Genomic DNA, 69,991 nt, shown 5'->3' on the forward strand with positions numbered 1-69,991 from the left:
TAATAAGAGCAGTTGTTACTGGGAAGTGCCATCACAACCAGCCAGGCAAAGCAGCATTCAACACTGCAACAGGCAGAATAAATTTTTAGTATCAAGTATACCCAGTTCATCTGTAATGAGGAGCTTCCCCTGCACAGAATTTCTGCACTGGTTACTCAGCTGACTGCTGTTGCCCACACTGAACTTCACCTTCCACAGGATCGGCTGCTCGTGCTCTTGCACTTGGAGGAGATTCCGATCTCTCACTGTCCTCTCTTCCTGCAAGGGAAATCAGCAATGAAACCACAGGTACCAGTTCCTTCTGCCTTTCTACTCCACGTGCTTCTGCCGCAATTAGAAACATGTCGCAAACTCGACAGCACAGGAAACTCAAGTGCCCATGGCACCAGCAACATGCACCTTGCAGTAACTTTTTGCTATGCATAGCATGAAAAGAGCACAGCCCCATAAAACAGGGGTACATAAATTCAACAAAGAATCAGCAACATGGCTGCACTTGGCTACTAAAAGCAGCATATTTTACATTAAACAACCACAGGTACACAATTTCTCTTTGCTAGTGGAATTAAAGTCCACAAGGGCTAAGATAGCAAAATAACCAAGGCCATTTGAGATTCCCTTCGAGATATTTTTCCGCAGTTGTTGGTTCAGAACACTATTGCTGTAAAACACAGTATTAGATATAACTCTTCTATTTAACAAACTAACGTAATAAAATAATTATTACGGCAACATATGCCAGGAGTTCAGCCACAGCACTCGAAGAACAGTTACCCCGGGAGAAAGGATGTTTCAGTCCACCCCCGGTGCTCCTCCCGCCAGCGAGCACTGACCTGTTTGAAGGTGCTGGTGAGGAAGTAGACGAGGGAGAGCCCGAAGACGACGCCAAGGACCCAGCGCTTCCTCAGCAGCCGCCGCCACAGCACCGCTCCACAGGGCACCATGACGGCGCGGCGGGCGGCTCGGCCCTCAGCCTCCCGCCGCCGTCGCACTCGCCCGAAGCACGGAAGAAGAGGAACGGCAGGGACAGGGCTGATCCGGGACCGGCATCACCGGCTCCGGCGAAGGGAGAAAGGGGCGGAAAGAGAGGTCGCGGGCTGCGCCCGGCGGAGAGCCCCAAGCGCTGCCGCCGGGCCCGGCCTCCCTCCCTCGCTCCCGCCCGCCCAGGCAGCACGGCCCAGCCGCTTCCGCCGGCTGCGGGCGGAAGAGGCGGAAGCGGCGGCTGTGCGTGAGCGGGAGGGGTGAGGCCACGCCGGGCGAGGGCGGGGTTGGCACCGCGACCGGCACGGGTAGGTACCAGGGCGCGCGAGTGTTGGGCTGAGCCTGGCTTGCTCCTCCCGAGCCCCGGGCCGTCCTCGTCCCGCTCTTGCTCCTCCCGAGCCCCGGGCCGTCCTCGTCCCGCTCTTGCTCCTCCCGAGCCCCGGGCCGTCCTCGTCCCGCTCTTGCTCCTCCCGAGCCCCGGCCTGTTCTCGTCCCGCTCTTGCTCCTCCCGAGCCCCGACCTGTTCTCGCCCCGCTCTTGCTCCTCCCGAGATCCGGCCTGTTCTCGCCCCGCTCTTGCTCCTCCCGAGCCCCGACCTGTTCTCGCCCCGCTCTTGCTCCTCCCGAGCCCCGGCCTGTTCTCGCCCCGCTCTTGCTCCTCCCGAGATCCGGCCTGTTCTCGCCCCGCTCTTGCTCCTCCCGAGCCCCGGCCTGTTCTCGCCCCGCTCTTGCTCCTCCCGAGATCCGGCCTGTTCTCGCCCCGCTCTTGCTCCTCCCGAGCCCCGGCCTGTTCTCGCCCCGCTCTTGCTCCTCCCGAGACCGGGCCTGCTCTCATCCCGCTGCGGCATTTGGCTACTAACTGGCACCGGGAATCTCCTTCCCCGATCTGACTGGAATAAAAAGGCCTCGCCCGTGTCTCTCTGTGTGTATAGATATATGTGTGTGTACGTACATAAGGGTATTTATAGATGTGTTTATCGTGTATATACGGTTACTTTTATGTATATATTCGTACACACGTGTATACACAACGAAGGCAGAGCACAGCCTGGCAGAGACCCGGGGAATCCTTGTGCAGTAAGCAGGGCTGCAGGTGCTAATCCCAGAGGAAAACGGCCTTGTTGGATCATACACACATGAAAGGTTCCTGCACCTCTCTGTCCTTCCCAAGAAGGTGGAGGAGTAAAAATTGCTGTGCTGTAGCGAATATAACTCTATGCTTGTTCTTACAGATATTTGTGTTTGGTGCTGTGATCCAGGTGCTTTACAGCCATCCAGCTTGAAGGACCTATGGTGAGGTTGAGATTTAGATCATCTTGATGTATGAGATGTCTGCACCTTTTTGAGCTTCTTTCTCTCCCACCACGGCACCTCGCACCTCTGGTTAAACCTGTTGTTCAGGTACTGTTCAAAAATGTCCAAGTGTTGCAAGATGAGAACCTTTAACCCAGCAAAGGCAGGGCCAATCAGTACTGAGGCCAAGCACCCTTTGGAACAGTCCATTTAAATTCTACCTCATCTTACAGCTGCAGGTCCCTGGACAGAACAGATGATTAAATCTTGTGAAGTACCCCCTCTTCAGTACTTAACATTCGTGCCATTATCCTCTTCATGGCTGTTTCTGAAAGAAAAAAGTGTCTCCCTGTAGAACTGCATGTCATCTGGAACATTATTTCACCCCACATTACAATCTAATGGATTTCTAAGGGTCTAGAAGAGAGTGAAGGATTTTCCTAGTTTTAGATTTATCTCAATACTGACTCTAGCTCTCAGCTTGTAGCATGAGGAGATGGACAAATTTCTTTATGAGCAGTGACCCAAAAGCTCATGATGGTAGGACAGTTCTGCCTTCATGAGTCAGCTTGTCTTGGCTTTTTCATCATGATTACTGTTTTGGTTCAAAAACAGAGAGAAAGTCAGGTTAGGATTTAATAACATTTACTGCTGGGAAAGCATAAAAGATTTCTGAAGTATTATGTGTTGTTAAAAGAAATGCAGCTTTAAAAAAACTAGGAAAAACCCAACACTTCTACTATCTATTTTTTATGGTATAAAACTTGCAAAAACTCTTATAAAATGAGTTTTGGCCCTGACAACACAACACAAACCAAAACTTGTAGCTAGAGATAAAAAGAGACCAAAACTTGTAGTTAAGAGTGTGTTGGTAACTTAAGAGTATCAGAAGTTAGAAATAGGTTTGTAGTACTCCTGATGGCTTACTGCATCTTCTCCATGTATTAAAAGCTGTGTTTTCCCTGACCTATATGATTATGCCAAATTTTATTTACACAGTTACATGTGTGTTTATATTAACTGTCAAGGGGCTGTCCAAAGTTGATATCTCACAATAAAACCTCCATGTGCTCTGACAGGGATGCTTCAAATCCACTGTTGTTTCAGTTCAGCCTACTTGGGTTCTTCAAGATTGAATGTTACAAACCAACAGTCTATTTTGTCAATGTTAGCATTTTCTTTCTCATCTTGTTACAATTTCAGTACAGTTACCTGTGTGATTTAATTGAAATACTGTTTTTTTCTTTCACTGTTTTGGAACTTAATGGCAAACTAATTGTACTTTTGCTGCAAGTGTATGTGGTAAACACAGCTGCCTGGTTTTACACTGTGAACTGCATGATTTGGGCTCTATTAAGGGATACCATCTGAATTTAATGCGATTTTGCATGGGCTAGTAGGTCAGTGGCAGTAAAGAATATGAATGAAAAGATTAAAGTTGTGGTGGGGGAATAAATATTCTATATTTTCTACTTCTCAGCTATTTTCTACTTCCATAGCTCTGCTTACAGACAGCTGGAAAATGTTCTCAGAGCCTTTATAGAATACAGAGATAGGGTTGTACATTTATTTACATGTATTCACACAGCATGGAGTCATAGAATGCTAGGTTGGAAGGGACCTCAGGGATCATCTGGTCCAACCTTTCTAGGTAATAGTAGAGTTTAAATGAGATGGCTCAGCACCCTTCAGCTTTGCCTGAAGCAAAGATGTGAAAAGGTCCTCCGCCAATACAAAACAGCTCAAGTATGGAAAAAGTCTATTTCTTAGTAACAATATTTGCATAAACAGAATGTTACAAATAATGTTCTAACTTGTGATATTCAGAACTATTTAGAGCCTTTTATGTTTTGTTCAGTTTATAGAATCATGAAATGATTTGGATTGGAAGGGACCTTAAATATCATCTAGTTCTGAACCCCTGCCATAGGCAGGGTCACCTCCCACTAGACCAGGTTGCTCAAGGCCTTACCCAACCTGACCTTCAATGTCTATAATAGTCAGGGCTGAGTAGGATCAGAGTGCAGTATTTAGAGGATGTGTGCCTGAATCTCTTAAATGCTTGTGGGAACCTGGAGAAATCATGGAGAAACAGCCCATTCCTCAGGTTTTATGTAACTAAGAGAACATGATGCAGCATAAGACTATTTCCAAGATACTGTGTTCTGTGCCCTGATGATGGGTCTGTGTTCTTCTTTGCTTTTGAGTTTACTTTATTTTAAAAAGCCTGTGCTGTGAGGATATTTCCTTAAAACTAGACACTTGAAAGCAGACATTTAAATAACTAAATAAACACCTTCTCTCCCTGTTCTAAAAATAGTTTCTGAAGTTAACACCATTTCAGTGCCTTTCCATTTCCCACTCCAGACCTTACTTTGTTGATGATCACAGTTCCAGAATGAGTGGGGCAGAATGTGTGATCCTTTGCATATATGCAGATTATTGGTGACCTCTGTGCAGGGTTTGCTAATGGCATTTCTCTGGTTTCAAGGGAATTAGTTGCTTATTAAAAAAGAATATTGTCACAGTCCGAGTGTATTTTCTCATTCAAAGTGTTTATACATTTTCTCTTTCTCCTCCCTCTCAGTTTTGCTTTACAAAGCAAGTTTCTTCAGAGGAGGAAGAAGGGATTTCATTTCCAGAGAGCGTATGTGGATTCACATGTCACATGGAGAGCTGCTCTGTTACTAGTCCTCCAGTCCTTCCTCAGAACATGTCATCAGAGAGCTGCACACCCTTTGTGACTCCTGCATGCTGCTGAAGGAGATCTGACTGGTTCCTGCCCTGCTTGGAGACCTGTGGTTGTGTACTTCCATTTGCCAACTGGAAGCAGTTTCCTCAAAACTCTACTAAGAAACAACTGCAAGCTGGAGGTGCTCTGTCAGAGCAGCAGATGATTTGTGCCAGCCATGTCCCCAGCCAAGTGGGTTCCACAACCCTCTAACTGCCTGGGCCTTTGTTAGTCACACTGGGATTTGCTGACCTGCAACGTTGATGTTGAGCGTGTTGTGCTTTAGGGTTTTGAGGAAAATGCAGAGACGGCACAGCAGCAACACTGACAACCTTCCTCCTGAAAGGTACATCTCCTGCCTTCTTTTTCCCTCCCTTTTTGTCTCCAGAGGGGACTGTTCAGATTTCAGTGTGTGGTGTGTTTCAGAAGATGAAACGTCAAAACTGAGAAAGGCATGTACTGCATGGAATCACAGAATGGGTTGGAAGGGACCTTTAAAGGCCACCCAGTCCAACCCCCCAGCAGTCAGCAGGGACATCTGCAGCTAGGGCAGGTTGCTCAGAGCCCCAGACAGCCTACCTGGAATGGTTCATCTCCTGGCATGGGGCATCTCCCAGCTCTCTGGGAAACCTGGGCCAGATTCTCACCACCCTCGGTGTCAAATATTTCTCCCTTCTCTCCAGTCTGAATTTCCTTCTTTTAGTTCCAAACCATCACCCCTTGTCCTGTCACAACAGGCCCTGCTGAAAACTCTGTCCCTAGCTTTCTGATCGGCCCCTTTAAGGTATGGAAAGGCCACTGGAAGGTCTCCCTGGAACCTTCTCCAGGCTGAACAACCCCAACTCTCTCAGCCTGTCTTCATAGGAGAGGTGTCACCATGCATGTAGTCAGCAAAGCTTTTTGCTCACGTTAAGAGCAGATTTACTTTCCTCCTTGATGTCAGTTATCAGCTGCTACCAACTGATCCAATTTCCTGATCCAGTATGGGACATGTGGGAAGAGTTGTCTTAGCATGAGCAGAATGTTTCAGGGCTCTTGGAGTGAGATTTATGGCACAGTGCTGTGGGGATCACAGGCTGTTTACATTATTTTTCATTAAGGTGTGCTAAAAGTCTGCTGGGCTCAAGCTCACAACTAATATGACTTAGTGTATGATAAAGGTTTTGAGTGATCCTTTACATCATCTAGCTTTGTATATATGAATATTTAGGAGCAGAATTCCTCTAATTCACTTCTGTAATTATAGTATCAGCAAGGGAGCCTGGCCACTGTTGTTGTTCTGGTACTAAATATTCTCCTGTGCTTTCCCAGGGTTAGAGCTTAACTTCTCTCTTTTTTTTTTTTTTTTTAAACTCCAAAGAAGAAACTAATCTAATTAATGCAAAGATGGAACTAACAAATTTCATTGCTCTGCCTGAGCTGAGATTATAAGTGAAAGACCATTACTAAATATTTCTTAGTGGATTTGCAAATAGAGGTGAAGCATGATGTCATGACCACTCCTGGCATGGTGCCATTCTCAGTTTCCAAGGCAAAGTATAGTAACTTCCAACTTTTTCTGCGTGATGCTGCCCAAGCCTCTGTGTGCTCTGTGGGGTTGATATCAGCAGGCAAGGCTGGGGCTTGAGACACATAGAACGCTGTGTGGGCCCTCTCATCAGCAATGTAGAGCTCTCTTGAGTCTGTACAGACTTATTAGGCACTTCAGGTTGTGTTTAATAGGAGAGGTGTCTGTTATAAAGTGCAAAAGCAGAGTAATGCATTTGCTTTGAAGTAACTGACTTCAGAGTCATGTCAGTAAATGCTTCTGTTTTTTATGAGGGTAAATACATATTGTCAGTAACAGGCTGAAGGTTTTCTGACTGTGGAGTGACATGCTGTTGCCACTGGTCTTCACTTCTCTTGCCTTCAGCAGACTCAACAGTTTCATCCTTGTTTATTTGTGTTTGAATGTGTCCCTGATTAATTTCTTCCTGCTGAAAGCATAGTCGGGTATCCTGGTTGTATTGTTCCAAACAATATTTGTGTCTTTATCTGTACTGGGATACACCCAATTTGTGTTTTATGTTCCCAGACATAAATACTATCAATTTATGTCCCTGTCTCGTGTATACATCCCTCAATTGTAATGCTAGGTGTAAAATATAAGATCTGGTTGATGAATATTTTGAACCAGAAAGAGGTGTGCAATGTCTTGTTGACTTGATTCCATGCTGGAGCCTGGGAAGAGACATTGGGAATGGGGTGTGCCTATACAAAGCCTTATTTGGAGTTTACTTAGGGGAAGATATTTCCAGAGAGGTTGGAAGCTGTCTCCAGGGTGAGATGAAAAGCAGTGCTCTGTGCCCTGTAAGGTGCTTGGGGAGGCTTTTTAACCCAAGAGAGAGAAGGGGTAAAGGGTCCCCTCTGTATATGCCTGCCTGTGCTGTCTCAGCTTGTGACCACTGTTTCTAAAGTTAGAGATCTCCAAGGATTAAAATCAAGAGAGACCAAAGCTCTGCAACACACATTATTTGTCGGGTTTTACTCTTGTGAGCTTTACTTACTCTTTACTCTCCTTTTGCAAGTTAGAGAGAGATTTGCTGCCTGCCAGATGTTAAATTTGGTGTCAGATGCATTATTTCTATGGTTCCTCCAAAAGTAAAAGGGGTGTTTGGGAAGTCTGTTCCTTAGAGGAAGGGTCAGTTCTTTAGAATTACTCTTAATTCCTATTTTAGGAGTCTGGTTTCTAGCCTCTAGTTCTGCAACTCTGACTTTCCAACAGCAGAGGAAAAAGCATCCATCACTTGGAGACCTACATCCTCTGATAGTGTGTGAGGAGCTGACTGTAGTCAGAATTGGGCTTAAAGACTGACAAATTCTGTGGCACTTGTTTTTGTTTAATCCCTTTTCTCTAATCTCCATCCACTGCAGGAACCGGAGTCAAACAGTCAGTTCTGAAACCAGCGTGGATGAGAGTGGAGTTTTTGAAAGTCTGAAGGCTGAAGCTTCCTCTCCACAGCAGCTGTTCTCAGGCCTGGCAGGTATCCCATCGGGCACCATCACAGCCACACCATTCCAGTCAGGTTTGGTGCTGGGCTCTTCAGCAGGAGGTGGGGAAGTGTTCATTCAGATGCCAACCCCAAGGGAGGAAGGGACCAGCCGTGCAGAAGGAGCTCCGTTTCACCACCGGCAGTCGTCCCATCACTTCCACCATGGCCATCACCGGGGTTCCTCCCTGCTGCACATGGCAGGAGGGGACCGCCACGGGCACGCTGAGGAAGGCAGTGATGAACAAGCTGGAACTCCAGCCCCAGCTCTTTCAGAGTTAAAAGCTGTGATTGGTTGGCTGCAGAAGGGACTCCCCTTCATTCTAATCCTGCTGGCTAAAGTTTGTTTCCAACATAAGCTTGGTAAGAATCTCCACTTTTTGAATTCTAAGTGTATCAGAGAGTGGTTTAGGAAGCTTTGTCATGCTGTGATGTCTGATACGTTTATCTGCATGATGGTGTCTAGAGGTAGTCTAGCATGAAGGGGACGTGTTCAAATGCATGAGATAATGCAGTTGATAAATTCACCCTACTTTCAGTCCAAGCTGTTTTCAACTGTGTTAATCCCATCTGTTTCCTGTCCTGACCTGTGGGAGACCAATTCTGTTCCTTTCCCTAATCTCTCCTTGGCATTCCTGTAGGGGCTGAGGGAAGTTATCAGGGGTTCTCCATCAGACCTCTCTCACATTAGTGATTAGCAAAGGCTCCTGTGTAGCACAGAAAGGTTCAGAGGGGTGAGACTCTTGTGTAGCTGGAAGGGTGGTAGCTGTGAAATCAAACAGCATCAGAAGTATGTCTTAGAGTCAAGGTGTTCAGAGCTCCCTGAAGAATCCAGGTTTCTTTAATGGTACCAGCGTCTTTTGTCCCCTCAGTGGGTATGTAAAATCTCTTGATCTAACCTTCCTCTTGCTACAAAATTGCATGTGTGGCTTCTCTGAAGGATCCTTACTCATTCTGGGAGTAGTGTACTGAGATTATCACATCACATGGAAGCCAATAATCCTTGAGCATAGTCCATCAACAGCTCTGCCAGGATTCCCAAAACCAGGTACTGATTTGTGTCTGCAACAGCTCACTCTTTGGACCTGGTATGAGAAATAGTTTTGATGGTGTGCTCAACAAGAGCTGCTAAGCTGCTGTTCCAATGCAGTCATTTGGATGAGTTCTGTTTGCAGAGTGCAGCCACCACTTCTATTCTCCTTCAGCCCAGAACCAGAGCAGAGTGTCTGTACTGGGCTGGCAAATGATTAATTTCCGTTGACCTTGAATTTGAACTTTATATCGTGTGTCCAGACTGCCCTATTTCAATTGCCTATCTATTTTAATTCCCAGTGCATTCAGAACAGCATGCAGTAATTTTTTTTCTAAGCTTGAGATGCTGAAATCAAGTGGCTTAGGCCTGAGGCTGCTGCTGCTCTGACAGTGCCTTTCCCTGCAGGCATTGCCATGTGCATCGGCATGGCCAGCACCTTCGCCTACGCCAACTCCACGCTCCGAGAGCAGGTTGCTCTGAAGGTGAGTCTAGCATCTCACTCTCTTACTCTCCCAGGAAACATCACTCCTTGTATGCAAAACAATCTTTGTTGACTTTTCTTTTGCTGTGTAAGGCTGAATGCCATGATATGGCTACGGACTGGTCAGAATAAGAATACAGAGGTGTAATCCTCACTTCCTTCTCCTATTTCTCCCCATTGGTGCTCTCCTAGTTTGCATTTTCGTCTTTTGTGACAGTATGGCATAACAAAACAGAGGAAGGATCAAGGATATTGTCATCTGCTTCTGGCTCTGCCACTGACTGACAGTGCATCAGAATCATAGAACTGTTTTGATTGGAAAAGACCTCTAAGATCATTGACTCCAGTCACTGACCTAACACCACCATTGGCATTAAACCATGTTCCAAAGTGGCATGGCCACATGTTTCATGAACACCTCCAGGGATGGGGACTCCACCACCTCTCTAGGCAGCCTGTTCCAATTCCTGACCACTCTTTCGGTACAGAAATTTGTCCTCATTTCCAACCTAACCCTCCCCTGGCACGATTTCAGGCCACTTCCTCTCATTCCATTTCCTGATACTAGAGAGAAGAGACCACAAGCAACTTCTCTGCACCTTAGTTTCCTAATATGTATAGCAGAGATGCTGGACCCTATTTCACTAGGTAGTGATGAGATTAAGTTTATTAGCATTTAGATCATGTCTTGAGATGTTCAGCTGAAGGATTTTCCAGATGTACATAATGCTCTGTTGATAATGTGTTTAGAATATAAAGAACCCAGAATATGATCTTCAGTGTCAGGAGAATACTTCAACAGCACTAAAAGCACAAGGCTAGAATTGCTGTTTGGAAAAAATTCCATGGGTGACACAAGTCAGCAATGGAATAAATGGGGCAGGATGCTGAATGAACAGATAAATCGTACAATCATGCAATAGATTGCTGTTGCCTTGCACTTTACCCCTCTGTCTTTCCAGCAGTGTGCCCCTTAATCTGCCTGCTTTAAATCTCAACCTCACATCCCTGGCTGTTGAATAAAGAGCTGGTGTCTTAATAAATCAGCTCACAAGAAAAATGCTAGGGGTTTTCCTCCCAGGGGGAAAATTTGCTTTCCAAAGTTACACTGGGCCAAGACCGAGGAAAGCTCTTCTGTCATCCAGCTTCCCTCTATGTGTCTTTTGAAATGCAAAATTTGCACTTCTTATGAGCTTTAATTATTTCTGCACTTAAAAATGCATGTTCTAGAGCCTCCATGCTTTCAGGTAACATTCATATGTGCTACATGTACTGGTGGGTTATGGAATCATAGAACAGTGTTGGGCTGGAAGGGAGCTTCAAGGTCATCCAGTTCCAACCCCCACCCCATGGTCAGGGACACCTTCCACTAGCCCAGGTTGCTCAGGGCCTCATCTAAACTGGCCTGGAACACCTCCAGGGAGGGAGCATTCAAAACCTCCCTGGGTAACTTCTTCCAGTGTCTCACCACCCTCACTGGAAAGAATTTCTTCCTAATCTCCAGTCTAGATCTCCCCTCCTCAAGCTTCTATCCATTTCTCTTTGTCCTGTCACTACAAGCTCTTGTGAAAAGTCCCTTATTTTATACTGGTCACCTATTCTAAGTGACTTTGGATCTGTTTATAAAACACTCCTTTTACTGAAGTGCCATTCTCAACAGGTGAGAGCTCAGAATTACAGGACAATATATGGGACTATTCCTCTGCTTGTTGAACTGCATTTTTAATATCAGGATAGTTTAGAAAGCCCAAGAAAGATCCTAACTTGGAAAAATACATTTTGCAAGTGAGGCTGCCATTTTCACCACTGTGTTTGAATTAATTTCTCTGAAGTTACTTCATTTGGAAAGGTTACATTTCTGCTTGTGTTTCATAGAGTCGTAGAGTTGTTTGGGTTGGAAAAGCTCTCTGAGATCATCAAGTCCAGCCATCAACCCAACACCACCATGGCCATTAAACCATGTCCCAGAGTGCCATATCCACATGTTTCTTGAACAGCTTCAGGGATGGTGACTCCACCACCTCCCTGGGCAGCCTGTTCCAATGCCTGATCAGGAATGAAATTTTTCCTAATTTCCAACCTAAACCTCCCCTGTATACCTCTACCTAGCAGCCTATTTCTGATTCTTAGTCCTATGTAAAAAAAGGAATTTACTGGACACTTAGCTGCATGTTTGTGTTCTCTGGATTGGTCTTGCTTTTTTCATTAACTGAAGGCTCAGCATAACCCTTGAGACTTGGAATTTATCTTGTCTGCTTCTTTTTCCTGCTCAGGAGAAGAGATCAGTGTTGGTTGTCTTCTGGATCCTGGCTTTTCTCACTGGAAACACCTTGTACTTGCTTTACACGTTCAGCTCTCAGCAGCTGTACAACAGGTGGGCAAAATTTACAATGTAGGTGATGGAAATAGAAGGTAATTGCCAGGGAGGAGCAGAGGGAAGGCCACTTTTCCCCACACTTTAGGAATAAGTGTGCACACTCAAGAGTTGTACTGCCCTTGCTAGATGTTTGAGGTACTTGCAAGGGAGGAAAAGCATTTGTGCATTGCTTCCACCTATTGGTAGGCCTGTGCTCCTGGCAATAAATCATAGAATCACAGAATGGTAGGGGTTGGACCAACCCCTCTGCCAGAGCAGGATTACCTAAGGCAGGTCACACAGGAACACATCCAGATAGGTCTTGAAAGTCTCCAGAGAAGGAGACTTCACAACCTCTCTGGGCATCTTCTCCAGGGCTCCAGCACCCTCACACCAAAGCAGTTTCTCCTCATGTTGAGGTGGAACTTTCTGGGTTCCAGCTTATCCCTGTTGTTCCTTGTCCTGTCACTGGGCACCTCCAAGAAGAGCCTGGCACCTTCATCTTGACACCTACCCCTCAGAGATTTATAGACATCGATAAGGTTCCCCCTCAGCCTTCTCTCTAGACTAAACAGCCCCAGGTCTCTCAGTCTTTCTTCATGGCAGAGATGTTCAATTCCGTTCATCATCCTCTGAGCCTCTGTTGGACTCTGCAGTAGATCCCTGTCTCTCTTGAACTGGAGAGGACAAACTGGATACAGGACTCCGGGTAGTGACATAAGCTGGGTCTAAATGGGCTAAGGTGTGATGATACACCACAGTGCTAGTGCTTGAAACGTGCACACCTGCCATTTTCTTACATACTGAAGCAAGGTGGAGACTTTTTTATAGTGGGACTTCTGCATTTCCATTTTGGCCACTGTGACTGAACATAAAGAGCAGGTGTTGGAAGCAGATAAGAAACTGACCCACTGGTTTTCCTCTTCCTATAATGTTTTCTCTTCAGTCTATCAAGCTTTGAGTATATTACTGGAGATTAAGTAGTGGAGTTTAACTTCAGTGTTCTCAGGCTTGGAGGCATTTGGATCTGATTAAGATAGCCTCCAGTTTCAGAGCAGTCCTCAAATGCAGAAAAGTTGGTACCCACGGATTTGGCTCAGTACTATCCCTCCTTATTACAAAACAGGGATTAAGTGACAGACAGGAAGCAAAGATACAGAACTTAAGTAGAATAAATTGGAAGAACTGGAGCAATATCAAACCTTGAGAAAGTAGCTGTGATATTATTATCTAAACCCCTATGAATTATCTTCCCAATGAAAAATGCTATTTGTCTCACTGAAGGGGATTTAGAACTTCAGACTGAAAATAAACTGTGTGCAACATGCATCATTTTATGGCTAGATGGCTCTCGGGTATGTTTTTTGTGTCACTTTTTTATTGCCTTCCCTGCTTCTTCCAACCAATAATGTCTATGCAGTGAAAGAATCAAGGGCTGCCCAGTGTATTTGGGTTTGATCATTGGGAAGCTGTGTGTGTAAATGCTCCTAGAAAGGGGGAGAGAAGGCTTCCTGTGATAGGATGGGAATGGATTGAAGCTTGAGGAGGGCAGATCTAGGCTGGAGATTAGGAAGAAATTCTTTCCAGTGAGGGTGGTGAGACACTGGAACAGATTGCCCAGGGAGGCTGTGGATGCCTCCTCCCTGGAGGTGTTCAAGGCTGTAGAATCATAGAATGGCTTAGGTTGGAAGGGACATTGAAGATCATCTACTCCAACCTCCCTGCCATGGGTGGGGATGCCTCTCAGCAGGGCTTGGGTGCTCAAGGCTTCGTCCAAGCCAGTGGAGGGACACAAAGATGATCCAAGGGCTGGAACACCTCTTCTATGAGGATAAGCTGAGTGAGCTGGGGTGCTTCAGCCTAGAGAAAACTCCAATGGGACCTCAGAGCTGCCTTACAACACCTGAAGGGAACCTGCAGGAAGGCTAGAGAGGAGCTTTTCCTACGGGTGTCCTGAGACATGACATGGGGGAATGGTTTGAAGCTAAGGGAAAGTAGGTTGAGACTGGAGCTTAGGAAGAAGTTCTCCAGTATGAGGATGGTGAGACTCTGGAGTAGGTTGCCCAGAGTGGTTGTGGATGCCCCCTCCCTTGATTTGTTCAAGAGCTTCAGCAAATTGAGGCCATCTTAGACATTTTTTACAGCAGTGAGCAGCCTGGGCAACAGCTTCACTGAGGGTCCTGTTCTTGCAGGTGTTGTGCTGCTGTGTCACACTTGAGCTACTGTATCTGCTGCTTGCTGTGTGGGGACCTGGGACTATTCACAAGGCAGGCCTGGGAGCTTAGAAATAGTTGCTTTGATTTAATTTCTTTCTGGCTTATTTTTCATTTCCTGAATTACTTAGTTTTTTGTTTGTTTCTAGTGCATGAACAGTAGTAAAGTCTCTGATTCTGTTTCTGTTTTTAGGGTGTAATTTTTACCTGTTGTGCTGTGCCAGTGTTGTGAGTATTTTAAATTCATGTTCAGGCTTTTCATTTTGGGTTGGTTATTTTATTTTTACCTTTTTTCTTTGGTTGGTTGTTTTTTGGGTTTGTTTGTTTTTTTGTTAAGTTTTTGCTTTCTACAATGAGACCTTAGGAGGTAAATATCCTGAAGAGAAATCCTGGTTGTTCAGTCTGATTAGGGTTCCTTATTGCTGCTCAGATCAGTAGCTGCTTCCATTGCTCTATGAAGCTCTGCTGTCCTGGACTCCCCTTCTTTAAAGGGCAAATGTTCAGGCCAGTCAATAGCATGGTGTAAGGGGCACACCATTTGGGATCTTTGGCTCAGGTAAGAGTTGCTAATTAAGAGAGCCCAGCTCTTGTTCTGCTTCAGACAAGGGCAGGTAGTATCAGAACATGACACAGTTGAAGTTCTGACTTTACTGCCACATCCAGTACTGTGCTTCCTTTGTCACCAGTTTGTTTCATACACCCAAGTAGCTTTGGAAACTGCTGCCTCTGCAGTAGTTCTGCCTGTGGCAAGCCAGACTCAGAGGTCAGAGTGGTCTTGACTTGGCCATGACTTTTCCATGGAATCATTACTGCTGCTGGCCCGGGCTTCAAAGGAGAAGCTTTTACACTCGGAGATGCTAGAGCAAGCCTGCAAGCTAGAGACACTGTCATTAGACCAAAAGATCTGGTGCAGGGTGGTTTGCAGGTTATGGAGGTTGCAGCCTTCCTTGTTTGAGTCCTTGTTTGGGCAAGAACAGACAAAGTGAAGATGCCCAGAGCAACCACAGGAACGATTTGCATATCTTAACCCTATCGCCCTGGAGAGCTTCACTGAAGGTCAGTGGAGTTTCTAGGCTTTCTGTAGCCAGCAGTGGATACAGCTGCTATCAAGAAGCTTGAGTGAGGTTCTCCTCACTGGTATTTGAGCCTTGGTGTCATGCCTTTCAGCCTTATATTCCTGAAGCCCAACCTTGAAAGCCTGGACTTCTTTGACTTGATGTGGATTGTGGGGATCGCAGACTTCGTGCTGAAGTACCTCACCATCGCGCTCAAGTGCCTCGTCGTAGCCCTGCCCAAGGTCATCCTAGCTGTCAAGTCAAAGGTAAGAGTCCCTTTTCTTTGTGATATGTGGATGTTTGTCTTTGATAATCTGATACCTATAGAGCATGTTTGCAGCATAACATATGTGTGGAAGAGTGAAAATAATAAAATCTTTGGCAGAAAGTAACTCAAGTACCAAGTTTCAGGTTTTAAGCCATCACAGATCTGGGCAAGGGCTTGGTAATACCAGCAAGTAATTCAAGTCCAGAGGGGAAGAGGGAAGCATTGCTTAAGAAGGAATAGCTACTAGCAGTGAGATGACTGTTTTGCTGGTTGACCTTGTTCTAAGCCTTGTTTTCTGAGTATTCTCTGTAAAGAGGCATTTCTGAAGCACAGATCCCTTCATTTCATGGAAAGAAATTGCAAGTACTTATCTCTTTGGCTTTCCAGTTGGGACAAAGAAGTAACAACATGAAACTGAAGCTGCTAATGCCACAAATGAGCAGTTCTAACCATGAGTGAAGAAAGATTTTAACTCAATTGCTAAGATACTTCCATGTTTCTAAAATCATGTAGACTAGACCTAACTTCTGAAACCATTTCACTACATTCTCTCCTGAAATCCCTTTTCTTGTTTTTTACCCTCTCACATCTGTCATGCTTGCCTCTGAGTGTCTACATTTTAGTAGTAAATGTAGCAATCTGTATTATTTGCATTCAGTAAAGAAACTTTCTGGCAGCTGTTGGGGTGAAAGGCACTAGATAGATGCAAGATATTATCATTAATAGCTGGAAGTCTCAGGCAGGGCACTTAAGGGGATATCTAAACTGGGAATAGTTTTGCTTACAAATGACATGGGTGGCAGGGGAGTTGAACAGTTTGTCCCTGCACAGCAGGGCTATTTGAGATGGTTATTAATTTATTTCTGGCATATGTCCAGCTCTTCCCCCCCCCCCCCCTTCCTTCTTCTTCTATTATTATTATTATTTTATTTTGGGAGATTAATGTGCTAGGTCAGAGCATAATCCAGCCTGGGGAGGGAGGGAAAAGTGATGTGAATAGTCTTCCCAAGATAAATTGCAATGTTGGAAAAGGTTCACAGCCTTTGCTTGCTTGTCTGAGAGCTATCCCAAGTACTCATTAATCCTTGTCTGGAGAGAAGAAAGAGAAGGGGTCTTTATTTGCAGCTACAGTGGGAGGCTGGTAAGATCACATCTGTCAAGGGCCTGTAATGACTCAGAGCACAGATGCTTCATTTTTAATACCTTTTTCTGGATAGCAATATTTCTCACTTTTTTTAAGTCCCTTTTTGTCTTAGGATGTTGTTGATGGTCTCACTGTCCCTGGACATCTGAGACTGCTGTTACCTACCACTATGGATCTGGATTTATCTTCATCCCCTCTCTACTCTGCATGCATTAAGGGATGAGATCTGGTGTAACAAATTAAACAAGATCAAACCAGGATGGGAGAGCTCCAAGAGAACCCCAGGATGCCATGAAAATTGTAATTGGTAAGCACATAGCTGAGCTCTTTCCCTGAGCCTGGTGACCACCTTACTTCTAGAGCCCAGCACAATGCCACCCATCTTATTTTTCAGATCAGTTTTTAAAATGTGATTTTTTTTTTTTCTGAGATAGAGCAGATCTATTGCACCTTAGGCACATTAACTTGGACCAAATTCTAATCAACTTACTTGCTATCTGCCATCTTACCACTTGCCAGATGCAAAGTTGTTCTCTTCCTCCCCATCTGCTTGTAGTAGTGTTTCTGCTTTGAGCCCAGCTTGTAGTGTATGAACTTTTGGATGGCTGTCACTCAGTGGTAGCAGGTAGCAAGCTGCTGGAGAAGTGAAACACACTCCCAGAGTAGAGCTAAAGGCTTCTTTCAAGATACACAGGGAATTTTTCTGCTTATAACTAGGCAGAGCAGCAGCCTCTGGCTCCCTGTAGTGCAGGGCCTGAAGTGGAGTGTGCTACACTGGCAGGGATATAGCTCAGCACAGCTGTGAATGGGGTGAGTTTTTAATCTTCAACTTCCTTGCAGCACCTTCTTGCTGGCAAGTCAGTAATAGATGATAAAACTTGCCCATTGATGGGAAATCAGGAACTTTGATCAGTTTGCATTCAACCTCTGAGCATGCTCTTGAGCTCTTCCTTTCTCAGGAAGTTCAAAGGCACCTCCAAAGCTAGCCTGGCTTTTCATGCTGCTCCTTGAGATTGTAGTCTCCTCTGAGTACTCCGTGGTTGTCACTGATACCTGTATAGATTGTCTAGTTCAGGTATCTCCTCTGAATGTCTTTCTTTTAAGTCTCTTACCTCTCCATACCCATTGTGACAGGAGCCAGATGAGATTATTCTCCCTTATGCATCAAAATCTTCATACCTGTGGCTGAAGATGTCCCTCCCTCCCCAGGGGCTGTGATGGGCATATCAAGCTCAGGACAAGTTTTCATAGCAGCTGTGCTCATCATTTCTTTGGGAGGGGGGCTTGGCTCCCACCCTGCATGCTGAAGGCTCTCCATTAAAAAAGGCAAATAAGATCATTTGGTTCAATATAAAATGAATTAAAGTAAATTAAACTGCAGGAGCCATGTGGCCTGCAGAGGCCTCCATTGTTGTACACACATCAATGGCAGCTTTTCATTTTCACTGCTACGGAATGACAGCTTGAGGGGGGTGGAATTCAAAATAAGGAAATAAATAATAAAAAGACACAGTTGCCAAAGATTTCCTTTAGGAAATCCCAGGTGCCTACAAGTCTCCCATCCCCTCCTCATGCTGTTATCAGCAATCTAAGCTGGTATCCTAGATAACGGAGTGAAGCATGAAGGGGAAAGGGAGAAAGAAAACAAAACCCAAAGAACTAAATTGGTATGCCAGGTTTCTTTAGACATATCTCCATCTCTGTAGGGGAGAAGGATACCAAGGACACACTTTTTTCCCCAATGCTCTGGTACGTAAGAGAGGCCCCAAGTATTTTCTTTGCATGCTCAGTACAGATGTGCAACCAAGGTACAAGGGACTGCAGTGCCAGAAGATTGACAATTCAGAAGAAAACCAGAAATACCTGCTTGTGGAAAACACAGCATGGAATTACCATTGAAGAAATACTTGTCAATTTTGTTTGAAAGCCAGCTCTGGACATTGCCAATGAGGTTTTTGGTGGCAAGACTGGTATGAGTCCTGTGAAAAACCCATGTAAAGCTTTTTCTTCATACTGTTTAAATGGTTTGACAAACACTAATCCACACTGGCACTCTGGACTCCTCACTGCACTTTTGAGAATATTTACATGGTGGAGTTTTTGATTTAAAAAAAAATAAAAGCACCAAAAACCCAATAAAAAGTCCCATCTCATCAAATCTGCTTGGAGAAAACTTAACCTGTATGTGGTAGCCCTTCTTTACATAGTTTTGCACTTGGGCTTTGATCTTTTTCAGGTGCATATCTTGTTTCCTAGCATAGGTGGCTACAGCTCTGCCATGTAAACTGGGACATGAAACTCTGATAAACTCTTCTTGATGATCTTGGATGCTCTTTGGGTGAACTCATTCAGAAACAGGGTCACTCTTCTTGACACACAAAACCACAGGAACTATGTCATGGTTCTGCAAAGACTTTTTCCTGCTGCAGGCTGGGAGAGATGTGGTGTCCCTGAGTCAGAAGTGGGGGATTTGTTATCCATGAAAGAGGAGGACTAAAGACTAGGTACTGAGAGACTCTTTCCTGTCCCACTCCCTTGGAAAGTCACCACAACTAAACTTTTGAAGGTCATGAATGTTCTTAGGTGCCTTCCAGGTTTAACTGTCCAGTTTAAGACAGTCAAGATGTGACTTTCAGAAGTGCTGTGCACCAACTCGTTTTCCCCTCTAGTCCCACCTCAGAATTACTCATTAGCCTTGCATGGATTTTCACCAGCATCCTCTGTGCCTCAATCCTGTTTACTGCTCCAACCCAACACTTTCTTATCTTGGCAATATGACCTGAAATCTCAGCAGAGTCTGCTCTCCTCTGATCCAAATTGCCAGCAGGTCTCCTAAGTTGTTTTTTTCTAGCATCTTCCTGTTTCAGAATATGTCCTAATGCTGCTGGCAGCAGAACAAGTGAGACTTGGAACTTCCCTTGAGTGCTAATCACAACTTACAGTTGCCTCATTGCAACTTCTCTCACTTCTCTTCCATCCTATTTTAATTCCACTGTGTAAAGCCTTTGCATGCCTTTCTGTTTCCTTCCGTGGAGGCACACATGAACACTTAAACCAAGCCTTATGTCAAAAGAAACTAGAGTCAGTGCTCAGTTAGGTTATGAGGGAGTTCACATTGCTTCTGCAGCTGTAATTTGCCCTCTTTTGTGTGTATAGGTTGTGATTCCATCTTTAATTATGGAATTCCATGCTATTTGTCTCTTAAGACCTCTTCTATCCATCAGCAGTGTATGCTGTGCCCCATAGGGGAAGCAAGGTGAGGTATTGAGAGAAGCTGTTGTAGAAACTGGAAAGAACAAAGAGACTGTTGGAAGAAGAAGAATGCTCTGCAAGGTCAAGTTGAATGCTATGCTGGAGAATTAAACTTCATCCTTTACTTTGCCAAATAATTCCTATGTGATCCTACAAAAGTCATGTGCAGCTGCAAACTGAAGTCAGTGGTTTAGCTCTTAATGTGAGCTGTAAAGTTAAGTGCTTTAGAAAAAGTCTGACTCCTGACATCTCAACTTGGACACCAAAACAACCTTAGTCTTTCTGTGCCCCAAGTTTTAATTTAGAAGATGCAGAGAATAGGTGTACTTGGATGTCAGCCAGCAATATGGGGGAAAATGTGGGGGTTGAAGTCTTTTACTGTAGTGATGTCAAAGAGACTGAGGAAATCTTAGTCATTTGCTACTCTGAACAGAACTCAAATAGCATGGAGGGGATTGGGGGTACTCTCAGCAAGTTCACTGATGTTGCAAAACTGGGGTGGCTGGCTGACAGCCTGTCAGGTTGTGCTGCCACCCAACAAGGTCTGGACAGGCTGGAGAGGTGGGTGAAGGAGAACCTCGTGAGGTTCAATAAGGACAAGTGCAGAGCCTGGGGAGGAATAACCTCAGGCACCAGTACAGGCCAAGGGTCATCCTGCTGGAAAGCAGCTCCATGGAGAAAGACCTTGGAGTCCTAGTGGGTCAGCAATGTGTCCTTGTGGCCAAGAAGGACAAATGCATCCTAGGGTGCATCAAGAAAAACATGGCCAGCAGGTCTAGGGAGATTCTCCTCCCCCTCTACTCTGCCTTGGGGAGACTACACCTGGAATACTGTGTCCGGTTTTGGGCTCCCCAGTTCAAGGGAGACAGGGAACTGCTGGATGGAATCCAAGACAGAGCTACAAGGAGGAAGGAACTTGAGTATCTCTTCTATGAAGGAAGACTGAGAGCCCTGGGGCTGGTTAGTCTGGAGAGGAGAAGGCTGAGAGGGGATCTGATCAATGTCTATAAATATCTGAGGGGTGGGTGTCAGGATGAAGGTGCCAGGCTCTTCTTGGTGGTGCCCAGTGATGGGATAAGGAACAATGTGGATAAGCTGGAACCCAGGAAGTTTCACCTCAACATGAGGAGACACTGCTGTGAAGGTGCTGAAGCAGACTGCCCAAAGAAGCTGTGGAGTCTCCTTCTGTGGAGACTTTCCAAACCCACCTGGATGTGTTCCTGTGTGACCTGCCCTAGGTGATCCTGCTTTGGCAGGGTGGTTGGACTTGGTCTCTGGAGGTCCCTTCCAATCCCTAATGTTCTGTGATTCTGTGACAGGATGCACACCTGCCACCAAATAATGAGGATTTAAGAAAATACTGATAAGTGATATGCATAATGAGTACCACTCACCCTTTGTGAATTAGAAAATAGTCTGTGCTCACATCTTGTGACTGTAACACTGCACAGCCACAGAGAAAATTGCAACTGGCTGAAAATTCTCAGTTCTGCTCTGTCAAAATAAGTGCTTGATTTAAAGTATAAAAATAGCCTGTGTGGTGAAAGAGGCAGAGGCAAACAGAGGCTTACACATGAGTCAGTGACTTAGTTTTAACAAAGCTTTCTGGGAAAAAAAAAAACAAACCCAAAAACAACAAAAAGGATTCAGAATGTCACCATGTGGTGTGAGAAGGCTCATGAGCAGAGTTGCTATAATTAAATCCAGTGTGCTAATGAAGTGTTTAATAACAGCAGAGGCAGCCTGTCAGCGTCTGCAGTAACTGACCCCCCAGAGGAAGCAGGGGAAGCAGTGTTGTGCTTACTTTTTAGTCAGGCTTAACTCCAACCTGTTGCAAGGCCTTGATGAGAGCAGAGCCTCTGCAGAGCCTCTGCAGTCCTGCAAGGTAGAGACACTAGCTCTACACAGTCCAGTCATGTTTTGGGGCTGGCTCACAGGCTCACCAAAGCCAGCTTTTGCTGATCTTAGAGGGTTGTTCAGTCTCTGCAGAGTGCATTCAAGAGGAGATTCCCAGATTTACATGGATTTTTATGAAGTAGAAGTCACCTGAGAGAGGCAGGCCTTGCCTAATTTCCAGCTGCTCCAAGTCCAATGCACAAGAGAAATGACTGGGTTTGCACTTAAGATAACATACAGTGCTTCCTAATCTTGATGAGTATCACTGAAATGCTTCAGCTGAAGTTTTCAGACAAAGTACAGCTTGAGACAAAGATTTGGCTTTGACAATTTTGACCTAAATAGCCAAGATACAAAGCCATAAAGCAGAAGACAGAGCTTACAGTACTTAAAGTGCTGGGTGCCACTCAGTGACTATCAGAAGGGTAAACTTTGCTGCCTAGATTACAGGGAACAAGCTTTGTTTTCCCAGCTTCTGGCTCAGAAGGAAGATCCTCCACTGCTCCTGTAGCCCTTTGTAGAATTACTGCTGATTTTCTGGGTGCTTCTCCTCGTTTAAAAGAGGGCTGGTGGGCTGCACTGAAGACTCAGATTGCCTGGCAAGAATTCCATTTCTGTGAGCATTCACTGCAGCACCAGTTCTCTTCGAAGTGCTGCTCAGCTGTCACTTGTCTTGCTCCTCCTAGCTGTAGTCACTAAGCTTAGCAACAAGCCTCTTGGTGGCGGAATGGGTGGTGTCAGTGGGCTGGATGGAGAGATGCAGCCATTGAAAACTAGCCTTACTTCTGTGAGGGTGTTAACAAGCATCTGTCTGCTAAGATCCCCCAATACCCTGCAGTTACCACTGAAAACTGGAGATCTGCATAAGGAGTTACAAAAGCTTTGTAAAGCATGGAGGGTTTGTGCTTAGAAAAATGAAACTTGTGGCTTGCTGCACATTCATTTTAGAGCCACACTCTGCCACTTCCTATCCCACAGCCTGTCTGGATTGCTTGTGACCCATCTTTTCCTTACAGCTGGCTGTGGGCTCCAGTGTCTGAGTGCATTAAAGGAGCTGGGAAGGGACTTTTCACAAGGGCTTGCAGTGATAGGACAAGAGGGAATGGATTGAAGTTGGAGGAAGGCAGATTTAAACTGGAGCTTAGAAAGAAATTCTTTCCAGTGAGGGTGGGGAGACACCGGAACAGGTTGCATTGAAGGTATTCAAGGCCAGGTTGGATGAAGTCTTGAGCAACCTGGCCTGGTGGAAGGCATCCCTGCCCATGGCAGGGAGTTGGAACTAGATCCCTTTAAGTTCCCTTCCAACCCAAACCATTCTATGAGTCTCAGCTTTGATGCCCCAAATGCTGGATCCAGAAGTTCCATCTGATGCAATGAGCAAGTAAGCAGTGACCTTTCCCAGCCCAGCCTGTGAGGGAAGCAGGGCAAAAAAGGAAAAAGATGAGAATTAGCCTGGTGGGAGGAACAAGTCGGAGAAAGCAAACAGTTTACTGCCTTTAGCTTGCTGGTAGCTTTCATCAGAGCTGGCTGAGGAGGGGAGGCAGCTGCTTGTGCAGGGGAGGAAGTGACAGCACAGTCATTAGCAGCCTGCGACCCTCTGTCACAGGGGCTCCTGAAATAAACGATGATGATATTGAAGCATGAGGCTGGATAGAGACCTCTGTGCTAATTTAATAAATTGCTTGCATTTAGGAGCCCAGATTGTCCCTGTTATATTTTTGCTATGTGATGCCACCTGGGATTAGCAAGGAGGAGGGGATAAGCGGGGGGAGGAAGCAAGCAGCAGCCCAGGTCCGTTAGCAACCGCTGGTGTGACCTCACTCGTGTCCCAGGGGGGAAATGAGATCATGAGAATGCCAGAGCTCTCTGAAGGATTCGATTTGCTGGGTACAGCAGGATGGCCTGCCAGTGATCTCATCCCTGGGACCCAAGGGAAGGGCGAGAGCTGCTGCTGGCCTCCTGGGCTGCAGGGGACTTAATCCTCACTCCAGCTCTCACCAATTAGCAATTGACCTGCGCTGACATCACCGATGACAAAGCTAACTGGGACAACACAGCAAAATTCCAGGGGAATTTCCCCTTCTCCCTGATCTTATCAAAGAAAAGAATTTTGACAGGTCAAAGGCAAATCTTTCAGTCCAGATAATGTCATAGCAGATGAAGCTCACAGCTTGCCTGACCTAGTGCCTTGTCCCTAGTTCTGCCTTTTAAGCAGCGTGGGACAGAACATAAACATATCCTCATTAAGACCAGAGGGTTCTGAATTAGATGCCTTTTTTAGCCAGCTGCCCTGGTCTTAGGTGCTTTAAAATAGAAATGATGTGGAAGAAAAGTCCATTTCAGCTGTTGTACCTCGTGGTTGTAGTAAGGCAGGGGGGAGTTGGTTACCTTGCAAGTGTCTTTTGAGGAAGGAAAGCTTTCTAGTGGGAGTAAACACCTGAATGACAGGGACAGCTTTGGTGAAGGTTCAGATGATGTTGCTCGTTTTTTGAGTCTCTTGAGAGAGAAGTGTTTCAGCCAGGATGCTCACCTCTAACTCTGCTGTTTTTTTCCTGAAGTTCCTCAGGAAGGTTTGGAATCTTCGAGTTCCAAATTCCTTGAGGGGTCTCTTTTCAGCCCCAGTCTTTTCGTCTGTGTAGTGTTCATGAGCCAACACATACCCAAGTGGGAGGGGAAGGATAATGGCAGACAGATAATATGATTCTTTGGAATGATCCAGAAAGTCATCAGGAAGATTGATCATAGAACAGTTTGGGTGGAGTAATGGTTAAGGGATCTTCAAGATCATCCAGTTCCAACCCCCTACCATGGGCAGGGACACCTCCCACTAGCCCAGGTTGCTCAAGGCCTCGTTCAGCCTGGCCTTAAACATCTCCAGGGAAGGGAGGTCCCCTTACTCTTAATCCCTGTACATTCAGGTGCATAAGACCAAAGAGACCTACCCTGCATTCCTTCTCATTGTGAATAGGATCTACAGTTTACATCCTGTTAGCCTGTGCTGCCTGCCTTCTGTAACACTGCCCAGTTACTGCTCTCTTCAGTGGTGGCAGTGGGTACAAAGTAGCACACAGCAGGTTTCCACTGAACTTAAGGAGAAACATCTTTACTTTGAGGGTGCTGGAGCCCTGGAGCAGGCTGCCCTGGAGAGTTTGTGGAGTCTCCTTCTCTGGAGAGATTCCAAACCTACGTGGCCAGTGTGATCCTGGGCAAGCTGCTGTAGGTGTGCCTGCTTTAGCAACGGGTGGGACTGGATGATCCCCAGAGGTCTCTTCTAACCCCCAACATTCTCTGACACTACAATTCTATGAATAAGGTGCATATCCATAACCTGCTTCAGAGGTTCAGGACTCAAAGGTGTAGACTCTGTGGGTCAGTGACAGAGCAAGAGGAACGCCATGAGACAATGGAGTGATCGTTGTCCTTCCTAGGCACAGAGTGAAGTAGCTGCAGATGAAGCTGCACCTGAATCCTGGTCTTTACACTGTTTAGCAGAGTGCATAGGTGGACAGTGGACACAAGCCTTATAACCTTCAAGCCCTGCACCTGCTAAGTGCCCCTCTTTTACTTCCTGGCAGTAATCATGTCTCACTTGTTTGGTTGTTTTACAGGGAAAGTTTTACCTGGTTATTGAGGAGCTGAGCCAGCTGTTCCGCTCCCTTGTCCCCATCCAGCTGTGGTATAAATACATCATGGGAGATGATCCATCCAGCAGTTACTTCCTAGGTGGGATCCTGATCATCCTGTATAGCCTCTGCAAGGCAAGTACCACCTTGTGAATAACCTCCATGGGAGCTGCACCAAGAGCAGAGAAAGCAGCAGAGCTGAAGGGAACAAGTACCCCTTTTAATTGTGGCTCTGGCTGCCTAGGAAAGGAAGCTGCTGCAGCAGCTGGGGACACCATGTGCTTGAGTTGCTAGAAGCGTTTTGCTTCACCAGCATGTGGGCATTGATAAGCTAGAGGAAGATCTGTGACTGCTCATGGAGTGTTGCATCAGGCTATGAAGTCATCTCTGCTTTCTAATACCTTTCTATAAAGGCTAGAGGAGAATGGGAGTCTGGGGGACCAATACTGGAAGAGCTGTTAGCTGTCTGCAGACTGCTGGATGCACACTGAAAGGAAGGTCACAGGCAATTAGATGTTTCTCTTTAAGCCTCTCTCTGTCTTCCAAGGCAGGATAGGTTACTCTGTCACTCCCTGCATGCAGCAGGGAGGGAGAGGGTCATCCAAGTCCTGCTTCCATAACACTGCCCAACACTGGTTGGGCTGTTACACAGCACATCAGTGACGGACAAGAGTCATTCATGTTTGCTCAGAAGTGAGAACGTTAAGAGCACAAAGCCTGCCTGTACAACTGTAAATGAGTAGGTGTGGCTTAGAAACATAAAATCATTTTGGTTGGAGGCAGCCAGGGTCAGGCACAGTCCAGCAATTGCAGGGTGCAGCCATAGTGATGAGACAAGCTCAAGCTGAGGGTGGAAACTCACTTCATGTGCTGGAATGTCCATATCAGGGGAATCTGGAGCTAGGCACAGATGTGGCTATACTGGAAGCCACCAGTTACATAGCACAGCTCAGACATCAACTGAGGCCTCCAGGGCTGAGCTTAAACAGAGTTCCTGTACCCATGGCCAGAGCTTGTGGGTGAGACCCCAGGTGAGGATCCTCAGGGCCATGAAGGCCTATTAATGCACTTGGGGTCCTGACATGTAGCTCTAAGCAGCTTTTCAGAGGTTAACTTGATGTCTGTGTGCTTTGAAGTCTTTAAAAGCACTGTTGTGATGATCTAGGTTGAAAAGGCAGCTTCATTTTGTAAAGTTCTGCTGATCTATCATTTAGAAGCTCCCTGAGGAGAGGACAGGTGTTTACTGGTCTTGACTAGAACTTCAGGACCAGGAAGTGGGGTACACTTTGTGACAGTGCCTTGGCTACAGCCTGTGCCTTTAATGTGAAGTTTCTTCCTTTAGTTCTAGTTCATCAGGAGGGTAAATGGAGGGATAGGCCAGCCAAAAGGTGATAGATCCAGGAACATGCCCCGGGTCATTGTGTGGCAAATATTTAGTATCAGGTTAGGATCAGACCTCTGCGTGCTGGAGACTTTGCTTGGAAGTGGAAGAACAGTGGGAGCACACTTGTGCCATGCAGGTCATGAAACCCTAGGTGTGTGCATCCCATTTACAATCACAAGAGTTGCAGTTCCTTGCCTGAGACATTGAAAATATACCCAAAGGAGTCCACATTAGCAAAGCCACAAACCACATTAGAAAAACCACAGAAGCCAATTTGGCACTCAGACCTTCTGTGCTCCTGGCAGAAATCCAGGGCTCAGGGAGGGCTGCAGCCCCTTTCCCCACACAAAGGGCAGGCTTGACTTGAAGAAGGTTGCAGTTATAAATAGTGCAGCTGATGGGAGCAGTCATCATGTCTCTGGCTGGACTCTTAAGCATGAACCTCTGATTTTGGTGAAGAAGTCCCAGATGTTCATCACCAAGGGCATCCAGGTGTTGTTTTTTTTTCCTCTCCTGAACAGAAACACTCACTGTCTACCAACACAGTTTGTGGCAATCATATTGCTAGAAAGGTGACTGATGTAACATAGACTTCAGTGCATGGGGTGATAACTGGATGTTAGACTCCACTTTTTAGGGTACAGAAACTCCAGAGGAAAAGAAATGGAGGGGGCAAAGGGGCTGGAAGAAGAGGAGCCATCAGAGTCAAAGCAAAGGCATTAGCAGTCTGCTATAAGCAGAGCAACCATAAAAAGCTGCAAACTGGACTGTGGAAAAGAGCTGATCCCAGTCCTTGTTAGAAGAGAAAAAGTCTGTAGTGGTGGGCAGCTCAAGTGCTAGCTGCTGACTGGAAGCATTACTGGAAGGACCCTGGGAGCCTCTTTGCTGCTGACTGGAAGCATTACTGGGGCCTTCATTTGATTCCACATCCATCGCACGATGATCTCATTGGCATTCCCTGCAGTGAGCCCACTTAATCATGCTAACCAAAACAAACAGAGAAAGCCAGCTCCAGGCATTCTGGTGCCTTTGCACACTCCACATCACCTCTTCCTCTGCCCTCCAGCTGCTTCTCACTCAGGTTAGAGATGTGAAGCTCCTGTTGTGTCATCTAGCCCTTCTCGCAGTGACTGCAGGTCTGCTCTTTGCACAATCCTTTCTTCATAGCTTGTCCTGGTCAGTGGCTTTTTCCCTGTGGGCTGCCAGCAGATAGAGAAGCTGAACCACAGAAACATTTGGTCAAAAGAGACCTCTAAGACCATCAAGTCCAACCATTAATCCAGCACTGCCAGGTCACCACCAAACCATGTCCCTAAGCACCACACCTACACAGCTTTGAAACCCCTGTGGGGATGGGGACTCCACTACTGCCCTGGGCAGCCTGGGCCAGACTTTGACAGCCCTCCAGAGGAAGAAATTGTTCCTCATGCCCAACCTAACCCTTTCCTGGGACAACTTGAGGTTGTTTCTTCTTGTTCTGTCACTTGGCCCTTGGGAGAAGAGACTAACTCCCATCTGGCTCCAGCCTCCTTTCAGGGAGTTGTAGAGAGCCAGAAGGTCTCCCCTCAGCCTCCTCCTCTCCAGGCTCAACAACCCCGGGTTCCTCAGCTGCTCCTCACAAGACCTGTGCTCTAGACCTCTCACTAGCTCTTCTCTGGACACATTGTCCTTTTCTGGGTCATCTGGGTCCATCTCCTGTCACCACCCACAGTCCTGCTTTGCAGAACCTTTGTTTAACTGCTGGAGCTGGCATGTTGGATGAGGTTTGTCCTTTCATTAGAAGCAGCATGTCTTTAAGATGCTGAGTGTCTCTGCTCTTGCTCAGCCCCTTGATATTTGTAGGCAGTTTATCATCTTTTCCCCCTGCTTTTGTAGTGCTCAGCCAAGCTGTAAATATTTATGTCTTTTAATCTCTTTTCAGAAATCATTTTCTGCAGGCTCATTTTCTGCCCTTCTCTGAGCTGCTTTTAGTCTTTAATGAGGAGCCCAGAATGAGAGCTGCTCTCCAGATGCAGTTACATCATGTTTGCTGGGCAATAGAGGGAGGGGGGAAGGAAGTGCCCTGGGTTTGCCCCTGCTGTTGGCCATCCCTGGGCCTCTGCAAATTACCAAGGTGCTGGAAACTCACTCTCCTCTGGCATTTGAACCTTGTCACTCTTTAGGTGGATGGGAGCAACTCAGCCTTAGTCCTGCTCTTTATTCCTGAGGCTGTTCTTCTCTTGGCACCATTTAATCTCCAGAGACACCACCAGCCTCTGGAGCAGGACAGGCAATTTCCACTCCTTCTATCACAGTATAACCTGGGCCCTGGAGTGTCAGCTTGTGCAACAGAGCCACCCAGCCCTCGAAGTCCCCCTGTTCCCCAGAGGCTATGGAAAGCTGTATCCTATCTCTTCCTGGTGAAAGAAACTGTCCTTCCTCCCCTCTCCTTCAGGCTAACCACAGTGTTTTCTAACCTTACTTCTAGGCTTCTCAGGTGCTCTCTTCTTTGGGGGCAGGAATGGATCCAGTTGAGCCCTTTCCTGCTTCATGGGGCTGGGCAACTGACCCTACCACAACCTCCTGAGATCTGCTCCTTTTTCTGTCCTGTGGAGTCCCCAGTTGACAGTCCATTGTCACCAGAGCTTTTCTGGCTACCTTTCTGCACTGCATTACAGATCTCATGGTCACCATGAGATCTTTCCTGGCACCATTGCTACTTAAGCAATCTGTGTTGCCTCTGAGTATCTATTTGGAGATACCTTTCCCTGAGTTTCTGGGCTAGACACACAAAGCATTGTGAAAAGTCTCTAAACCAGCATGTCTTTATTGCAGTCTTTTGACATCTGTGGTCGTTTGGGAAGTGTCCGGAAGGCACTGAAGGTCCTTTGCACCCCACAGGTAAGCAGCCACACCTATGGGAGCAGCTTCATAGGTACCACCTTCTTACTGCTGAATGGTGGAGCTGAAAATTGCTCAGTGCATGAGGATCATAAAGTAATTTGTTGTCCTGTGGATGGATAAACTGGTCGGGGATCAGAGAATCATAGAACTGTTTGAGTTGGAAAAGGCCTCTAAGATCATGAAGTTCAGCTTTCAACCCACCACCACCATGGCCATTAAACCACGTCCCAGAGTTTCATGGCCACACATTTCTTGAACACCTCCAGGGATGGTGGCTCTGCCACCTCCCTGGGCAGCCTGTGCCAATCCCTGATCATTCTTGCAGGAAAAGTTTTTCCTAATCTCCAACCTAACCCTCCCCTGGCACAATTTCAGGCCATTTCCTCACCTGATCCTAGGGAGAAGAGACAAGCCCCACCTCACTCCAACCTCCTTTTGGGGAGCTGTAGAGAGCAATGAGCTCTCCCCTCAGCCTCCTCCAGACTAAACAACCCCATTTCCCTCAGCTGCTCCTCACCAGCCCTGTTCCCCAGACCCTTCCCCAGCTCTGTTGCCCTTCTCTGGACATGCTCTACCACCTCAATGTCCTTCCTCTAGTGAGGGGCTTAAAACTGACCCCCGTATTTGAGGTGTGGCCTCACCAGTGCCCAGCACAGGGGGACAGTCACGTCCTGTCAGGAACCTTTTCTGATGTTTGCCCTGTCCCAGCTGTGGTAAGAGGTTGTTGCAGCTCTGGCCTGGTTTGCCCAATTGGAAGCCCTGTGTAATGAGGCCCAAACTGCAAGAAGGTGCTAAAAACTTTGTAGTGCAGAGTGTGAGAAGGACTTGAAGTAGAGAAATGCAGTGTCTGATGTGCAGTGATAGTGAAAGACATCCTAGAGTGCTCAGAAATGATCCCAGGCATCACATTCTGCAGCACTGATAGCAGCTCTGTTGCAGTGAAATACTGTGACTGAGAGTTTGAAATGATAAAATCAAAGACTAAAGATGAAGAGGAAAAGAACAGAACATCCTAGAAGTTTGTCAGAGCTTGCCTTGTTTGTTCTGGAGGCTTGGGCTGGTCATTTTCCCTGAGCAGGTTTGTGTTTCCCCTCTGTTACAAGAGCAGAAGGAACATTTGCTTTCTGCATATTTAAAAAGAGAAGTGGGAAGGCTGTGGGTGCTGCTGCTGTTATTCTTTCTTCTGTTGTCTAACTTCTAGCAATAGTCCCTCCCACTATCTAAACACCTCTGCAAATGATGCTGAATTAATCCTTTCAGCTCCCTGTTGAGCTCATTAAATTTCATTATCACTGCTCCACAAGTGCAGGCACTGCAAGCTGGAGTCAGCTCGAGGGGAAAACAAACCAGAGTGCACAGAGCTCCAGACTCCTCTCTTCCATCTGCTGGTGCCCAAATCTCCCTTCCCCATACACGGTGACATAACACTGGTGTCCTTCCCAGGACATGCAGGGAATCTGGGGGCCAAATCAGTGTCTATCCCTGTGCCATGTACCTCCAAACCCTTTGACACCAGGAACCTTTTTCCACCTCTCCCTGACAGACCTACGGCGTCCGTGCTACCAGCCAGCAGTGCAGTGAGGCAGGTGACATCTGTGCCATTTGTCAAGCAGAATTCAGGGAACCTTTGATCCTCATGTGCCAGGTAAGACTGCAAGCTTCCCACATCCTGCTCCCCCACTGGCATTTGTTTGGTTAACTTCTGCAGCTGGGAAGAGGCAGAGCCAGCTGAGGTGCTGGTCATGCTCTAGGTCCTAATGGATATTCCTTGCCCTCCTCTGGATAGTCAGCGATCCGTGATAGATGACCTACTCCTGAGGGGCTGATCAGAGCTGCTGAGATGGAAAAGACCAGCCTTGTAGTCCAAGGATTGCCAGTTGGCAAGCCAGGTCTTGGATCTGGAATGCAAAATGCTTTATCTGACCCGTGGGGAGGCTGGCTGGTCAACAGGCCAGCTGAACAAAGAGCAAGTGCTGTGAGAGGGGCAGAGATCCAGAATGAGCCTGCTAGGGAGTATGGAGCCTGGAGCAGCACTATGTAACATAGTCTGGCCTCTGAACACCCAGCCTGGAGGAAAAGGAGTTCTGCATGTCTAACCACTGCCAGTAACTGGGAATTGTCCTGTTTCTGACTGGGTAAACACTGGTAAAATGTAGGTCATAGAATTATAGAATGATAGAGTGGCTTAGGTTGGAAGGGACCTCAGAGATCATCTACTCCAACCTCCCTGCCATGGGCACTGACACCTCTCAACTAGACTTGAGTGCTCAAGCCCTCATCCAGCCTGGCCTTGAACACTTCCACAACCTCTCTGGGCAACCCATTCCAGAGTCTCTCCACCTTTGTACTGAAGAACCTCTTCCTAAGATCCAGTCTAAACCTACTCTCTCTCAGCTTCAAACCATTCAAACCATTCTCGCTTGTCCTAGATCTTAGTCTGGTGTGCTCAGAGTGCTGCAGCAGTCCTTGTGTGGTGTGGATGAACCCCTCTGAACACACCCCACTGCCATGGGTTCTGCTGATGTATCAGAGGCCAGCTGAAGGCAGTGCCTTTGTAGCAAGGCTGGTGGTGCTTCCCCAGGATTTCCTCTTCAGTTGCTTGTAACGTGGTCAAGCTTTGTGTTTGGGGCTGAAATGCTCCCTCCTGCAGGCTGTGTGGCTGACATGTGAGTGCATGCAGGGAAACCTTGGGCAGAAGGATTTAGCCATTTCTGGAACTGCTGGATATTTGCTTTCTTGTGAGACCAAAATAAAGATCTTTTTCCAAAGAGCTTAGCATTCCCGTGCTGTGTAGCAGGGTTATATGCATCCAGGGTGCCTCCTACTATTCCTGGGAATGTCTGTGCAGATGTTACCAATCTGTGAGCCCCAGGGAAGTTTATCAGAGTCAAGATTTTGATGAGTAACATCTCTGCTGATTCCACATGTGCTGGGGAGGTCTCAAATTATTACAGCTCCTATTCATGCCCTTCCAGTCTGGCTTAGAGGGGCTATGTCCTGGACAGCCATCCCTCCTGAGCTCTGTTTGTCCAGGATGGAGGGAGAACCCTGCTGTGGCTTGGTGTGGAAATGAGAAGAGGAGATAAGGGGTGAAACCTGACATTGATAAGGAAGGGGAGATGGGGGCTGTGAAGCTGCTGACTGCACTGGGTGGGATGAGCAGAAGAAAGCAAATGCAGTAAGGAGTAGGGGGAAGAGAGGAGATTGTCTGAGCTGAGTGAAGACTTGTAAAGGAACACAGGGAACTGAGGATGGAAACAGGGTAGTGAAAACAAGAGGAGAAGCTTGTTTGCTGTGAGCCCTAGAGCAGGCTGCCCAGAGAGGTTGTGGAGTCTCCTTCTCTGGAGAGATTGCAAAGCCACCTGGCCATTGTGATGCTGGGCAAGCTGCTGTGAGTGTCCCTGCTTTAGCAGAGGGGTTGGACTGGATGATCTCCAGAGGTCCCTTCCACCCTCACCACGCTGGGGTTCTGTGAAACCACAACTTCATGTAGATGGACAATCTTAGGAAGGTGCTTCTTGGTTTTGTGTGAAATCAATTTCAGTTTGGTGGGGATGCTGTGACTATTGTGTTGGTCCCTGCTGTACAAAAGAAAAAAAAATGTGGACAGGCTGGAAAGTGTCCAGAATGAGCAGAGGACTGCCAGCCCTGCCATGTGAGGAGAGGCTGAGACAGCTGGGTTTGTTCAGCCTGGAGAAGGCTTAGGGGAGACCAGTCCATAAAGGGTAGCTATTAGGAGGGTAGAGACTCCCATTTTCCAAGGACTCCCATGAAAAAGACAGGGGGTGATGGGGACAAGTTACTGCTGGGGACATTCCCATTGGAATCCAGAAGAAAATTTATCACCATGGGAACAATTGGACATTGGGATCATCTCCCAGGGGAAGCAGTGGAGTCCCTACATTGGGTAGTTCTAAGAGTCAGGTTGAGAGGGTGCTGGGCCAGCTCCTGCCACCTCAGTGCTGATGCCCCCTTGTCCCCACAGCACGTGTTCTGTGAGGAGTGCCTGTGCCTGTGGTTCGACAGGGAGAGGACCTGTCCCCTCTGTCGCTCCCTCTCCGTGGAAACCCTGCGCTGCTGGAAGGATGGCACCACCTCTGCTCACTTCCAGGTCTACTGAGTCAAACACAAACCAACAAGGGGAGTGACGTGTGTGGAGACAGGACAAAGCTGGAAGATCTGGTTGATCCCGTGCCCCTATTTAGCTGCCTGTGGATTTGTTGTCTTAGTGCTTCTTCCAGCTCTGTTGCTGCAGGAGCCAAAAGAACAACAGCTGTTCCTAACCAGAAACTTTATCCTCAAAGGTGAGGAGAATGGTCTTTAATACAGCAAACTCCATGGCTAAGCTACAGCCAAGGGTTTCCTTGAACTGACATGGTGACAAGCTGCTTGGGATGCTTCCTTTTGTGCTGGCCTTTTAGTCTAGACAATTCCTGTAAGGCAAACCTACTGGGAACTGCATGTGGATAACTGGTGTACAGGGGAAATCTGTCCTGCTCTGGCTGCCTCACATTAAATGGCTCTGCCTTCCCTCAGTCTGTAACTCCTTACAGCCACACTGCCTTGGAGAACTCCTCCAAAGCTTCACACACCTTCTGCCCCAAGTTTCTCTGGGGCTGGAGAAATGTTGTTTCCCAGCAAGCCCTGTTTTTGCAGTTGATTCCCTAAATTGTACCTGTTGCCATCTTAATGGAGTCTGAAAGAACTTGGGAAGCTGGAATGATACTTGCTTTTCTTGGGAATGGTTTTTCATGATCAGACTTTCTGATGTCCTGGCATATGAGTAGCACAGCAGGAGGCAGGGAGGGATTAAAGTTGGGTTTGCTTTGTCTAGGGGAGAAGTTAAGTTCCTAACCATAACCAGGAATAGTCAGCATGGATTTACCAAGGGGAAATCATGCTTGACTAATATGATAGCATTCCATGATGCCATAACTGAATGGGTAGATTCAGGGAGAGCAGTGGATGTAGTCTACCTTGACCTCAGCAAGGCCTTTGACACTGTCTCCCATGACATCCTAGTGAGCAAGCTCAGGAAGTGTAGGATGGAAGAGCAGACAGTGAGGTGGATTAGGAACTGGTTACAAGATAGAGTTCAAAGAATGGTGATCAGTGGTGCCAGGTCCAGCTGGAGAGCTGTAACTAGTGGAGTTCCCCAGGGATCAGTGCTGGGCCTGGTGCTGTTCAACATCTTCATCAATGACATTGATGAGGGGACAGAGTGTGCTCAGCAAGTTTGCTGATGACACCAGACTGGGAGGCTTGGCTGTGCAGCCATCCAGCAAGACTTGGACAGGCTGAGAGCTGGGCAGAGAGGAACCAAATGAGGTTCAACAAGGATGAGTGCAGAGTCCTGCACCTGGGAAGGAATAATAAACTGCACCAGTACAGGTTGGGAGGGGATCTGCTGGAGAGCAGCCCTGTGGGGAGGGACCTGGGAGTGTTGGTGGATAACAAGTTATCCATGGGACAGCAATGTGCCCTGGTGGCCAGGAAAGCCAATGGGATCCTGGGCTGTATTAAGAAGAGTGTGACCAGCAGATCCAGGGAGGTTCTCCTCCCCCTCTACTCTGCCCTGCTGAGACCTCATCTCAAGTACTGTGTTCAGTTTTGGGCTCCCCAGTTTAGGAGGGACAGGGATCTGCTGGAGAAGGTCCAGCAGAGGGCTATGAGGATGATTAGGGGACTGCAGCACTGCCCTGTGAGGAGAGGCTGAGGGACCTGGGGCTGTTTAGCCTGGAAAAGAGAAGACTGAGAGGGGATTTAATAAATGTTTATAAATATCTGAGGGGTCAGGAGGGAGGGGCCAGGCTCTGCTCACTTGCACTCTGGGATAGGACAAGGAGCAATGGATGTAAGCTGCAGCACAGGAGGTTCCACCTCAACACAAGGGGGAACTTCTTTACTCTAAGGGTCACAGACCACTGGAACAGGCTGTCCAGAGAGGTTGTGGAGTCTCCTCTGCAGACCTTCAAGGCCCATCTGGATGTGTTCCTCTGTGACCTGAGCTAGATTGTATGGTCCTGCTCTGGCAGGGGGGTTGGACTCAGTGATCTCTTTGGGTCCCTTCCAACCCCTCACATCCTGTGATCCTGTGAATCAAGAGCATCACACACATTCAGGGGGCTCTGCCATAAGCCCTTCAGCACAGCCACTCGAGGCAAGGGACTATTTGCTTTGCCACCCAGCACCCACAACCTACCTGGGTCCAGCAGTGGGAGAAAGGGCTCACACATCCCTGAGCCAGAAATGCATCAGGGATACAGGGCCCCCCACAGAGCCTTGCTTTAGTGAGGCTGTCTACCTCGAGGGCAGAATTCTCCAGAAGCAGCTGCCCTGCTCCCAGAGCCAGCTTTCTACACCAGCTGGGTAATCCCCCTGTGATGGTGGAGAGTGGCTTGCAACAGCTCTGCTTCAGAAGGAGCTCCTGGAGGACACAGCTTGTGTTGTTAGCAGGAGAATGACCATCCTTGGTGTTGCTCAAGTTCCAGCTCTGGAATCTGCATGCAAGTGGAGCTGCTTTTTGTTGGCTAGAGCTTTCTCGTGTCCCAAAGCACCTCTGCTCTCTGCTGCAGGCACAGGGAAGGGACCTCATTAGGCAACTGTGGCATCTTCCATGCTCATTGCTATGGAGATGGCCAAAAGGTTGCAATCCCACTCAGTGGATAATCAGGAAGAGCTGTACCTGGGGGAATGACCCTGTGTGTGTGTGTACTGACTGCTGCCTTCCCTCCTACTGCCAGGCTCACAGGGAGAAGAATTAAAGCAAAGAGTAGCTAATGGCAGCAGGATTAGGGCTCAACATTTCTCTGGAAATAAGTTCAGTATGGCTGGAGGAGAAATGTTCAGGGGAAGAGCTTGTGCAGGGAAAGTAATCCAGATCTGGCTTGGGAGGTGCAGAGAGGTAGAGGAGGAAAAGCTTTGCTTTTTTGATCCTGCTCAAATGAATCCCATGAAAGTGGAGAATTAAGCCAAGGAATCTGTCTGCAATGAAAAAGCCTTTTGGGCATGAGGGAAGAGAGTCCAGTAAGGAAGTCAGCAAAATTTTCAGTGGGCATAAAAATATTGTCATGTACAATAGTCTGGTACCTGCACCAGCAAAAGGGAGTGTCCCTGGTTGTGTGGGCAGGCAGGTCAGGGAGGGTTTCCTGACAGTTCACTAACAGCTTGGTGCTGCCTGCTTTCAGAGTGCTTGCCAAAACCCCTTCTGAGTCTGATAGGTTTCTAAATTATCTTTGGAGAAGTGCATGAAAAGCTCAGTAGGAGCCCAACACAAGGGTCAGGATGAGCCCAACACTCCAGGTATCATTTGATACATTTCAAAACATCTGCTTTTTATTTGGTGATAAAGAAGGCAGGCAATCAGAGGGAAAGGACAGGGAATGTTTCTTGCCATTCTTACAGTCTTTTTTCTTTGCTTTGCTGAATGATCTTTCCCAGTTGTCAATGTAACAGAGAGGGGACTCTCATCAACCTGTACCTGAAACACTTTGCTCCAGCCCAAGGACAGTCAGACCTCAGAGCAGCACCCAGTGGAAGAACTGCCAGGTACCTTGGATGGTTTTGGCACCTGTGTAGCACCCCTGTGGTTTTCTAAAGAACTTCTAAGGATTCATTTTTCCTTTGCTTCATCTCAGTGATCCCTGCCTCGGTTTTGCTTTCCCTCACTGCTGTAAGGCAGCACTCTGGTCCCTGGCCCTGGCTTCTGCCTGGCTCCTCTGGTGATGTGCTTCTGTGGTGGCTGCCAGCTGTGTGCAGCTAACCCACTGCACTTCCTTGTCTGAACAGAAGCCTAAGGAAGCTGCTGTTTGGATGACCTTTGAGACAGGCAGCTTCTGCTCTTCAGGTACCTCAGTGACAAATGCAGCAGCCCTCTTAGTGAGACCTTCATTGTGGGAAGAGCCTGTACCTGAGAGGACATGGGTGCCTGGCATGTGGTGGGCCACCCAGTGCACCCCTGCTCTGGTGACACTAATTGGTGCTCAACAGAAGGTGAGATGTTAAGCTGTAGATATTTATCCTGGAAACATAACAAAGATCATCTCCATTCCTGCCAGATGAAGAATTTACTACAGGCCACTATGATAGAGCTGCTACATTAAACCAGCATCCCTCAGTCCCTGTGTTTCTAGCTGGGACACTGGAAGCACCAGCTGTGTGCTGTTGCTTCCAACTGTCCTTGGGTCAGTTTTGAAGGGGGCTACAGGAGAGGGACTGTTAACAAAGGGCATGGAGTGACAGGGACAAGGGGGGTGATGACTTCAAACTGGAAGAAGCTGGATTAGACATTAGGAAGAAATTCTTCCCCATGAGGCTGGTGAGGCACTGGAACACGCTGCACAGAGAAGCTGTGGAGGCTGCAAGCCTGGAAGTTTCAGAGTGAGGATGGATGGGGCTTGGAGCAACCTGGTCTAGTAGGAGGTGTCTCTGCCCACAGCAGGGGTTTTGAACTAGAGGATCTTTTGAGGTCCCTTCCAACCCAAACCATTCTGTGATTACGGTGATGGCTGTGTGAGGCTGCACAATTCACCTCTCCTAAAACATGACATTTGGACCTTAAAAACACAAGGGGAAACTTCAGTTCTAGGGCCAGCTCATGAGACACTTCTGATTTCCATGACTTAAACCATTGGTGTTGAGGAAAGCAATTCTCTTTCCAATTTCGGAGAGGAAATAAAACCCAGAGCCTTTTTTTTTTTTGCCATTGAACAGTTGTTTTTCCTTTCTTTTCTTTTTTTATTAAAGTCGTTATAAATATGTACAAAGAGTCTCAGCATATGAAATTCCTTTTACAAAAGAGAGAAGCCACATCCAACCATAAGCAGGAGCTCCATGACCTCCTGTCAGCAGTGAGCATCTGCTCTGCTCTTGCTTTGGTGAGGGTGGAAACTTGCACAGTGACTCCACACGAGTTTACATCCAAACAGAACCAATTCAGGAATGTGGGAGGAAAGGAGAACTCACTGCAGCTCAGCTGTGTGCTGCCAGCAGTGCACCTGGGAGGGGAGAATTTGGACATGTCCTGAGGACTGAAGATGAAGGGAAGATTTGTTCTCATGATAAATTGTGGTCCTCAGATTGATTGGAAAGGTTGTGCTGTGAATAGCCATGAAGCCAAACCCACTGCAGCTGGTTTGCTCTCTGCTTAGGTGTCACCTGTAACTAAGAGTGGAGGTAACTAACAATGGCAGCTCAGTTCCCAGATGCTTTCAGTGAGTATTTGTCACGTTCCAAAGCCACCTTCTGTAAATATTAAAACCCTTGTGAGGTTCAAGTACTCAAGTGTCCCTGCAGAGTGACCACTGGAGAGCTCTGCTGGGGAAAAGTCTGGCATCCAAATAAATAGTCAGAAAAAACATTCACCTGCTGGGTATTTTGTACTTCTGCATTTCTGTGGCAGGTGGGGAATGGACATTCTTAGCTCTGACTGGAACAGTTGGCTTCCTCCCACCACTACTGGTGGTGGGAAGCCTTGTAGGGTGTGTGCTGCTGGAGGTGCTCGTGGTGCAGACGGTGCATGCCCAAGCTAGGCAAGGAGCACAGGGGGCAGGGACACTGACCTGTGTGCTGAGCACAACTGCCTGCCTGGCTGCAAGGGGCTTGCACAGGAGGCAGGGACACTGACCTGTGTGCTGAGCACAGCTGCAAAGGCCTTGCACAGCAGGCCAGGACAGGGTGAGAAGAGCAAGGCAGGAGCAGTGTGCTCCTCAGGACGTGCTTTAATGGCTATGAGGGTGTCAGGTCAACAGTTGGACTGGGTGATCTTAGAGGTCTTTTCCAACCACACCAATTCTATGAGTGTCTGATTCCTCTCCTCCATTCAGACTAGCTGACAGACTGCTGTTTCCCAAGGAAGATCAAATCCCATCTTTTAGGCCTCCCTGGGATTTTGAATTTACATGGCCAGTGTCTCCTAACTTTCTCTGCTGGAGATATGAACAAGTTTAGCTCAGCACACAGCAAGCAGGGCCTTGCAAACTGTTTTACTGGAACAGGTTGCCCACTGAAGTTGTGAATGCCCCCTCCCTGGAGGTGTTCAAGACCAGGCTGGATGAGACCTTGAGCAACCTGGGCTAATGGGAGGTGTCCTGGCCAACAGCGGGGGATTTGAAACTGGATGATCTTTAAGGTCCTTTCCAAGTCAAACTATTTTGTGATTCTATGAATGGGGCTGATTCTGAAGCTTGCCCTAAGAAAAGCTGTGAAGATACCATTCAGCTGTTGTGGAGACAGAAGACAGCCAGCAGGGTCTGACATGGACAACAAATGTGGATCCAGGGCTGAATTTGGCCCCACAGGAAGTTTGTTAGCTCTATCTCAACCTTCGCTCAAGAGCGTGAGCAGATGTTCTGAGCCCATTTGTAGAAAACTGCTTAAATATGAAGGCAGATGCACTATCTGTGGACACAGCTGTGGAGTTTTCCTTCCCCATTCTCCTCCCCAGGTGAGATTCTCCTCTGGCTGTTCAGACCATGAAGACTGCAGGTGATGGCAGAACTCAACCAAGTGTTTTGTCTTACTAGGCAGCAGGGAAAAAATGCCCAATTCCAAGGGGTGCATGGGCACAGAAACTGCACCAGTTTGTAACCAGTGTCACTGGGCAGCACCACTGCTGCTTCTGTAACTTGAGCATGATACATAAACAGGGCAAACTCACCAATCAGATTAAACTGAGCTAAGCAGGGCCTCTGATTTAAGTCAATTGCTTTAGGAGTGGCCTTAGCTAAATGAGGGTCATTTCTGCATGCCCACATGCTCTAAAGCACAAGTGTGATGGGTTTCTCATTCCTCACCACTGACAACTCATTGATTTGGGTGATTTGCTGGATGTTTTTACTGGGTGATGCCTCTCTTGGGCACATCAAAGTGTATGATGGGAGGCTTGGTCCCATTCCATATATTTTTTTTCCCCTATTGAAAATAACTCTAAGGGACAAAAGGAAATCTGGAATTAAAGGGCTACATTCTGTCCTGGGTGCAAGCCAGCTGCCTGCAAGCAGACAGCGGTGCCATCCTAGAATCAACTTCAGGTGTTCAAGGCCTTGAGCAACCTGTTCTGGTGGAAGTTGTGCCTGTCCGTAGCAGGGGGTTGGAACTGGATGATCTTTAAGGTCCCTTCCAACCCAACCCATTCTATGAACCTATGAACTTGGCCAAAGGACTCCTTTCAACAGGCTGGGGGGAGAGAAGCTGATGAGCAGTCACCACCCTCCTGCTTTTTTAACGTGAAGTATGAAGTTGCAGCATGTGATGGGAGCTGTCTTGGTGGAGTGCTGCTTTAAAAATTCATCAAGACCTTCCTCGCAGCCACATTATGCGGCGCTCTGTACAGACTATGATCTCATAACCTCCTCCTCTGGCTTGCACACACACTGTCTGCTGAAACCCAAGATGAGGGCTGCTGGTTTTTTTTTTTTCCTGTAGAGAGCACTCCCCAGCCTTCACTGAGGCTAATCACAATCAATGACTTCGTGGCTGCTGCAAAAACACAAGGGGAGTGCGAGAGAGGAACTGTGCTGCTTTCCTACCCATTAGTACAGCACAGAACCCCCCTCCACCACCACCACCTCAGCCAGCTGCTGCAGTACAGCTCCAGCAGCACCAGGGCAGTCCACAGCATGCTTGCCTTGCCAACACAAACATCAACCAGGGCTAGATCAGAGCTTTTAAAAAGGATAAAAACACCCCTTGTCAAAAAAATGGAGGCATTCAAGAATAGCAATTGTACCAGAAAATGTAAGGCTTTGACAAATACATACCCTCCAGTAAGGAATTCCATTTATATACAGGGAATGCTGGCTAGGAAGTGCTGGGAAGCTGCTGCCCTAGTAAATCTCACTTGATCCAGCAACCAAGAGATGAAAAGTCTCCAAACCTTAACCCTCGGTTCCCACTAAACAGCCAATTTAGAACTACAAAAGTGAAGCAAATCAGGATTAAAGCAGGATTTGGAGTACTGAACCTGCTGGAATTTACACTTGGGAAGCACCACAGGTTTGGTTGTTGTTTTTTGTCTCCTAAGGTGTTTGGTGAGTTGGCAAGAGCCAGAAGGAACCTGTTCCCCAGGAGCTCTGGGGTGGGGGTTGTACAGGAAAGCCTGTCCACAAGGTAGGACTAAGGTGATGGCTGACTCAAGGGACTTTCCCAGGGCAGGGAGGGACACTGTGGGAAGAACTTTCCCTCTGTTGTGCTGTCATCTTGCAGGGGAATTGCCTCTTTGGCAAAAGTGCTGCAAGAGGCCTCAGGGCTGCAGCCCCACAGAGCTGGTGTGGCAGAAGCAGCGCCCTGCAAACTCTGCACTCAGAAGGTGTCAGGGAAAATGGGTAATGTCTGTGCCAGGTGAGAAGTTCACTGAACATTCAGAACTGGGAGCTAAGAACTGATAAAGGGGAGGAATGTGTGGGAGACCCCTCTCTCCTGCACCAAGAAATGTGAGCCAGCTCCCATCCTGGGTGGGCTGTCACAAGGCTCCCTCTGTGTAGATGAGTGAAGGCCTGCAGGCTGCCTGTCCTCTACAGCAAAGTGACACCTCTAGACACCACCCTGATCAGCTCCTTTCTGTTGAAATTTGACTCGTGCCACACAATTTCACTCCCTCATCTGACCTGTATTGTTAAGACTATGCCCAAACCAGCACTTGCAGCACTGCTGAATTCAGCTGAGGCTCCTCCTTTGGCCAGAAGCACCCTCACTTATTTCAGCAGGAGACTGAGCTGGGAAGGAGTGCAGGATGCTGAAAATCACTGAGCATTGGGCCAAACATTGTAGAAAAATGTTTTATTGGTCCCTGTAGCTCTGGGACCATTCCAACCCTATCAACAGACAAACTACACTGAGCTAATGATCCCTCCCCACACTGCACATAACATCACGTAGGGCAAGGTTATTCATTAGGAACAAGCTGCTCTTTCTGCTGTTTGTGAGTTGACTTGGATCAATAATACCCATGATTATGTGTGCAGGGCCCCAAAACACAGCAGTGAATATTTGATAAAGGCAGTATCCAGTTCTGAGGCTGCTTAGAAACATTTCTCTTGCAGGAGAGAGAGCTGCAAGGTGTGACAGGGACACAGTGCCCACATGGCTGGGCCAGGGTTAGGACATACGGTTAAAATACAAGCAGCCAAACTTCCTTTGGAAATTGGGTTCTTAACATTCCTTGAAATATTCCCTCTTGCCATGAGAGGGTCAATTTTCTGGTGCAAATATCTGAAGCTTGGAAAAATGTCTGTAGAAAACTGTGCGTAATGCTGACTGTTAATAGCATCTGGAAAGTTCCCTCCATCTGACAGGTAGCTCTGGCTGAAAGAAAAAGTGCTCAGTACCAGACTGAAAAGAGCCCTTGGACTTCTGAGGACAAGTTGTCTTGTTATCCCTTTGTCTATAGTTTGGTCTAGATACAGTTCTCCTCCATGGCTGACAGGGTTTGAGTGTTCCACTCACCATCCAACCTGCTCTAGTTGGAGGTGTCCCTGCTGACTGAAGGGGGGTTGGACAAGATGACCTTTAAGGGTCCCTTCCAACCCAATGCAGTCTGTGAGAACATCCAGCCCTGGAGCCAGAGAAGGTGCTGCACTCACAGACTCTGAGACAGACACTGCAGTGACAAGAGCTGGAATGTCTTTGCCATCCCAATGAATGCTGCTTCCCAAGCTCCAAACAATCAAAAGAAACAGAACTGAGTTTTGTCAAGTTCTGGGCTAGGTTATTTGTTTTGTCTTAACTAATGCAGACTGAAAGAAAGGAAGAAAGAAAAGAATAGCACCTTCTCAGCAAGAATTCCTTTTTGTATCTTGTGTATAAATATTAATAACCAAAATAGATTTCTCCTTGCCCCACGTTTCAGAACATCCTCTTGGGGGAACCTGTATAGCACCACAGCGAGGCAGTTCAGCCCCAGACAAATATTAAATGGAGCACCAGAGAAACTTAAAGTCGTAGGGAAAGCTTCTGTCCCCTGGTGCCATAGTTAATATATACACACACAAACTGTCGTCCGAGCTGCCCAGCACCCGGCCCCTGCCACCGCGGCCAGGCCGTGCCTGCCTGGCAGCACATTTGCTCGCTCTGGATGTACATTTTTCCATCCTGCTGCCCTGGCAGGAGCATTTCTGTTGCCATAACCAAGGTGCAGTGGAGCAAATGCCAGCGTTACAGCAAGGACATCACTACTCTTTTGACTCAGACTGCAGGAGCAGGGCTGCTCAGACCACCATCATCTACAAGGAACGTGGCTCACGTTCTCGACAAGGCATGCACGTTTAACGTATGCATACAGGAGGGTTTACATTCTTCTATATATAAGCATGTATGTGTCTCTGGTTTGCTGCTGGGCCCTTCAACAGCTCCTGCCGTGCAAATCCTTCTTCACGTTGCCCAAAGCACTTCCAACATCTTCCACTTCTTTCTTTATCTCCACTCTCCACGGCTGCTGCTCAGGCTCTGGATTCCCTGGAGGAAAAGGGGAAACAATTTTCTCCAAGGGCACAGGGTTTTCCTCCAGCCTAAGAAAGCAAAAGAATTGTGTTTGGGTTTAATTATATTGATGCATTGGTTACAATAAAAGCTTCTTTTTGAATTTATGCTTGAAGCCTCCTGCTGAATGCAGCCAGCAGAGGAGGTAGGTAATTTATGGGGAGGATGCATAGGAGATGACACCTCCAGCCCTGTGCTACTGCAGCGTTGCTGGGGAGCTCTCACTTTCTATGGCTCTTGCTCTTTTGCCTGCTCTCTCTTCATTTACACCACGTGAACAAAAATGTTGACTTTTAGGGAAGCCATTAATTTTGTTACAGGTAGGCAAGGGGGTGCATGGAGTACCACGGGAGACTTGGAGGCACTCACTCACTCCTGCTTCTGCCACTGATTAGATTTGTGGCCTTGAGCGAAGCGCTTCTTTCAGTTGCTGCTGTAAAATGAGGGCAGTAATAACTTCTTTGCCTCATAGGTGGGCTGCAAGCCTTAATTAATAAAGTGCTCAGAGAAAGGCACCTATCTAAGTGCAAATTAGCAGGAGAGGTGCCCAAGGGGCAGCTCGGATGAAATTCCCATTCCCCACCTTTATCCCTAGGTTTCTCGACAGCAGCATCCTGCCTTTCAGAGCGAGTTGTCTAGTTTGCAGAGGCTGTGACAATGAGTGAGCTTAGAAAAACCTCCATGGAGACATCTCTGCTGGCTTCTGGAGGAGGTGATTTCACCCAGCTGGGAAGAAGGAGGGGGGGAGCTGCTGATTGTGCAACTGCATGGGCTCTGAAGTCCGCGTTTCACTAGGGCTGGCCAGCAGCTCTGGGGCAGCCTCTGAGCATGGTTACTGGGATGCAAACCCCAAACCGCTGCCCTTTCTCTGCAGTGCCACTCTGTTCATGCCAGCCTGAAGGTTACCACGAGCCAGTGTCACTGCCTCTGAGATGAACAAAAACCTCCACTGTGAGCAAATTCTGGTGCTGCAACAGGCTCTGAGTAACCTACTGCATCTCTGCCTCAGCCTCCAAAGCTGAACCTGATCTGCTTTACCCCAGTTCCTCTCAGCTGCTCCAGCTGCTGCTGCGCACGGGATGTGGCCATTCCCACCCCTGCCTCCCTCTCTTCACTGCCTTGCTCTCCAGTTTTGAGGAATCTGACGCAACAGTGAAAATAGCTCCAAGGCCCCAAGCCAGAATGAATCATCTAGACTGGAAGCACGTTTTCATTTGTCTGGCTGTGATCAAGGCTACCAGCTACTCACACAGTTTCTATGGCTCCTGGATCTGCCTGAACACTCTCACACACACACCAGCTCTCAGGAAGCACTGGAGGTCTGTTTTGCAGAGCTGCTTAGCTTTTGGGCAGAAGGTAACCAGGAAAGGTGTTTGCTGCCTGAGAAGGTAGGAACACAACGACATTGGCTACACAGCAACAGCCAACAGAGCACAAACCATCGACAAACAGCTGGCCATGAGTAGCCCAGAGGCTTAACCCCTGTCCCCAATTGGCCTCCTGGCCTCCAAGCCCAGGAGAAAGCCCTCTGTGAGCCCCATGCTGACACAGCCCCCCCAGGACCTCAGCCTGCACTCACACAACTGCACGCTCAGCACCAGGGCATGCTCTACACCTGTGAAACATCTCAAGGAGGAGATTCAGGGTACCTGCACCTATTGCACAAGATGTCCTTGTAGGAAGGTCCTCAAAACGAACCCCATGGGCGCTGCTGGAGCGTGAAGGGGGGCACAGCTGAGGAGCAGGCCTAGTGACACAGAGGCAGAGCCACTCATGTGGTTGCTTACACTCACAAAGTAAAGTATTTACTCAAGTTAGGCTGGAATAAAGACTTCAGGAGTTGATTAAAGAATTTCCTCCAAAGCAAACCCATTTAATCCTTATTTATGAGTTCTCCTGTAGCAGCACTTCCAGTTGCCAGCTACGAACCCTTGTCCTGCTGTGCCATCCACGGCCAGCCACAGATCATCCTTGGTGCCATTATATTTTACAGACTGTCCCTCTGTGTCACTTAACATATAGAAAATCTATAAAACCCTGTAAAAGTTGATAAATCCTAGAACATCTTGAACTGGGAGCGATAAATCTGCTCTGGGGCAGGCAAAGAGCTCAGCATAGTGTTTATGCATCTCACAAGCCCTATTGTAAGAGCTCAAATGGCTCTTAAGTTTTGCCTCAGCCTGGTGCTGTCCTTCTGCAGAAAGGTGAATTTCATGGAACGAAGAAAAGAGAACCCCAGAATGCTGGCCTTCAGCCCATCTTTCAATAAAACAATTCTGAATATCCTGGGCTGTGTTAAAGCCATTTCTGGGTGCATATTGGCTGCACTGCCAGTATCTGACTCATTAATGGAATATAGTTGGAGCCAAATTCTGATCTCATTTACAGCACTGTAAATCCAGGGCAACCCAATTGACTTCAGTGGAGTAACTCCAAATTTCCCACAATAGGCACTCAGCAGATAGATCAAAATTTGGTACTTTGGGTCTGAAAAAGGCTGAGGAAAGCCAAACTACATCCCATTTGTAAGAGTGGGGTGGAGAGTAAACTGGACAGAGTGCCAGCATGTCCCCTCTGCAGAGCTACTGAAAACCTCTTTGTTTTACAGGTTATCCTTAGCATGTTGAAACTTTATTTTAGGGGGAAGATAGGAACAGGGAATTGTCCACAACTATGAAAATTTTTCATTTACTTATGAAGAAAAAAGGAATTATAGCTGAGTTGTGGGCACCACAACTTCTCAACTGCTTTGAACTCTCCAGCCCTAATCCTACAGGTTTCTGGCACAGCCTGCAGAGCTGGTGCTCACCTACAGAAAGCAAGCTGCTCTCCTCTGGGATACCCAGTAGGATAGGCCTGAAATGACTCAGGCAGGGGGTCCCAAATCTCATCTCATCATTTCTTTGACTAATCTTTACTCAGAGACAGGCTGCAGAGCCATGCTTGGTACCACCTGCACAAAGCCAGAGGAGAAGCTGAGCTCACATGCCCTAAAGCAGTTGGCAAAAGGAGCTCTGCTCACAGCTAACACGTCAGCCTGTCACTTCTGGGTTTAAATGGATTACACAGGCAAGTCAGCTGGCACGTGCTCCACTGCTAATAAACAAAATAACAGTTATTGATATATCTAAACAACAACAAAAAGTATTCAAGGGCTTGGATTGCTAAGGGAAAGCTGGAAGCAGGGACAAAACAAGGCGCTTTCGCTTCCTTCCTGACGCAGCAGCAGGTTAATGAGGAAACAAGGGCTGGGCAGGAGCCCTGTCAAATTCCCCAGCAGCCTGCATCCATGTACACTCACACTTCATTAGCATCTCTGTGGGAGACCCAAGGGCAACTTGGAAGACCAAAAAACAATTAGGAGGAGGTTCAAGAGGTAAGAGGAGAACTACCAGGGAAGAACTGGGAAGAATGGTGTGTCCGGGAGATCTCAGCACAGGAAGATGAAGGAACCCAGACAGAATAAACAACTAAGTTGGGGCTCTGACATTTGCTCCCAGCAGTGGCTGGCCTGGGCATCCCCCACCTGCAGAAAGAGGCATGTCAGGACTGTTTGTTTCAAAGAACTCTGTTGCTTATTTATCACCACAGTCTTTGCTGGAAGGATCTCTGTGTGCAATTTAACCGTGAAGCTGAGGTAAGGATGACAGGGATCTTGGGTGGTCTTGAGCAGGATGCTTGCCACTAGGAAGAGCAGCTTCCTTCTCCCCTAGTTATCCAGGAGGATAAACAACAGTGCTGACCTCTTTGTGTCCCACAGGGTGGGACAAGATGACTGTCTGTCCTCCTGCAAAACTGCAGCTCACTGTTGAGCCACTCGGCCGAGTCCTGTGCTAGCTGCACTGCCTCTGGTCCTTCATTTGCTCTGCACTCCTGCACAGCTCAGTGTGACATCTCCAGAAATCTTATCAGCACAATTTTAATACAGATAATTAACTGCACTGAGACTTTGGACAGCGTGGCTCTGCGTGAACCTTGCAGCAAACAGTGGGGAGAATTACCAGCAACACAGTGGGCACAGAACCAGGCTGGTGAAGCTGGCAGGGAGAAGTAGGGTTTGATTTTAATACACTGCCACTTCTGAACTAATAGAGCGAGACACAAGTGACACTGCATGCCAAACTGGCACCTGACAACTATACTTCATGCTCTGGCTGGGCATTTCAAGGTGATGTCAGATTATACATTAGAAAACTGCCATTTGCAAAGCATTCATCCCCAAATCCCACGCATGGTCCACAGATACAAGGCAGTCACATGCAGCAGCCCTAATCCTGCTTTCACTGGCATCACCTAGAGATGTGAGAGCATCCTGGTACACAGAATTATTCCCTGAGCTGCACTGTTGTGTAAGGCCACAAGGACCTGAGGGAACAGCTACCAACCCTCCTGCTCAGAAATGGAACAGCTACCAAACTTCCTCCTCACAAACAGTCTGGACACTCACAGCAGCCAATGCAAAATGCTGCTACTACTTGAAAGGGCAGGAGGGGGACTGCAGTGCTAAGACAAGCTGAAGCTGGCCTTCTCCTCTAACCTCTCTATTCATTTTGCAGCCACCAGAGCACAAGGCAAACGTTAGCTCTGCAGAGCATTTATTAAGCATACAAGTTACTCTCCTCTTATGAGCCATACCATGAAATCCTCTAAGTGTCCAGCACCTGGCCCTCCTGTCCTGTTGCAGAACGGTGTTATTGTCACTGCAAAGTGTCTCTGAGGAAGGCAGAACAACACCTGTTTTGTTCAGAAATACTCCACTGCTGCTTTACACAGCTTTAAGTCCCACCAGCTCACTGCACTATCACTTGAGGTCTGAGACACTACAGATAATCAGATAATCAGGCAAAGAAAAGGTTCTCAATGGCAAAACCAACCCAGAAACTGAGGTGCAGATGACTGATTTAATTCTTCTGGGATGGCATTGTATTTCCAACTGCAGCTTGGTCACTTCTGCCTTAGAAACTTGCCAGGAGTTGGCCAGGTCAGGCTGCTGCACGCAGAACCAGGAGACTGTTCCTAGCTTCTTATTCCCCCATACCTGGCCTCTTCATCCCTGAAACTGCTTCAGATCACACACAAGAATCTTCTCTTCAGACACTTACATTTGTATTTGTATCCATGAAGCCTCAGAGCATTTAGAGTCAGCTGAGCATGTCCTGTCTGCAGCAGCCTTTGAAGCTGTAAGCAAGGACTGTGCATGCTGAAGGAGCTCACCTCACCATATTGAGGGCAATGCTTTGCTTTCCCAGAGTCTCTTTATCAAAGCAATCTATAAGTAATTGGTTATTGTTGGGTCTGAAGTGCAGAAAGCCAGATGGAGGTGAGGGCTCCAGAGCCATCAGCAAGAGGAGTTTGGGGAAAAATTCCTATCTACCTAACAGAGCAAACCTTCACCAAACTAAAAACTCCAATAGGATGACCAGGACATCTGGGCTGAGTGTGTGCATGGATCCATGGGGACAGTGAACTCTCTCACCTGCCACCTTCTCTACATGGGATGAAGGTCCCACACTGGGCAGTGAGAAGGAAAAGGACAGTTGGGGCACTAGATAAGGGAGATCACTGTGGTCCCCCTTGAATTTTGACTCTTTTTGAGCTCAGAGTGACAAGCAAGTCAGATGGGTGGCTTTGCTTTGAAACACCAGACTCAAACTTGCCACAAACTGATGGGAAGAGAAAGAAGATTCCTAAGCTCTGCCCCTGACCACAGACCCACATCTCTAACCACGGCCCCACACCACTGATTACCTCTCTAAAGCTCTGCAGACACCATCCCAGAGCCTCATACCTCTGAGACAATGATTTGTGTAGAGTTGAGGCTTTGACTACCCAAAAAGCAAGTGTTGTTCAGGTTTTGTTTTCAAAGCAGGCTTTCCAAAGGTAAGCAGCTGAACCTCCTGAGAGAGCAGCAGTTGTTGCTCAGCCAGACCATAACAATGCCCCCCCCACACATACACACACCCCCCCACACCCATGCTGACACACAGACCTGCTGGAAAACCTTCTTTTTAAACTTTCTTGATAACCATACTTCTTCACACCATATCTATGCATCTAACAATATTCCATGCACTTATAAAGCACGTGAGACATCTTACAATGTGAGACCTTATTCCTGTCAGCCAAGGTCTGATCCAAGAGTTGTAAACAGCCCAGTTGAGCCGAAACTGTGCATGGTCAGCCCACGATTTGTGGCATTTTTCAACTGCTTTTAAGCTCTTGTCTAACTCCTGTCTGCTGGGATTTGAAGCACACTGCAAGTTCAAGGTCTCTCCTAAACATAGACATAGATTGGGAGACATTCATAGCTATAAAGCACCCAAAATAGGAGCCCTCACCCCTCATGTTTGAGGGGAGAAATCCCTATCCCAAAGAGCACTTCAGAGCATCTTAAATCCTGAGGTGACCCCACATAGGCTGAGTATCCCTGCATGCTCCCAGGGCTGAAAGTGCAGAGCTGTCCCCACCAGCCCAGGAGGGGTCACCAGGATGACAACAAGGGTTACAGGATGACAACAGGGTGCATGTAAGTCCCGTTTCCCTGCTGCTGGTTTGCTCAGTGACTCTGGAGCACAACTGGGCTTGGCACACTTTTCTCTGGCTGGTGGCTTGGGACCACCCTTGGGGAAAGCCTCCAGCACCGGGCAAGGCATTATCCAAAACACAGAGCCAGCCACAGCCAGCCAAAGTTCTAGGCTGCCCTGCTGGATGGTCCTAAGAAGATGTCCCACACAGGGCACTGGGAAAAGTTCCTCCACTCCCAAGAGGGCTGGAGGCTTGGCAGGCATGGGTGTGGGGAGCAAGCACCCTCCACTTCCCAGGGCTAGGTGTTGGGGTGACACAGAACCTGCTCCACTCTCCCTGAGCCGTCCTGCACTGACAGCACTGCCACTTGCCCGCTGGGGCCACAGGGTACTAATCAGGCTTGGATCTGGAACTGCCCATGGATGACCCGGGGGCAGAGGAGGCACAGGGCTAGGAGACGTCAAAGTCTGCGGATGGGGAAAGGGGGTGTTTGGGGAGTCCTGGGAATGGGAGAGGGAAAAGGAGAGAAAAAGGGAGGCGAAGGAGGTGCAATTTGGCAGCACCAGTGCCGGTAGCCTAGGGCTCCGTGCAGCGTCCCGGCCGCGGTCAGCCGGTACCGCGGACAGCGCGCTCCGCCGGGCCGGGCCGGGCCACCCTGGCCGGACTAGGACTCCACCGACCCGCGCCCCCGGGCCGGACCCGGTCGCTCCGCCCCGGGCCACAGCACGCCGGACCGCGCCGCACCGAGCCGAGCCCCGACGGCCGCCCAGCCGCCCCCGCCACCACCGCCGCTCCCCGTTCCCCGGCGCGGTGCCGACCTGTTGCGCGTCCCGCCTGCTCCCCGCTCCGGCCATCGCCCTTCTCGCCTAGAGGCTCCTCCTGCGGATCAGCCAGGCCAGCGCGGCCGCGGGCGTGAGGGCGCACAGCAGGCACACCACGGCGGCCAGGCGCCGGCCGGCCGAGGGGCCGCGGCCCCGCGCCTTGCGCCGCGCCGCGCGCTGCTCCAGTTCATCGCCCAGGCGGCGCAGGCGGGCGGCGAGCAGGCGGGCGGCGGCCGAGGGCCGTGCGGCGCGGCCGGGGCTGCAGGGGCAGGGCGCGGGGGGGCCGCCGTGCAGCGCGCAGGGGCACATGGCTGCGCCGCCGCTCGCCGCCGACTGCCGCGGCGTGTGCGGGCGGGAGCGCGGGCGGGAGAGCGGGCGGGCGGGGGACCGGGGGGTTACATCATCCCCCGCGGGGCGGTGCTCGGCCGCGGGGAGCGGGAGGGGGCGACGGGGACAGCGGGGAGCGGGCGGCGGAGCGAGGGAGGGTGTGGGGATGGGGGACGTGGAGGCGACAGTGCGTGGGGATGGGAGAATGGAGGGGACTGTGTGAGGATGGGGGACGTGGAATGGAAGGGACAGTGTGTGGAGATGGGGGACATGGAGTGGAGGGGACAGTGTGTGGAGATGGGGGACATGGAGTGGAGGGGACAGTGTGTGGGGATGGGGGACGTGGAGTGGAGGGGACAGTGTGGGGATGGGGGACGTGGAGTGGAGGGGACAGTGTGTGGGGATGGGGGACGTGGAGTGGAGGGGACAGTGTGTGGAGATGGGGGACATGGAGTGGAGGGGACAGTGTGTGGGGATGGGGAAATTGAGGGGACAGTGTAAGGATGTGGGAAACGGAAGGGAGGGGACAGTGTGTGCAGATGGGAGGACTGTGTAGGATGCAGGGACAGTGTGAGATTTGGTGGGCAATCCGTAGATAGGGACAGAGCGGGTGTGAGGGGACTGTGGGATAAGGGGAACTGTGTGGGGAGTGGAGGGGACACTGTGAGAATTAAACACTGTGGGATGGGGGCACAGGATGGGGGACTGTGTGGGGAGTGGAGGGGAGGGACAGTGTGGAGATGGGGGACTGTGTGGGGAAATAGGGGGCATGGAGGGGACAGTGTGAGGATGGGGGGAGATGGAGGTATGGAGGGGACACTGCTGCATGAGGGAAGAGTGCAAAAAAGGGGGAATAGAGAGGAGCAGGGTTTGTGTGGTGAGGCATTTTGGTACCTAGGAGTGGTGTAGGAGTTTGATGGGCCAGTGTAGGAATGGAGAGACAGTGTGGAGATGCAGGTGGCAGTGTAGAGATTGAAGGGACAGTGTGGAGATGCAGGGGGGCAGTGAGGGGATTACACAGAGCCAGAGAGGATTTCATCACCCAGAGCATTACCAATTCTGATCATATTTCAGGTGGCTGAAGGGTGCACAGGATCCCCACCAGCCTGCAGGCACTGATCTGGGGGGGGACACAGAGCCCCCCCAGCCATTAGAGCACAGAAGCGGGGCTGAGACACCTTCAGGCAGGACTCCCCATTCCACATCAGCCCTGAAGACAGCAGCAGGGCCTCCCTGCAGCTTCCTGCAGGGGCAAGAATCGCCCTAGATTGTCCTACTTGGCAGGAAGGCTGCTGCCAGCACCTTGGCAGGTCACCCTGTTGTTGCAAAGGGGTCTGTGGAGACCCTCCTGGGACTCACCTTCTTCCTAAACCCACCTATCCTCTGTAGAGCAGCCTCACATCCTGCTAGAGGCAGCTCTGGCTCTGCAGCTCCTGTGTTTGCAGGGCTCACCAGGCAGCGAATGCATCCCATGGAGATCCTCCTCCAAGTCCAAATTACTGTTTTTTTAGGGGAAACAAATAATTTTGGTGGTTTTTACCTACAAGATTTCCTCCTCAAAAATGAGATGGTTCAGGTTTTTTCCTGGAATCCAAAATGCCTGTTTGTGTTCATTAAGCTGGGTTTTGTAAACTGCATGGGCAGCAACACTCTGTGAAGGAGAAACAGCAGCGAGTGGATGCTGAGGATGCTGAATGGCAGCAGCTGGAGGGGGCTGTGAGGGTGGAGGTACATTGGCACACAGCACTGCTGAGAGCAAGGGCCAAGCATTTTAGCATGTCCACCAGTGCCCATCAAGGACCAGCTGTTTGACTTTGGAGACATGGTTTAGTGGCCATAGTGGTGTTGGCTAATGGTTGGATCTGATGATCTTAGAGGTCTTTTCCAACTTTAATGATTCTATGACTCATGTGGCCAGGTCTCACTTACCTTCTTTATTACCTCAAATGCTCCATACAAGTTGTGATGAAGTTGTGATGAACTTTTTAGGGTATCAGGTAGTGATAGGACTAGGGGGAATGGAATAAAGCTGGAAGTGGGGAGATTCAGGCTGGAAGTGAGGAAGAAGTTCTTCCCCATGAGAGTGATGAGAGCCTGGAATGGGTTGTCCAGGGACGTGGTTGGGGCCCCATCCCTGGAGCTGTTTAAGGCCAGGCTGGATGAGGCTCTGGCCAGCCTGATGTAGTGTGAGGGGTCTGTGCCCATGGCAGAGGGTTTGGAACTAGATGATCCTTGTGGTCCCTTCCAACCCTGACTGATTCTATGATTCTATGATTTGTATACTTGCAGCCTTTCCACTCCTCTGGACTGCTGGACTGAGATGAAGGAGAAGTAGCTCGGTCACTGTGTCTCAGCAGTTTATCCATTTATCCATTGTTTGAAACACAGCCTTTAAGCAAGAAGGTGTGTTGATACTGGAAAGGTGTGGAGAAAATGTTGACTTCTCACCAAAGCACCATGAAAGTGGTAGCTCTTGGGCTGCAGTGGCTGTAGAGGAGGCAGTTGTGATTCAGGGTGGGCTGAGCAGCGCAGCAGCTTCCTCAGGAGGTGTTAAAGGGGCAGCGTGGGGCTGGACCACCCCTGCCCTCAGACTAACTCAGCCAACAAAATGAGCGGGGCCCATCACCCGGTGGCAGAGCAGTGCACTGCACATCTCCTCCATGGGCAGCAACCCATTCGGCAGCCTCTCTTTTCTGGGAGCAGGTTTTCTCCTGTGGCGCCATGGCTGGGAGGCAGCCAGGGGCTTCCCAGCAGAGCCCAGGCCCAGGGTGTCCACACACAGGACTGTACCTTCACTCGGCCACCACCAGCTTCCCAAGGCCAGGCCATGCTCACCTGGGCCCCTCGCCCTCCCTGCCGCCCCTCGTGTGCCCGACGCAACCAGGCCGCCCCAGCTCTCACACCTGACCCGGGCCGTCAAGATGGCTGCCGGCAGCCCCTTAGGGCCGGCCCCAGCGGCAGTAGGAACCTTCGCGCGGCGGAACGCGAGGGCGCGGGGGGCGGTTTCCGGGCCGGGCCGGGCCGGAGGGAGGCTGGGCCGGGCCCGGCCCCGGCCCCGCCGCCATGGCCGGGGTCTCGGCGGAGCTGGAGCTGTTCCGTCGCCGCTGGCGGGAGGAGCTGGCGGGGGGCGCGAAGCGGCGGCGGCGGGAGGTGGTAGCGGAGCCCGCGGCGAAGCCCGAGAGCAGCAGCAGCTCGGAGCCGGCCGAGCCGGGCTACCTGGCGCTGGCTCGCGGCCTGCTGGACGGCGGCTCCCAGCCCGCCCCGGCCCGCCGCAGCCCGTCGCCTGCCCGCCCCGCCGAGGAGCCCGCGGGGGACGGAGGCGGCGACGGCAGCGACGATCTATTGGGGCAGCTCATCCGGGACTTGGTAGGGCTGCGCGGGCCCGGGGTCGCGCTCTGTGGGCTGTGGCAGGCCTGGCGCTTCGCCGCGGGGCAAAGGCCGGGCCGAAGAGGGAAGGGGCCGGCGCGGGTCGGAGCTGTGGAGGCTCAGCTGGGGCAGCGTTGCGGCCGCTTTAACAGGAACGGAGGGAAGGTTCCTCTGTGCCTCGGCTCTGGGATGGGGCGAGAAAGGGAGGCACCGAGGTTGGGGTTCCTGTGAGCTTCTTCATAACCTCAGCATCTGAATACATTATGTCTTACTAGGCTTTAATCCTCCCAAATCTACTCTTGCTTATGTTTTTTTTTTTCTCTTAAGAAATATTTTCTCGCCTATTGACACTGTTGGATGCAGGTGCAATAATTGAAGGTGTCGTGCCTTGTGACACAGCAGCGTAGTAACAAAACCAGTTTTACTTCTTTAAATAAAGGAGTTAATTTGGAAACAGAGTTAAATACAGTTCTGAATCGGATAAAAATTATTTTGGTAAATCCTCTAAATGCAATAGAGATTTTTATTTACAGTGTAGGAAAACTTGGGGGAAACCCACTTTCGTGCTCCTCACTAACCTAACGGTGACTAATTACTCTTTGCTTAAAAATAAATAAATTAAAAGGAGCAGATTAAATTTCTATCTGCAAGGCACAAATTAATCCATTTACAGAATTAGTGCTCCATTAGCACATAGGAGCCCAAGTCTGTCTCAGAGGGGATGGTAGTATTTGAGTTCTGGATTTGTTCCAGTAGACTTTGAGATGGGCTGGTGCTGACTTCACGTTATGGCTTTGTTTGCAGCAGTGAGCACTGTGCTCAAGCCAAGCTGGGTGAATTTTTGGGGTGCAGGAAGGGAAGACCTTGATCTGTCTCTACTTTTAAGAGTGCGTTAGAATGGAATTGGCGTGAGCTGGTGCTTGTGCTTTGTCACAGGCTCATGGTTGGTTTGACTGTAAATACTCTTACAGGGTAGTTCAAAAAATCTGTGTAGCTGGGGTTTGGATTTTATCCTCCCCCCTCATTTTTTCATGAGACAGCTCTCAGTCTCAATTGTTGTGTTTGTAGGCAGTGTGTCCTTCTGATGATACCTTTGGGTGCATGTAGACAGTCCAGGTTCTGCTGGTTGGATGTGAATCAACTCCAATTTGGAAGCAGTCTCTTTGTAGTGGTGCTGTGCCTGAGCTCATAAGCCTGGAGCTAATAAGCCTTGCCGAATGGCTCATCTTATTTGTTTGGGCAGCTCTTTGCTCCAAAATGGTTGTGTGGCTCCTGGATCTGAGCTGCTTCACATCTGGCCAGCTTGGGCTCTGTCTGCATGTGGCCATGGAGATGTGCTCTCGGAGTTCCTTTTCTATTTTTCTTTGGTGTCCCCTTTGGAAATAGATGTAATATAAATCACAGGAAAGCAAACAATCTCCATGCAAATCCACAGCAGGGAGTGGAGCCAGTGGTCCTCAGGCAGAGGGAAAGGAAAAGGATCTGTTTGTGCAGGGAAATTGTGGACAGGGAGGGAGGGGAGCACGAAGGTTGGCTGCAGGTCCTGGTTTTAGTAACATTAGAATGAGCGCAAGGTTCCAATGTTTATAAACTGCTTTTAGCTGTTTTGCTAAAGAGACCTAATGGGAACGTTGCCCATGTTTGTGCTGCCCAAACACTTACCTAGTGTAGAATATCTTTTGCATTAAAAACTTCCACACAACCACATTATGCAATAGTTTTCTTGTGTATCTCTACTTTAAATAACCTGAATTTTGTTTCTACATTGGTACTGCAAAGGGCTCATGTTTAAATGAGCAAGGAGCAGTGAAAGAGACCTGCAAAGGAACAAGGGCTAGAGAAGTGCTAAGAGGCAGTGAATGATCCTGATTTGAGATCTGCCCACCTTCTGACAGAGAATAATAGAAAGAGGTTTTAACTGAACAGCTGATTTTGTTCGTGGGGATGAATGGAGAGTGATCAGGTGTTTGGGAGTGCCTGAGGGGTCCAGAAACAAGGAAATAAAATACTGGAGAGCAAAATGGGCGACATAGAAATGGTCAGAGTGGGCTAATTTTGCTCTTTCTCTGTTGCATGGTGTAAAAATTTGGAATATCCAGATAGAAATGAGGAAGGGGGATAATCCTGATGTGAGGACTGCAGGCAGAAGATGTAATCATTATGTAGATACATTTTTCCTCTTTTTTTAATGTGCTGCATTAGCTCTGAGATTAAAATGATGGATTCTTTGGGCTTAACCTTTTTTGGAGATACTTAATCAGCTAAAGCAGCAGCTTTCAGCACATTTCATGTTAAAAATATGTTTATGTGTTCCTGATGAAAGACAGAACCATACTGCAGCGTCCTCTTCATTCAGTTTGAGATCAAACTATTTCTTAATTTTCCATCACCTGTGTTTGGAATCTTGGAAGTGAGATTATTAATGACCCTGTGTCTCCAGAGTGCTTATTTCTTTGGTCTTTTAGACACTGAGACCTTAGACAAACATTTTGACTTACATTTTAGAATCAGTAAGGTTGGAAAAGTCCTTTAAGATCATGAAGTCCAACCATCAACCCAACACCACCATGGCCATTAAACCACGTCCCTGAGTGCCATGTCCACATGTTTTCTTGAGCACCTGCAGGGATGATGATTCCAACATCTCCCTGGGCAGCCTGTTCTAATCTCTTACCATTCTTGCAGCAAAGAAATTTTTCCTAATATCCAAACTAAACCTCCCCTGGTGCAACTTGAGGCCATTTCCTCCTGTTCTATTGCTTGTTCCTTGAGAGTAGAGACCAACACCCATCTTATTGCAGCCTCCTTTCCAGGTAGCTGATTGTGTGTCATCTGGCTGTTTGTGTGTCATTTCTCTGTCATCTGGCTATAGCTGAGCCTTACAGTCCTCCTCAATTTGCTTCTTAGCTCAGTTTAGTCTTCTGGTACCCTTTACCTGATGTCTTGGAGAGAGCAAAGAGTAGCTTGGGTACCTTCATGCCAGCATGGGCTGTCTGATGGGCTGTTATGGGAAGGAGAGGGAGAATTCTGCCTTTTTTATTACATTGAGGATGCTAATTCTTAATTCATACTGGCTTGTAGCTTTGCTTGATATCTATCTGTGCCTTAAAGAAGCCTAACAAATAATAGTGATTTTTTTTTTTTTTCTGTTTCAGAATGAAATAAATGAGGTTCCTTTCTTTGATGTCCAGCTGCCTTATGAACTAGCACTGAAGATATTTCAGTACCTGGGCAAGACTGAATTGGGAAGGTGTGCTCAGGTAAGTGCTGCTGACACTTTGCTTCTTTGATACCACCTAAAATTGGCAGAAATTCTCAAGAAACAGGCAAGATACAAGGGAAGATGTGTGGTAGCTCAGCTGGTTGTTCTGTTGCTTACTGGAAACACTTGCAAAGCTGACTGTTGCAAAACCAAAATCAGCTGGGTTATGGCTTGCAGTTGAATAGAGTAAAATAAAACATTTGTGGCTTGGGCAAAAGTGAAGCCTTAAAATAGAAAATAAATACTTGCAAAGATCTTTAACTACAAGTGGACCTATTTAGGAACAAGTGAGTGTCTTGCTGCAATGTTCAGAACTTTGCTGTGCTGGGGCATGGCAACAAAGCTGTTCCTCCCACTTGAAGCAGAGAAATTTGAGCAGTAAGCTTTCGTCTGCAGTAATTTAGTGTGAGGTAAATACTTAAATTTGACACTGATTTTTCTCCTCTCTGCCCTGCCAGAGGTTTATATTTTCATAGATAGATTCATAGAATAGTTTGAGTTGGAAGGGATCCTAAAGACCTTCTAGTTCCAACTCCCCTGCCATAATTTAAGGTCATGCTTTCAGCATGGTCCATAATTTATGTGTAGTTGTGAACTGCCTGTCTCTTCAAGTAGCTTTCCTGACTTGAAACACTTCCTCACACACCTGACTGCTCTTAGAATTGTTCAGCCCACACTATTGCCTCTCTTTTTCTCCTTTCTTCTCATATTGAATGATGACCCTCCTCTCTGAATGAGTCTTCAAAGAAAACTTAATTGGCAAGTGTTGATTGTTCAACCTGGAGAAGAGAAGGCTCCAGGGAGACCTTAGAGCAGCCTTCCAGCACCTGAAGGGGCTACAGGAGATTTGGGGTGGGATGTTTTACAAGGGCCTGGAGTGATAGGACAACAGACAATGGATTGAAGCTTGAGGAGAGCAGATTTAGACTGGAGATTAGGAAGAAATTCTTTCTAATGAGGGTAGTGAGACACTGGATCAGGTTGCCCAGGGAGGTTGTGGATACCCCTTCCCTGCAGGTGTTCAAAGCCAGGCTGGATGAGGCCTTGAGCAAGCTGGACTAGTGGAAGGTGTCCCTGCCCATGGCAGGAAGGTTGGAACTAGATGATCCTACCCAAACCATTCAGTGATTACCCTGTGAAACAGAGTAAGAACATTGTGTGTGTTCATTGCCAGCTTCTCCCATGGACACTATTTAGTCTCTAAGGCTGGCCTTAGTTGAACTTTTATGTACAAATCCTGTCTTGCACCTTCACCAAACTCTAGCCAAAACCATTGTGTTACACTCAAACCTGGTCCTGGGATGTTTGTAAGAGAAGGGAATGTTCACCTGTGAGCACTGGAATGTGACAGACAGGGCAGAGCTTTATGGTGAATGGTAAACTAGACAGGAATAATACCCTAACTGCAGTGAAACTGGCTTTGAATGTTCACTGTCAGCAAGGCATAGAAAGCTACAGGTGATCACTGCTTACATCTTTGACTTGCTAAAGCCCTGTGGGAACAAGAAGAAAAAGAACTGCTCTTGTAAGGCTTCTGTTTCAGAGGGGAAAGTTCTCTAGGATTATTTTTTGGTACTTTCTAGGAGACTGAAACTTTGAGAATGCTCAAGTTTCTGTTGTTTGAGTTAGAGAGATGAAATCAGTAAAGGCCACATCACCTGAAATGGAACTGGGTTGCATTTTTTTAAGTGGATTACTTTAAGATTATTCTATTTCTCTTTTTTTTTTTTTTCCCTTGGGCACGATCAGTTTACATCATGGCAGGGTAAAAAGGCTGGCTGATGAAAAGCTGCTCTTTTTCTCTGTGCTTGCTCACTTTGACTTTTAACTTGAACTTGTGTTCATAAGATGTGTTTTAACACTGAGGAGGTGTTTCACGTTTCTAATTTGCCTTCTCAAGCCTGAGTCATTTGGTCCTGTGTGGCAGCTGACAGGTAGCTGAGCAAATGCCTGGTGTTCTGCAAGGCTTTCTGAACAAGATGAATATCCAATGCTTTTAGTGCAGAGCTGGCTTCTTTTTATGTGTTCAAATAAAAGAAAAAGCAATAAAAATAAATGCCATTTTCATTTTTCTCTTGGTGATTTTGTTTTTGAAGGAGGGGAGGGGGAAGCCCTTGTCTGTTAAATAGAAAGCCCAGCTGCTTTACAGGGTTGTCACAGAAAGGTTTGTTGTTTTGTTTTTTTTTTTATTAAGGCACTTTGGGATTTTAGTGAAATTGGGCCAGTTAGTGGAGTTGGCATCAGGAAGGATGTGAGTGCCTTTGGAGGAAACCTGTTTGCTTAGTTCTTGAGGCCAAATTGGTAACCAGCTAACAGTAAAGTAGCCTGACTGTAGAACCTCTTTGAGATTCAATCAGCACAGACTGCTCTGGAAAACCTTTCACCCTGATGTTTCTACCCCCCTCTTCACCACAGCTTTTCTTTGCTAAAACACAAACTTATCTGATGGCAGTTGAAATAGGAATGCCCTGTTCAGTGTGTAAATGAATGGTGTCAGCAGTTCCTGAGCTCTGGTGGGTTCACAGTTGTTCACAGAATCACAGAGTGCCAAGCTGGAAAGGACCCTGAGGATCATCTGGTCCAGCCATTCTAGATGGTAGTAGAGTGGACATGAGCTGGGCCAGCACCCTGTCAAGCTGAGACTTAAAACTGTCCAGTGTAGGAGAATCCACTGCTTCCCTTGGGAGATGATTCCAATGTCCAGCTGTTCTCATGAGAAACATTAGTTGTGAAAAAGCTGTGCAATACTCAGTAGTATTCTACAGTAGTATTCCCATGTTTATATTTAATGAAGAAAGGTATCCAGAATTTAAGGTGTCAGCAGAACACTCCATACTAATGGCAGAATTTTCCCTGTGCATTGTGCAAGCTTTGTGAGCACCTTCTGATTCTGTTCAGACCACTGAAAGAAGTCTCTGTCTGTGAGCAACTTTCTTGTGATTTTGGAGGTGAGCAGTGTGAGAACAGCCAGTCCTTCCTCATGCTGTAGAGGGGGAAGAAAATCAATCACTTGGGACACCACAAGTCTAACAAACTGAAATGCACTGAAGTAGTTGTATTTGGGCCTGATCCTGCACATAACTGCAGTTTACTTCTCTGGTGGCCTGAGGACCTGTACAGGTGGGGCACCAGTACAGACTAGAGGTCATCCTGTGGGAAAGCAACTCCAAGGAGAAAGACATTGAAGTCCTGGTGGACAGTGAGTTATCCATGGGACAGCAATGTGCCCTTGTGGCCAAGAGAGTCAACAGCATCCTGGGGTGCATCAAGAAAGGTGTGGCCAGCAGATCTAGGAATGCTCTCCTCTCTCTCTACACTGCCTTGGTGAGATCACATTTGGAATACTGTGTCAAGTTTTGGGCCCCCCAATTCTAGAGAGACACAGTCCAACAGAGAGCTACATGGACGATGAAGGGACTTGAACATCTCTGCTATGAAGAAAGACTGAGAGCCCTGGGGCTGGTTAGTCTGGAGAGGAGAAGGCTGAGAGGTGACCTTATCAATGTCTATAAATATCTGAGGGGTGGGTGTCAGGATGAAGGTGCCAGGCTCTTCTTGGTGGTGCCCAGTGATGGGACAAGGAACAACATGGATAAACTGTAACTCAGGAAGTTCCACCTCAACATGAGGAGAAACTTCTTTGGTGTGAGAGTGCTGGAGACCGGGAGCAGGCTGCCCAGAGAGGTTGTGGAGTCTCTTCTGCAGGCTTTCAAAACCTGCCTGGATTTGTTCCTGTGTGACCTGCCCTGGGTGATCCTGCTTTGGCAGGGGGCTTGGACTCAAATGATCTCTGGAGGTCCCATCCAACCCTTAACATTCTGTGATTCTCTGGTAAGGTCATGCCTTATCTGTGGACTTCTTTGTATATTTACAGCTATTGCTGCTCTCTAGTAAATACCAGAGACTGCATAAATGGTGTTTTGTGGTGTGAAATATTTCCCAACAGTGTGTACTGAATTTTGGCAGTGCTAAGGCAGTTTTATTTCTGGAGGGATGGATGGGAAATTGCCTTGAACTGTTACTGTTAGTGTTTGCATCTAAGAGAAGGTTTAGAAAAGATGAGCAGCACAATTGTGTATGTATCTAGGGCAAGGGAGACTGTTTCTAGGAACTTAAGAATGAATTGGCCTGCATCAATCAAGAATTTCAGACACTTGCCTCTAGAGCTCCTGGAATTGTCAGACTGGTAGGCTTTTAGTGTTTATACATGTAAAAAAAGAAAATCTGCTTTGGTTTCAAGCACACTTCTGCAGCAAGGCTGTGTATGGGTAAAAGTGGGGGTCCACATTCCTCAGGGTTTAGAGAAAGAGCAGAGAAAGAGATGGATGAGGATATCCTGGGCTCAGGATGAGACTTCAAATAACATTGTACAGTCATAGAAGGAAAGGGGTTGGAAGGGACCTCTGGAGATCACCCAGTCCAACCCCCCTGCCAAAGCAGGATCACCTAGGGCAAGTCACACAGGAACAAATCCAGGTGGGTTGCGAATCATAGAATCAGAATCTCTCGAGAGAAGGAGACTCCACAACCTCTCTGGGCAGCATGCTCCAGTGCTCTCCAGCACCCTCACACCAAAGAAGTTTCTCCTCATGTTGAGGTGGAACTTCCTGAGTTACAGTTTATCCCTGTTGTTCTTTGTCCCATCACTGGGCACCACCAAGAAGAGCCTGGCACCTTCATTCTGACACCCACCCCTCAGATATTTATAGACATTGATAAAGTCTCCTCTCAGCCTTCTCCTCTCCAGACTAAACAGCCCCAGAGCTCTCAGTTTTTCTTCATAGCAGAGATGTTCGAGTCCATTCATCATGCTCATAGCCTCTCTCCAGCAGATCCCTGTCTCTCTGGGATTGGGGAGCCTAAAATTGGACACAGTATTGCAGGTGTAATCTCAGCAGGGCAGAGTAGAGGGGCAGGAGAACTGCCCCAGATCTATGAACTGAAAAGATGAGCAGCTTCCACTTGGTGTGGCTTTGGATGAAAACCCTGCTTGGCTCTATGGATTGTGCTGAATTGAAAATCCAGATGAACCTTGACTCTCTGTGTCCATGGAAGAAAATCAACCTGATGAAACAAAGACAGTTATCAGATGGAGAGGGATGAATAAAACTCCATTAGGATTTGAGCCAGTTGATTTACATTGGATTAGAAGAAATTTAGGATTTGATGGAAGAACTGGGGGTTGGGGGGTGGAGGGGATGGTTTAGAATAAAAAAAGAATTCCCTAAAGGCAAAACCAAACAGCAAAACCTGTCAGTGCAAGCTTTTGAAGTCCTTCAAAACATTATTACTTGCTGAGCTATAAGATCTAAAACTATTCCAATGTGGAGCTCAGGGGAAACCAAAGTTTCTTTACTGCAACCAGTTGAGAACTGTAATAAAAAAGTAATAGGAACACTAAAGAGAAAATTAAATTGGAGACTCTAAATCTATAAACAACCCTGTAAGATGTTGTCATTGATCCTAGTTGGAGTTTCTGTGTAGTAGATGTGGAAATAATTATGTTCATGGTTTAATGAGAGCTTTACACATCTCCACTGCTCTCCATGCAGATAAATAAAGCCATAAGGCTCTGGCTTTCAGGGCCTCACCTGAAACTCCAAGCAGGCAGATCTAATAAAGCTGACTTGAAGCCAATGGCTGGGTTTAATGCAGCAGCTCACAGTGGTGCTGTAAAGTGAAATGCTTGAGACTCTTTTATTAGAGCTTTCTTGCAGCTGAGGCTTGCTCAGTGGGGCTTTTACAAGGGCTTGGCATGCCAGTTTTGGTGTGCTAAGGGAAGGCTGTGTTAGGGACCCTTTGGAAATTCCTGCTTGTAAAGCAGCAGGATTCCATGTAATTTGATTAAAAAAAAAAAATCCTAATAGGCTGGGATCTTTATTCTCCTTCAGTATTTGTTCCTGGAAGTTGAAAAGGCAGTCTACATTTTATGTAGTCCTCCTCTTTTGTTTTTTGGGGTTTGGTTTTTTTGTTTTTTTTTTTTTTTACTGTCTCTCTAAAATGCTTTTAAGACCTTGAAGCTAGCAGGGTCTGTCCAACGTTGTCTATTTTGGCAGACTCCAAAGGTGTGTGTTTTGCTTGCTTTTGATTTTTTTTTTTCTTTCTTAAAAGCAAGGCAGAAGTTGGCCTACTTTGGCTTTGTTTACTTCTGCTTGTGCCTTAGACTGTCCCCCAAATGTCAGCAGAAACATGCTGCTGTTACAGGAGGGGGGGCAGAGGTGCTGTTACTGTTGACCACGCTTGGCCAGGGTGCAGGACTCCTGCAGAACAGCTGCTTTTTTTGTGTGGGTCAGCAAAAAAGCTGGGTGGGATAGGGTTGGGGTTTTTTGGTTGTGTTGTTTTTTTTTTTTTCCCTTAAGATGGATTTATATTACTTTAAAATCAAATTGAGAGCAAATTCCCCACTAAACTGTTAAAGGTTTGAATTTTGGATTGCCTGTTTTGCTTTTTGCTTTTGTTTTGCACTTCCTGAGGGTGTCCCTGGAGGGACAGGAACATTAAGCACTGGTTTTTGATTGCTGGGGGGTGGCTAATGCTAGAGGACATTGAGATGCTGGAGTGTGTCCAGAGAAGGGCAATGAAGATAGTGAGGGGTCTGGAGAACAGGGCTGGTGAGGAGCAGCTAAGGGAACTGGGGTTGTTTAGTCTGGAGAAGAGGAGGCTGAAGGGAGACCTCATTGCTCTCTATGACTCCCTGAAAGGAGATTGCAGTGAGGTGGGGGTTGGTCCCTTTTCCCTAGTCTCAGGTGATAGAAGGAGAGGAAATGGCCTGAAATTGTGCCAGGGGAGGTTTAGGTTGGAGATTAAGAAAAATTTGTTTTCTGCAAGAGTGGTCAGACATTGGAACAGGCTGCCCCAGGGAGGTGGTGGGGTCCCCATCCCTGGAGGTGTTCAAGTAACATGTGGAGATGGCCCTTTGGGACATGGTTTAGTGGCCATGGTGTTGTCAGGTTGATGGTTGGACTGAATGATCTTGGAGGTCTTTTCCAATCAAAACAATTCTGTGATTCTATGAGAAGACTCTGGGCTGCTTCTGTAATTCCTGAAGCATTGTGATTGCCCTATCCCAATTGTTTTCTTTGGGGATGGAATTGTCTGCTGGTTTGAACTGGATAACTGGGGCGTTAGCTCTGCTGGCCTGGGCTGTTCCTGTTTGAGAGCTGACCTTCTGTAAGTACCAAATCTCACCAACATAGACAGGTCACTCAGTCCACCCCCAGTTTTTATCTGTTATTAGAAACTTCTCCTATGGGGACAGGATGGGAAAGTTGGGGCTGTTCAGCCTGGAGAAGAGAAGGTTCTGGAGAAGAGCAGCCTTCCAATACCTGAAGGGGGCTACAGGAGAACTAGGCTGTTTGCAAAGGCCTGTAGGGACAGGATGGGGGACAGTGGCTTCAAACTGGAAGAAGATGGATTTAGATTAGACATTAGGAGGAAATTCTACCCCATGGGGGTGGTGAGGCACTGGAACAGATTGCACAGAGAAAGTTGTAGAGACTGCAAGCCTAGCAATGTTCAAAGTGAGGTTGGATCTGGCCTTGAGCAACCATGCTTCGTGAAAGGTATCAAGTGAGGTTGGACCTAGATGATCTTGAAGGTCCCTTCCAACCCAAACTGTTCTATGTCTTTTTTCCTATGTCTTTTTTCCTGTCCTTCCCTTGGAAGAAACAGGTCATGAGTTGTGTGTTGTGACAGAGTTCTTGCTTCCTGCTGGGATGTTGGGTTTTGAGAGCAGTAGTGATATGCTACTACCAATAGGCAGAACAGCATAAAAGATTGCTAGAAGCTTCCTCAAGTTTTCAGGGGCAGATCTGTGCTGTCCATAGCAAAGCAAGCTGTCCTGCTGTTTGGGAGCTATATGGCTTGCAAGGAAGTTTGGGCCTCTATCTCCTAAATGTTTTTGCACTTACTGTGACCCAAGGAGTCCTGGAAGACACAGGGTTTTTGTTGATGGGTGCTCTGTGAACCGTAGCTGCTATCTCCCTGCAGTGTTGGGGGTGTTTTGGTTGGGCTGATTAGTTAGTCTTGGCCTGATGATGTATTTGATGCACTCTTCCAAGTCATCTCATGTGCAGTTGTAGAGATCATGTTACAAACTCTGATTTATGTAAGTGTCTCTTGTTTTCCTAACCTCTCCCTAAGCCTCACTGCACATTTTGTTGCTCCAGTAACTTGTGTTCTGTGTGGACTTCTTGCAAATCTGTGCCACCAAAAAGCAACTCTGTCAGTACTCATAGATTGCATTGGGTTGGAAGGGACCCTCAAAGGTCATCTTGCCCAACCCCCTACAGGCAGCAGGGACACCCCCAACTAGAGCAGGCTTCTCAGGGACACATCAAGGCTGATCTTGAATGTTTCCAGGGATGGGGCAACCTGTTCCAGTGTCTCCCCTGTGCACCCTCATTGTGCAGAATTTCCTCCTGATGTCCAACCTAAGTCTGCCCTGCTCCAGTTTCAAACCATTGTCCTTCCTCCTATCCCCACAGTCCCTCCCCAGCCTTCCTGTAGGTCCTCTTCAGGCATTGAAATGCAGCTCTAAGGCCTCCCTGGAGCCTTCTCTTCTCCAGGCTGAACAGCCCCAACTCTCCCCAGAGCAGAGCTGCTCCAGCCCTCTGATCATCTGTGTGGCCTCCTCTGGACCCTCTCCATCAGGTCCATGTCTCTCTTGTGTTGGGGGTCCCACAGCTGGACACAGCACTGCAGGTGAGGTCAGAGCAGAGAGGGGCAGGATCTCCTCTCTCCATCTCTGGCCACACTGCTTTGGATGCAGCCCAGGTTGCCATTGGCCTTCTGGGCTGCAAGGACCCATTGCTGGCTCATGAAGCCTTTGTGTTTGAAATCTGTGGGGTTAAGAAGTCTGAAGTGTTTCAAGGATCAAATACAAAGGAGGTTGATCTTCTAAACTGGAGAGCAAGTCATAATTCATCTTTTACCCCCTGTGCCATGTTATGTCTAACTATGGAAGGGAGGGCAAGGAAAGACAGCAAGATAGTCTTGTGAGAGCTTGTATCCATGAGAGACCAAGATTCCTGGGACTGAAACAGACATTAGGTGCTTAATTGGAAGTTGAAAAAGTGATGTCAGCCTAAGAAGGCTTTTTTTGATCTTTTGGAAGCAGAATACAATTGATTGCTGCTCTCAGCAGCAGCAGCTTTCATTGGCTGCATCCTTGTTTTTAAATTAAGAATTACAGAGAACAAATCCTACTTGAGTTGGCTCTTACCTCTTGAATCTTTAATTCTGAGCCCACAATTGATTATGATGAAGCTGTTCTCTCTGCAGTGGACAGCAACTTGAGGCTGCTTGAAAAACTTAATAATTCATTCCTATTTATGCATACTGTAATACAATAGGTCATAAATGACTAATGTCATAGACCTAATCAGGCATTGTCAGTAGGACTTTAGGGATATGGTGCTGTGATCTGAGAGGCTTTCTCAGTCACAAATAGGAAAATAAATTTATATTTTTGTTCTAACCTTACAGTGCTTCTTAATTGTTTTCTGGCTTCTTTGCCCTTCAGCATTTTCTAATACACTGATATTTCAGTTTCATAGATTCATGGAATGGTTTGGGTTGGAAGGGACCTTAAAAATCATCTAGTTCAAAGTACCCTGCCATTGGCAGGGACACCTCCCACTGGAACAGGTTGCTCAAGACCTCATCCAGCCTGGCCTTGAACACCTGCAGGGAGGGGGCATCCACAACCTCCCTGGGCAACCTGTTCCAGTGTCTCATCACCCTCACTGGAAAGAATTTCTTCCTAATCTCCCTCCTCCATCTTCAATCCATTGCCCCTCATCCTGTCACTACAAGCCTTTGTCAAAAGTCCCTCTCCATATCTCCTGGAGTCCCTTCAGGTCCTGGAAGGCTGCTCTAAGGTCTCCCTGGAGCCTTCTTTTCTCCAGGCTGAACAATCCCAGATCTCTCCATCTGAGCTTGGCAGTGTGGCCACTAAACACTGGTGTCAGTGGTTTTTGGAGTTTTAGCAGAGTAAAACTCCATTATTTCTGAAAGAAATCGCAGAAAACAAGCATTTTGGTAAAAGTTTGAGGTTTTATACTCTCAGTAGTATAAAGGCTGGACAAATATATTTGTTTAGCTAAGAGTTTAGTCTCAGTGCAGGCCTTTATTGATTTATCTGTTAGTATTTCAGACCTCATTTAAATCATTTTATACAAAATCTAATTTTTACTTAGAACTTTCTGCTTTTGAGAGAAATATCCATATAAAACTTGGATTTCTCACAGAAAACTTTCATTACAGAAAGGATGTGTGTAAGCTTGCCAGTGTCCAGAGAAGGGCCCCCACAGTGATCAGAAGACTGGAAGCCCTACCATTGAGGAAGGGCTGAGAGCTGGGTTTGTTCAGCTTGGAGAAGAGAAGGCTTAGGGGAGACCTTATCACCAGGGACCAGTCCATAATGGGTGGCTACCAGGAGGATGGATACTCTTTGTACAAGGAGTCCCATGGAGAAGACATGGGGTGATAGGGGCAAGTTACTGCTGGGGACTTTCCCATTGGATTGCAGAAGGAAATGTTTGCCCATGATAACAGTTGAACATTGTAACCATCTCCCAAGGGAAGCAGTGGAGTCCCCTGCACTGCACAGTTTTGAGCCTCAGCTTGACAGGGTGCTAGGTCAGCTCATTTCAGCTGCACTGTGACCTAGAAAGTTTGGACCAGATGATCTTTGGGGTCCCTTCCAACCTATCACTCTGTGTTTGTGATTCTAGGTCAGCAGGACATGGAAAGTGCTTGCAGAAGATGAAGTGCTGTGGTACCAGTTGTGCCAGCAGGAAGGCTACCTGCTGGGTACCAGCATCTCTGACCATTCCTCCTGGAAGCTGGCCCTCAGGAACTGCCATGCCAGGGAGCGCACTTTGACCACCAACTGGAAGGTGAAAGGAAACTTCTTTAATGGGATCCAGATGATGCTGCCAAATGGGAACCTGGTTGGAATGAGGGGCAGTGAAACCTCTGGGCTTTAGGATTGCAGCAGATTTTTGCCAGCTGAAAGGGGAAAGCTGCTGAAGGATTGATGGGATTTAGCCCTGGCTGTGATCTCCTTTTCCCTAGCGACTGATCACTTCTAGGAGTCTTTCTGTTTGTTCTTCTGCTACATGGCTGTACATGTTTGTACATCAGCCAGCCCTTGATAACAAGAATCAGCCTTTAAGGTGATTCTCCTTCCCTCATAGCACCATAGAATGGTGAAGGTTGGAAAAGACCTCTAAGATCATCAGTTCCAGCCTTCTACCCAACATCTCCATGTCCACAAAACCAGTTCAGTTCTTTGTCTTCCCCAGCAGTGGGGCCACACCAATTCTTGAAGACTTCCAGGTACTTTTGGAGACCTTCTGCATAGTTTAAATTTCAGCACTGATTTAGTTAAAAATAATAAATAATTTTTTAAAAAGATAAATGGTGCTTTTAACCCCTTCTAAAAGGGCTGGAGAGATGTGACCTTCCTCCTAACCATATCCCCCATCAACAGCACTTGATGGTCCCTGGCTGCATGCTGAGCTCTTCAGAGGTGAAAGCAGTAATTCTTGTAGTTATTGTGATGATTCATAGATTCATAGAATGGTTGG

The 69,991-nt window shown here is 47.7% G+C and overlaps 4 protein-coding genes across 6 annotated transcripts in view; 2 read left to right on the plus strand and 2 right to left on the minus strand.

The window, feature by feature from the left end:
* SPRING1 (SREBF pathway regulator in golgi 1) overlaps positions 1 to 944 on the minus strand; it is a 4,414-nt gene extending 3,470 nt beyond the window's left edge. For 2 of the 3 annotated variants that reach the window (XM_054392847.1, XM_054392846.1), the window contains exon 1: positions 834 to 944. In XM_054392847.1, the coding sequence (XP_054248822.1) occupies positions 834 to 944 (111 nt within the window). Of the gene's footprint in view, positions 1 to 101; positions 259 to 833 lie in introns of all 3 variants that reach the window. The other variant, XM_054392845.1, reaches the window with a different exon arrangement.
* Positions 945 to 5,247: 4,303 nt separating this feature from the next.
* RNFT2 (ring finger protein, transmembrane 2) lies at positions 5,248 to 33,741 on the plus strand. The gene is made up of 9 exons (XM_054392743.1): positions 5,248 to 5,350; positions 7,918 to 8,396; positions 9,472 to 9,548; positions 11,821 to 11,921; positions 15,284 to 15,437; positions 25,340 to 25,489; positions 29,553 to 29,618; positions 31,165 to 31,266; positions 33,607 to 33,741. Exons 1-9 carry the CDS (start codon positions 5,268 to 5,270, stop codon positions 33,739 to 33,741), a joined length of 1,347 nt encoding a protein of 448 aa, XP_054248718.1. The 5' UTR covers positions 5,248 to 5,267.
* Positions 33,742 to 51,487: 17,746 nt separating this feature from the next.
* HRK (harakiri, BCL2 interacting protein) lies at positions 51,488 to 51,751 on the minus strand. Its single transcript, XM_054392577.1, has one exon. It carries the CDS (start codon positions 51,749 to 51,751, stop codon positions 51,488 to 51,490), a length of 264 nt encoding a protein of 87 aa, XP_054248552.1.
* A 3,081-nt stretch (positions 51,752 to 54,832) lies between these two features.
* Positions 54,833 to 69,991, plus strand: part of FBXW8 (F-box and WD repeat domain containing 8) — an 87,420-nt gene continuing 72,261 nt past the window's right edge. The window contains exons 1-3 of the mRNA XM_054392578.1: positions 54,833 to 55,135; positions 58,291 to 58,395; positions 69,134 to 69,298. Of these exons, the coding sequence (XP_054248553.1) occupies positions 54,833 to 55,135; positions 58,291 to 58,395; positions 69,134 to 69,298 (573 nt within the window). The remainder of the gene's footprint in view (positions 55,136 to 58,290; positions 58,396 to 69,133; positions 69,299 to 69,991) is intronic.

The sequence above is a fragment of the Indicator indicator genome, chromosome 26 (genome assembly GCF_027791375.1).
Source record: "Indicator indicator isolate 239-I01 chromosome 26, UM_Iind_1.1, whole genome shotgun sequence".
In the NCBI taxonomy this organism is placed as follows: domain Eukaryota; kingdom Metazoa; phylum Chordata; class Aves; order Piciformes; family Indicatoridae; genus Indicator; species Indicator indicator.

Coding starts and splice junctions, on each gene's coding strand:
- RNFT2 (XM_054392743.1), top strand. CDS start 5,268: ATGTTGAGCGTGTTGTGCTTTAGGGTTTTGAGGAAAATGCAGAGACGG. Junction 8,397..9,471: donor TTGTTTCCAACATAAGCTTG/GTAAGAATCTCC, acceptor CTTTCCCTGCAG/GCATTGCCATGTGCATCGGC. Junction 31,267..33,606: donor CTTTGATCCTCATGTGCCAG/GTAAGACTGCAA, acceptor TTGTCCCCACAG/CACGTGTTCTGTGAGGAGTG.
- HRK (XM_054392577.1), bottom strand. CDS start 51,751: ATGTGCCCCTGCGCGCTGCACGGCGGCCCCCCCGCGCCCTGCCCCTGC.